General features: G+C 42.8%; 2 protein-coding genes across 5 annotated transcripts; both read right to left on the reverse strand.

Moving 5' to 3' along the window:
- Window positions 1-1,555: 1,555 nt before the first annotated feature.
- Window positions 1,556-24,732, reverse strand: Gm3383 (predicted gene 3383). 4 transcript variants are annotated; one of them, XM_030247556.1, is made up of 8 exons: window positions 24,410-24,732; window positions 18,897-19,047; window positions 12,432-12,529; window positions 9,026-9,157; window positions 8,131-8,293; window positions 7,050-7,181; window positions 6,192-6,374; window positions 1,683-2,693 (listed from the first exon to the last, which is right to left on the reverse strand). In XM_030247556.1, the coding sequence occupies exons 3-8, from the start codon at window positions 12,523-12,525 to the stop codon at window positions 2,684-2,686; spliced, it is 714 nt and encodes a 237-aa protein (XP_030103416.1). In that variant the 5' UTR covers window positions 12,526-12,529; window positions 18,897-19,047; window positions 24,410-24,732; the 3' UTR covers window positions 1,683-2,683. The 4 variants fall into 4 exon arrangements, with proteins under 4 accessions (NP_001278022.1, NP_001278023.1, XP_030103416.1 ...); NM_001291093.1 differs by lacking the exons at window positions 18,897-19,047; window positions 24,410-24,732 and having other exon boundaries at window positions 1,556-2,693; window positions 12,432-12,525; NM_001291094.1 differs by lacking the exons at window positions 9,026-9,157; window positions 12,432-12,529; window positions 24,410-24,732 and having other exon boundaries at window positions 1,556-2,693; window positions 18,897-18,934.
- Window positions 24,733-33,246: 8,514 nt separating this feature from the next.
- Gm3424 (predicted gene 3424) lies at window positions 33,247-41,317 on the reverse strand. Its single transcript, XM_011244854.1, has 5 exons — window positions 41,188-41,317; window positions 40,294-40,456; window positions 39,207-39,338; window positions 38,347-38,530; window positions 33,247-33,252 (listed from the first exon to the last, which is right to left on the reverse strand). The coding sequence occupies exons 1-5, from the start codon at window positions 41,315-41,317 to the stop codon at window positions 33,247-33,249; spliced, it is 615 nt and encodes a 204-aa protein (XP_011243156.1).
- Between the last annotated feature and the right edge of the window lie 30,772 nt (window positions 41,318-72,089).

Genomic DNA, 72,089 nt, shown 5'->3' on the forward strand with positions numbered 1-72,089 from the left:
GATCTCTTTGTCTATTTTTACATGCTGTAAAAGGAGCCTAGGGCAGCTCCTCATAACTCTCTGTGAGTGCTCAGCATAGCACATTCCTGGTTTGGTAATATTTTAAATTGCAGGGTTAATCTGACCACTTACACTAGGATTTGTAGAGGCATATAGCACTTAACTAATAACAACCTTTCTAGGGGTCAACTGATTGCAGACTGATAACAGCCACGTTCCTCTTTTGGTCCTCTACTTAAGCTTGTCTTAAACTTGAAAAATCCTAAAAGTTACTCTCAAGACTTATTGTCCCCAAATGACAGATGAGTCTGACTTGCTGTGTCCCTTTCAAGTCAGGTAACAATGATGATTTATAGGCTATGTAGTATATAAATTGCCTTGAATCTGCACTAGCTCCATTATGTTCATAGCAGCCTTAATTATGATAGCCAGTAGCTGGAAAGAACCAAGATGTCCATCAACAGAGGAATGGATACATAAAATACGGTACATTTGTACAATGAAGAACTAGTCAGCTATTAAAAAGAATGAATTCGTGATATTTTTAGACAAATGGATGGATCTGTAGGATATCATCCTGAGTAAGGTAATCCAATCACAAAAGAACACATATGACATGTACTTGCTGATAAGGGGATATTAGCCCAGAACCTTGGAATACCCAAGATACAAATAGCAAAGCATACAAAACTCAAGAAAAAGGAAGACCAAAGTGAGGATACTTTGATCCTTATTAGAATGAGGAACAAAATACCCATGAAAGGAGTGACAGCAACATAATGTGAAGCAGAGACTGAAGGAATGACCATCCAGAGACTGCTTCACCTGGGGATCCATCTCATAAACAACCAGAAAAACCAGACACTACTATGGATGCCAACAAGAGATTGCTGACAAGAGCCTGATATAGCTGCCAACTGAGAGGTTCTGCCAGTGCCTGACAAATACAGAAGTACATGCTCACAGCCATCAAATGGTCAGAGCACAGGGTCCCCAGTGAAGGAGCTAGAGAGAGGACCTATGGAGCTGAAGGGTTTAGAGCCCCATAAGAGGAACAACAATATGAACTAACCAGTACCTCCAGAGATCACTTGGACTAAACCACCAAACAAAGAAAACACATGATGGAACTCATTGCTCTAGGTAAATGTGTAGAGGAGGATGGCCTGGTTGGTCATCACTGGGAGGAGAGTCCTTGGTACTATGAATGTTCTATGCCCAAGTAGAGGAGCATGCCAAGGCCAGGATGAAGGGAGTGGGTGGGTTGGGGAGCAGGGGTTGGTGTAGTAAACAGGGGATCTTCAGAGGGGAAACTAGGAAAGGGTTTAGCATTTGAAATGTAAGTAAAGAAAATATCAAATAAAAAAGGCATTTGTTAGGATTTTATAGGATGATACCTAATTACAATCTTCATTGTTTTTGAATGATGTTTTTTGGCAGACACAGGTGAATCATAAAGTAATAAAATGAACATTGAAGGACCCCCACAGAAACCACTTGCAATTACCAGTGATTGTATATTTGAAGGAACGCAGAAGCATACACTGCTGTGTTTTCTGACAGCTTTTTATTACCTTAGACTATGCTTTGATTTAATGAGAGCTATTACTGAAATACTGATGTATTTGCCATTAATGCGTTCAACACCATCATCCACAGGATTTTCACAGTAGCTAAATATTTGACAGCAACGATGCAGCATGGGTAAGTTTTCCATCATTAAGTTCCTATCCAGACAGTTGGACAAACTCTCCATACTGAATGTATGAAGGACTTTGTAGTTAAGTCCGGCTCAGAAGAAACTATGGAGCCCAAGTCCCATGAAGAGTGGAGAGATCCATCTGGGTCTGATATCTGTGGGCTTTCATGATCACAACTGAAATAACAAGGCTCTTAGAGTGAAGAGTTGGAGATCACTGTGTTAGTCATAAGAAAAAATGCAATGTACTCAATTGTAACTGAAAGCTGACAGTCAATATGTACTGTGTATAACCTTATCAAAATATCAAATTAATTAAAAGAACAATAAATAACCAATAAATAACAAAACTTTGAATGAAAACAAGAAAAAACAAAACACTAAACTAATCAAAACTCAAACCAAAATCAAACCACAAAAATTGTGCAAAGCAAAATTCTTAGTCTGCTCATTTTGTAGCACAGACTTACAGCCTGTGGCTGTCCTTGGCAACTTAGTAGAAAAGTAGTTCCTGGAGGTAACAAACTTTGCAGGAGAAATTTAAGCAACACTCTCCTTTTGGAGTGTGGGTCTGAAGGATATGGCCTCCCAAGTCAAAGCAGAACACATGTTGTAGACTTGGATCCAAGGTTTTACAATTTTGTTGACTGATCTCCATGTAATTATTGATGATGACCCATCAGGAAAAGATAAATTTGCACTCAGATTCTTCCTGGATGCCCAGCAGATCTTGATGTGTCTCAGCGTTTCTCTGAGTCCCTTTAAATGTGCACTCTTCCTGGGCCAGAGGCTAGATGAAATTAAGGCCTGTTCATACCAAAGAAACAAAATAAAGGAGGAGCATACAGCCCATTACAGCCATGGTTATTAGGGATGAGAGGCAACAGTGGTGTATTTCCTGTGCACACTCAGTGCTCTTCCTCCAGCACTTCTCTTTGAGGGAGATCATGTCGTGGTCTGTGCCATGTTCTGCTTTCTGCTGGACTATATCACACTTAGGGAAGAAAGAAACAAAGGCCAGTTAAGCATTTGTCAATTGAGCTGTCTCTCCCAGAACAGCTCTATTCAGCTGGACAAACCAACATGTCCTATCAGCTAAGATCATAACGTGCATCCCAAGTGCCATAGAGCACCTGAGCTTGGAATTGTTTCTCACCTATTAAAAACTGCTAGAATTTCATGTGTTTAGCAAATTATATTTTATATCTTGGGTATCCTAGGTTTGGGGCTAATATTCACTTATCAGTGAGTACATATTGTGTGAGTTCCTTTGTGAATGTGTTACCTCACTCAGGATGATGCCCTCCAGGTCCATCCATTTGGTTAGGAATTTCATAAATTCATTCTTTTTAATAGCTGAGTAGTACTCCATTGTGTAGATGTACCACATTTTCTGTATCCATTCCTCTGTTGAGGGGCATCTGGGTTCTTTCCAGCTTCTGGCTATTATAAATAAGGCTGCTATGAACATAGTGGAGCATGTGTCCTAAACACATGAAACTCAAGAAGAATGAAGACTGAAGTGTGAACACTATGCCCCTCCTTAGATTTGGGAACAAAACACCCATGGAAGGAGTTACAGAGACAAAGTTTGGAGCTGAGATGAAAGAATGGACCATGTAGAGACTGCCATATCCAGGGATCCACCCCATAATCAGCATCCAAACGCTGACACCATTGCATACACTAGCAAGATTTTATTGAAAGGACCCAGATGTAGCTGTCTCTTGTGAGACTATGCCGGGGCCTAGCAAACACAGAAGTGGATGCTCACAGTCAGCTAATGGATGGATCATAGGGCTCCCAATGGAGGAGCTAGAGAAAGTACCCAAGGAGCTAAAGGGATCTGCAACCCTATAGGTGGAACAACATTATGAACTAACCAGTACCCCGGAGCTCTTGACTCTAGCTGCATATATATCAAAAGATGGCCTAGTTGGCCATCACTGGAAAGAGAGGCCCATTGGACTTGCAAACTTTATATGCCCCAGTACAGGGGAACACCAGGGCCAAAAAGGGGGAGTGGGTGGGCAGGGGAGTGGGGGTGGGTGGATATGGGGGAATTTTGGTATAGCATTGGAAATGTAAATGAGCTAAATACCTAATAAAAAATGGAAAAAAAAACTGCTAGAAACTGAACTGTCAACTACACATTATACTGGAGTTCTAAAAAACACCACATTTCCCCAGTTGTGCGGGTACATTATATTGAGTAATAACATTGTAGCAATGTTTGAATGTGAGTTCAAGAGAGATGTGTGCTACCTAGAAACCATGTGGATTCCTTATGGGGTGGGAGCATGCCTTGAACTGAAGTGAAGGCTATGATTATTTCTCCAGTCAGGAACCTCACAGGGTTCCTCTTGTCAATCTTCTATCTGCAAATAACCAGAGACACCATACAACACAATACCCCTGGGTAATTCATGGTTCCTAGAATCTGCAAGAGTGTGCTAAATAAAAATATTCCCAAGGCTGGGCAATGAACCTTAAAAGTGATGGTCATGAAGAAACAGAACAACACCCCTGTACATCTATGACTATTGCAGGGCACACTCTCAAACACACATAATATTTGTGTTTATGCAATACAAGCATATTGTTTTGCAGTGACCTTTTTAGTTTCGTGGTTAATACAAATATAAAAATCTCCCAGGATACTTTGCAGGAATAAAAAAACAAATCTTGAATGGGAAAGGTACTTAGTGGACATAGCATATAGGCAGCGCAGTCAGTGATATGCTTTCCACTCATAAACCGGTCTGGGAATCAGGGTTCTTGTCCTATTATCCAATCTGGCTCAGCAAGTTCCCAAGGCTGTGTAGAATAGGTTTGTTTCCCAGCCTAGGCTCACATGTTGGTGGTGGACCAGGCTCTTGTTCTTGTTCCCTGTTTCAGACTTGTCCTAAAGTAAACAATTTCTTCCAATAGGATCTCCCTTTTCCATCACCTAACTGACTTGGTGTCCAAAGGCATGAGCCCAAAGTAATAGGAACTGTCTACAACCAGGATCCAAAAGAAACGTTTTCTCCCCAGAATGTGACTGTGTCAGGGCTATTTTGAGTAGGATAAGGCTGACTAGTTGAAGGACAAAAGCTTGCATGGATTATCTCACACTGAGTTCATGGAAGGGCTGTACCACACAGGGCCTTTTCATCCTTCAGCAGATGGACATCAGGATAGCTTCTGCTTCAGGGATGCTCTGAGGACCACTACAACCCTGAGCACCCTAGACTCTGTGGATAACTCCTCCTTGTTCTGGAAGCACTGGGTCAAAGTGGACTTCTTTTCCACTTTCTGAACATGGCTTCTAACAGACATAACCAGTTTTATACTACCAGAACTGTCTGAAGGTCCTCATTTCTCTCAGCCCCCACTGAGGCTGATAGAGACACAGGTCGGAAAAAACATGCATACACAAAAAGAAACACACAGACACACAGTCACAGACACACACACAAGCACACACAGACTTATTCACATAAAATCATAACTGGGCAGAAAACAATGAGGTATCTGTTATGGTTCAGGACCAAGATAATTCAGACTTTGCAGAGGTAATATTTCAAGGGAGACCCAAGGACTCTGCGATAATTTTAGAAGAATAAAAAGCACTAGAGAAGCGGGGTCATAGTGGCACACTCCTTTAATCCCAGCACTTGGGAGGCAGAGGCAGGCAGATTTCTGAGTTTGAGGCCAGCAGGATATACAGAGTGAGTTCCAGGAGAGCCAGTGTGAACAGAGAAACCCTGTCTGGGGGGAGGGGGGGAGGGAAACATCTAACAATGGTCCAATTTGGGGGCATATATTAAGAAATTGTTTCATGAAGCCTCAGAAATCACACACCAAACCTGAGCCTGTGTGAAGCCTTTCTATCATCTCTGGTCATCCAGCCAACTCCAGACTCTAAGGCCCAGGAATGACCACTCCAACAGCACTCAAAGAAAATTGAACTGACAAGCTGCTACTCAGGCTCTCTCAGTGTGAACCAAGATATATGAAGCCTGAAGAGACCATTTTGAGATAGAGAGGAAAAGGGGGGAATAGAAAAGCCGCCAAAAGACAGTAATGAAATCCACTTATTTGTCAATTAAACTAGGCTGTCATCCCTGCAAACTATTTCCTACCTAGAATCTCACAAGTTCCCTGTAAAGCAAATGAGCTACAGGCCTTTACTTCTTCCCTCAAAGCTCTTGCTATTCTCAAGAAGGGCTCCAACACAGCACCCTTCAAACTTAAGGCATATAGTGTTGTGATGTCTAATCAACCTATCTCCCTTAGTGATTATAGCAGAGCAGGAACATTTGCATGCCAAATATGCAGTTTCTTGAACCAGGCTACCTCCACAGAGAGTCCTGTAGATGATCACATAAACAAACACTTGGAGGAAACATAGGTGAGTGCCTGGAGAAGTTGGTTGACTATTACATTTGATTGTCTATGTTTATGTTTAGACATGAGGGCAATCTGCCTCTGATACACATCATCCTACCTGCTGTTCCTTGGCACTTGGGACACAGATGTTCTTGCTGGCCTCCTCAGAGAACCTCTTTTCTTCCCCACAGGACACTTATGGCCAGCCTGCTCCACCAGCAGCCTTCTGTTCTCATTCAGTAATATCCTTACGTTTTCGTTGAGTTGAGTGCACTCACGGAGGAGGTGGTCCTCCTTAATGCTGATCCACAAAGAAAAATTGGTGATTCCCAGCCAGATTCCATTGGCTTGCCACTCCTACAAGTCCTATGATCCCTGCAAGGGCCCTGATTCCCAGACAGCCCCCAGAAGAGTCCACAGTTACATAGCAGCACCAAACAGAGGCAGGTCATATCAAGATACCAGCCATATTCCACAGGACTCAACAAACTTCTAAAAACCCTGACACCAACAGTACACCATATACATGACAGAAGAGGAAATGTTCCTCATGGTTGATTATAGGTCTCTGGTACCATAAAACCTTCAGCAGGGAGAGGGCTTAGCCCTTCTGAGAGAGGTGAGACGACCAAACAGGTGTGCAATCTTTACATTTTTGTTGGGAATCCTAGATCTTTTAATCTGTGGTCAGAAACCCAGAGGTTCAGGGTTCCTGGATATTCCCAGCGTGGTGGAAAAGTTTTCTATGTAGAGGATCTTGAATTTGGAAGAATAAAGATTGGAGGATCTTGGACACTCTTCACACTTAGGACACCTGTGTCCAAGAGGTACAAATCCAAGACCCTTGCCTCAGGGCAGGGTTCCTGGATAAAAACAGATAGCATAAAACCAGAACCCTTGCTTTTGTTCAAAGTCCTAAAAGGACAGAAGCATTCCCTGCCTAGTTCTGGGGGTCTCAGTTGTGTCACAGACTCACCTGTAGGAATAGTTATCTTCTATCAGTTCCTTGGAGTACTGCATGGAACCAATTATGGACTGGATCATTTTATTCATATCCAACATTGTCTTCTCATGTTGTGATTTAATGATGTTGAATTCAGTGTTCATCCTGTGGCATGGCCCAAGAAGCAAATAATATGCTGAATTAAGGAATCAATAATCATGTGCAAACAGGCTATATCATGTACTACCCAAGCCAAGTGCATGCCACATCCTGGCTCATTCAAACTGGGTCCCCTAGGTGCTAATTAAACTTACTATCCTGGGCAGAGGACAGCAGAGCCAGGAGACCAAATGGAGCTAGCTGACCTTCAAGGGCTTCCGGGCAAGCATGTAGGAATAGAGTACTTCTATGACAATTTTACACTACACTGTGCCACAGGCAAGGGTCCAGTAGATATCTGTAATGACTTTCCTCTTATTTTTAAGGCAGGGATTCTCATTTCTTGGTTTCTGTTGTTATGTGAATTCCCAGAGGACACAACTAGTATTTACAGGAGAAAGGCTTTATCACATCTCCTCCAGGAGATTCCTGTGTGACAACAAGGAAACACCAGGAGCAAACTTCCCTGGTGATCACTTTGGACCTCTATGGACTCAACACTAACAGGACCTGCAAACTGTGCATCACACAAATCCTCAGACCCCATCAAAGGTCCCAGAGCCCCAGTCCTGAACAAAACACACGCAACTATGTTCACACACACAGACACAATTAGAATGCCAAATAAATCCAGACAGGTGCCATCTCTCAGAATATAATGAACAATATCAGAGTAAAGCCTTGAAGCCTGCAGGCATTGCATTCACACACTGAGAGACAGTAAGTGTGAGCAGGACATTCTAGCTGTTCACAGCAACAATCAGAATGCAAAAACCCCAAGGTCAAGTACAAAAGAAGATGATAATAAACACACAGCACCTTGTTTATCCAACAATTAAGCACCTGTCAGGGCTACTTAATTGAATGATGGGAGATGACGCACTCCATTCATGGAAGGAAATTGGGTTAACAGATGGCACAATACAGTCAACAGGGTACTGGGCATAATTCCTACCTGTAGTTCAAATCCTCATACATGTAAAGGTTCAGGATTCCACACATTTCCTCCATGTCATTGCTGATCTTCCTCATATCCAATTTCAGTTCTTCTAGTTCATTTATTTTTGATCTCTTCTTGGTCATTTTGGAATTTTGGGTTGAAGTATTTCTAGCAGACCCTGCAGATAGGTAAACACAAAAGAATTTGCATACTTGATGGCCCAGGGGCAGGGGAGACCATTCTGAGTCCCAAGAAGAAGATGGAGGGAGAGAAAAGATAAAGACAGTGAATTCCTAAAAGAGCAGAAAAGCTATCTTCCAGCTGGTTTGCTAAGCTATGTTCCTCTTCCTAACCACCATTGTCAGACATATGCCACACTCCCTGTTACAGGCCCGGTTGCCTTGAAATGTATAAGCTGCCTCAGACATAAAGATATGGGGAACATTGTCAGGTCATATCAGATGGGACGCAGGGAAATCCTGAAGTTCATAGTGCTTAGCACTATCAAGCACTAATTAATCGTGTGTCTTCAAATCCAATGTGTCTGAGTCCTCACCACATGACATGACCAGGGGAGCATCCTTCTCTGTTCTTTTCATCAGAGACTCAAGTTACCTACAGTAATCTGGAAGATGAAGTGCTTCAACTCCCTTCCATGAAAGGACACACTGTTATTCTCATAGTGCCCACTCCTGACATTTTTTGCCACTCAAAATGAAATTAAATAGCTCCCAGAAAAGTAGCTGCAGGTTTGTCAATTCCTGGCTCTGTCAAACTAATCATCAGAAATTCTTGACTCTTTTTCTGACATTGACAAAGTCCAAGGCTTCAGCTTGTAAGACCTACTCCTGGAAGGCCCAGCTCAAGCCTACCTCTACCAGGAAGTTCCCCAACTCTGCCCAGGACTCACTGTGCCTTCTCCAGAATGATTTCCTTCTTCCTTTTTCATGAGAAAGGATTCCCTCTTCCTTCTCTGTTGGTCTGGTCTCTCCTTCATCGCCATTCTCTTTCTGAAATAGCCTGAGCAGCCAGGAAAACATTCCTGCTGGTGAACCCAGAGCAAACAGAAGGGATGAACCACAGGCAGTTGCTGTCACCACAACACAGGTGACAACACAGAAGATTCTAGTTCTATCCTAGATACAAGAGATTCTCCAAGGAAGGCATTACTGATGATGTCACTAGCAACTGCCATGACCTACCTGTTAACTAGTTCTGCCCAGCTTGGTCCTTTTCTGGGGTGCCTCTCCTGGAGCCTCTCATGGACCCGTGGGATCCCCTTTTGCAACCTCTCCTTCCAATTCTGGAGAATTCTACTGCTTCATTAGATGTCATGTGCTTTTGAGGGGGAACGTTGGTTAGGACTCTGACATGCTTAAGAGATTTTGTTAGCACCCAAATCTCTAGGGACTGTGGATGTAGTAGATGTTTCACAACAGTAAATATACCAGCTGTGTCAATTCATGTGACATACACTCAATTTCCCAGGGTTTTCCTGTCTCACAGAGGCAAATATCTTTCTCCTATAGGTTTAATTGTACAAAACATGGACCATATTTTCTAACGGTGTATTCCTTGACAGAGGGCATTTTTTCATATATATATATATATGTATATATACATGAGTTTCACAAAATCTCTGGTTTACAACCCTATCTTTTACAAAGAAAACTCCCTACTCTTTTGAACATACGGAATCATCTACAGGGCAAATATAAATGGTTAAATTGCTGTCCCTTCTTCAAAACATTATCCTGCACATGCTCCCATTCTCAAATACATCCAGACAATTTAAGTGGGCAACAGAGAGTAGTGGTCATCCTGGACTGTACATTACTGCATTGTAGCCTCATAGCAATTACTTCTCCAATATCTGTCTTCCAGAATTGCTAAGTTGAGAAATGAGGGTGTTGCAGGTTGTAACGTCATACTGTACTCACAGCAAATATAATACTCAGAAGGTAGGGCTGGGAGTGCAATGACCTGAATTGAGATGAAACCTCAATTTTAATGTGTCTATAAGGTCAGGATGCTGTCCCTTTGGCATTATCATCTCTGGCTTTTGTGTTCTTATGCTGGCTTTGCTGAACCTGTGCCCCCTAACCTCACAGATTTAAGAGTGAAAAATCATGTATATCTTCTTTCAGAAAACATCTGAATTTCACTACCTTCTTGAGCCACACAATATCAATATGCAGAGCTCAAAAATCAGGGGGAGATAGGTGATGGCTTCAAAGATGAGGGCTTTTTATTACAATTAGGGCGCATATTTTTTTCCAATGTGATTTTTCCTTTTCTCTTTCACTAAGGGTGGCTTGTGTGTTTGCTGGCCTAAAGGGTCCTGGTTCCAACAACATGGGGCTTACTCTATAGAGGCTCAATTTTATCAAGAAATGGATTGTTGTAGAATCATGTCGTGACAGCAAGTAGTTCAACTACACTGTCTTAGGTCCAGCTGACCTGGTATAGGACTGACGACCTGAGCTATCTGAGGAAAGGAAGCAGCATGCAGTGTCACACAGCTCTCTCTGATGCAAACTGCTGGAATTGGAATAGGGATGTTTGTTTGTTTGTATGTTTGGTTGTTAATTATAAAAACAAAAAAAAGTTAGCCACAGTTGGTACATGCCAGTAATCTCAGCACTCAAAAGGGTTTTAAACAATTGTTGTTGTTTGTATTCCTGTTGCTTTTATTGGTTTTGTTTTGAACTCTCCCAGCTATTTGCACTGGACCCAGAATATTAAGCCCATGCTCTGTACAGTCCTATCATTTATGTTAATCAGTGATTTTATTCTTAGCAACCACTCCTGAGATGATCTCATTACTCACTTTCAAATAAAGAAAACAGTCATACAGACATTAGTTAACTTGTACGGTCTCACGTAATCAACTCATCATGACTGTAGAGTGGCATCCCAATCTTTGAAATACCCAAGCTTCTATTTTTGAGATGCCAGGCATCTGTGGAAGACTCGCTATCTGGTATGGTAGGGGACCTGGAATGGCTGCCACCTGAAGGCCAACACTGCCCCTCCAGTGCCTCTGAAGCCTGAGGCAGAGGTCAGCCAACAACACAGGAACACTTGGCCACAGCCAGTTCAGGACTGTACTTTGGATGAGCCCTGAGACCTGGATTAACAGAGGTTTCCAGAGTTCTGGTAAAAGTGAGCACAAACACTTAGACTTGAGGAGAATAATGGATCTTTGGGACAAACATCTTTCATTTTTATTTATCTTTGCTATGTTCCTAGTTTATGTCAATACCAAAGGCACCCTACTTTACAACATCTATTCTCTCTGGGTGTTAAAGTTATTGCCTGTGTATACACACTAGAGTTACTAGAACAATACATTCTGTCCAATTTTTTTAAATAATTAAATATTTTTATTGATATCTTTTTATTTATTCACTTTACACTCTGCTTTCTGCCCCCTGACACCTATATTCTTTCCCCAATATTGCTGGCTGCTTCTTTTCTGAGGGAATATGTGGCAGCTATCTCAGGTCATCCCTTCTTCTACCAAAGCTGAGTGACCCTGTCCTGGAGAAAGGTGCTGAGGGTGCTGGGAATGAATGACTTCTGCTTGGCTTTCTTGTTGTTCCACTTGGCTGTCTTTGAGCAGTTCTTGCAGAACTGTCCTTGAACTTGGTACTTCATCCTGATGGTCCGTAAGAAGCACTGGTTTTATTAATTATTCTTGAGAGTATATTTCCATTAAACTGAATCCCATCAGTATACTAACAAGGACAAAGGAAATGAGATATGAGACATCTATTCCAGGAGTTTCCAATTGTTCTCAGACCAGCAGTAGAGAAGCCCACAAAGCTGGCAAAGGTAACTGAGGTCACACAGGGACCTGAGAGCATACTGATGCTTTCCTAAAGAATGTTCTAGAGGATTATTATATCTAAACTCCCATAGATTCGTGTGCACTGGACACCAAAGGGCTCAACATACTTTGCTTTTGTCACTCAGCTTCTCCAAGTATTAGAAGTCCCCCAATTTAGAGGGATTTGAAGGTATAAATAAGTCCCAGTGGCTAGAGGTACCTCAAAACAATGTGTAAGAACAGAGAACTGCTTGAGAATCAGAAAGACAAGAGCAAAGTCATAGCCCAATAAGAAAATCTGAGTAACAAGCCATCAAGTGAAAACTGAAAGTAGCAGGCCATGCACCAGTAAGGTTGGTCCTTGTCTCTCAGGTAGATCTATCTGAAAATTTCTGAGGAACTCCATTTTGATTTCCAGAGTTACCATAGCACTTTGCAGTCCCACCAGAAATGGAAGAATGTTCCTCTTTCTTCAAATTCTCACCAACATATGCTTTCACATGAGTTTTTTTGATCTTAGCATTCTTCACTGGAAAGTATAACGCTGGACACCACCTCATGGTCATTTTGATATTCATTTACCTGAAAAAAAAAGGACTTTGCACACTTCTTCAGTGCTTCTCAGCCATTCAAGATGCGTTGTTGTGAATGTTGTGTTTAGTTCTCTACCTCATTTTTAGATTGTGTTCTTAGCTCTTATGAAGGTTATCTACTTGAGTTCTTTATAACATAACAACAGAACCTGAGGAAATCCAAAACATCATCAGATCCTACTACAAAAGGCTATACTCAGGAAAACTGAAAACCTGTATGAAATAAACAACTTCCTAGACAGATACCAGATACCAAAGTTAAATCAGAATCAGATTAACGATGTAAACACTCTCATTTCCCTAAAGAAATAGAAGCAGTCATCAATAGTCTCCCAGCCCCAAAAAGTCCAGGACCTGACGGGTTTAGTGCAAAGTTCTAGCAGACCTTCGAAGAAGACCTGATTCCAACTCTCCTCAAACTATTCCACAAAATAGAAAAAGAAGGCACTCTACCCAATTCTTTCTATGAAGCCACAATTACTCTGATACCTAAACCACACAAAGATCCAAGAAAGAAAGAGAACTTCAGACCAATTTCTCTTATGACCATGGATGCAAAAATACTTAATAAAATCCTCACAAACCGAATCCAAGAACACATCAAGACAATCATCCATCATGACCAAGTAGGCTGGATCCCAGGAATGCAGGGATGGTTTAATATACGCAAATCCATCAGCGTAATTCACAATATAAACCAAATCAAAGAAAAAAACACATGATTATCTCATTAGATGCTGAGAAAGCATTTGCCAAAATCCAATACCCATTCATGATAAAAGTCTTGGAAAGATCAGGAATTCAAGGCCCATACCTAAACATGACAAAAGCAATCTACAGAAAACCACCATCAAACTAAATGGAGAGAAGCTGGAAGCAATCTCACTAAAATCAGGAACTAGACAAGGATGCCCACTTTCTCCCTACCTATTCAATATAGTACTTGAAGTCCTAGCCAGAGCAATTCGACAACAAAGGAAGATCGAGGGGATACAAATTGGAAAGGAAGAAGTCAAACTATCACTATTTGCAGATGATATGATAGTATGTATAAGTGACCCTAATAATTCCACCAGAGAACTCCTAATCCTGATAAACAGCTTCAGTGCAGTAGCTGGATATAAAATTAACTCAAACAAATGAATGCCCTTTCTCTACACACAGGATAAACGGGCTAAGAAAGAAATTAGGGAAACAACACCATTCACAAGAGTCACAAGCAATATAAAATACCTTGGCGTGACTCTAACTAAGGAAGTGAAAGATCTGTATGATAAGAACTTCAAGTCTGTGAAGAAAGAAATTGAAGAAGAACACAGAAGATGGAAAGATCCCCCATGCTCATGGGTTGGCAGGATTAATATAGTCAAAATGGCTATCCTGATGAAAGCAATCTACAGATTCAAACTTCCAACTCAATTCTTCACTGAGTTAGAAAATGCAATTTGCAAATTCATCTGGAATAATAAAAAAAACCTAAGATAGCAAAAACTATTCCCAACAATAAAAGAACCTCTGGGGGAATCACCATGCCTGAACTCAAGCTGTAGTACAGAGCAATTGTGCTAAAAACTGCATGGTACTGGTACAGCAACAGACAGGTAGATCAATGGAAAAGAATTGAAGACCCAGTAATGAATCCATACACCTATGGTCACTTGATCTTTGACAAGGGAGCTAAAACCATCCAGTGGGAAAAAGACAGCATTTTCACCAAATGGTGCTGCCACAACTGGCAGTTATGTAGAAGAATGCAAATTGATCCATTCTTATCTCCTTAAACAAGACTCAAGTCTAAGTGGATCAAAGTACTCCACATAAAACCAGAGACACTGAAACTTATAGAGGAGAAAGTGGGGAAAAGCCTCAAAGATATGGGCACAAGGAAAAAGTTCCTGAATAGAACAGCAATGGCTTGTGCTGTAAGATCGAGAATCGACAAATGGGACCTCACAAAATTGCAAAGCAAAAGACACTGCCTCTGGTGCATTCTGGGGGTCCAGTTTCCTGAGGTTGCCTGTTTACATTCTTTCTGCCAGACATCAGGACTTCAGTCATTTTCCCTCTACCAATACCAGATCAGGTTTCCCTCTCCCCACACCAACTGCCCCCTACCATGTTAGGGAGGGAGGGAAGGACCTGGGAGGGAAAGTGATCCTGTTTGTTTAAAAATGACTTTCATTATGATGTGTTAGACTTGGAACTAGCTCTGGATGCTGTATGCTGGCTCTTATGGGACTCTGTTACAGAACACTACTCTGAAGTGCTCTAGGCATCCCTGCAGCAGAGGCTCTGCCTGGGTTCATCCAGCTACCTCCTAAATCTTCTCTATCCAGAGAACACTATTCACTAGAAATAGGCAGAAACTGCAGAGACCCGGGTTCAAGGGTGGCAATCTCAGGTCTACAGGCAGTATTTCTCAATAAAAGTGTAGTTTCTTCCAGCCATGGTTATGCACTCCTTTAAATCCCATCACTTAAAAGTTATAAACTGGAGGATCTCTGTGTGTTCAAAAACAGCAAGCTCATAACATATCAGAGAGTTTGGAATGGAGGAAGACACTCACTGAGTATCAAACATATTGTTTCCTGGACAGAAGGTCCTGAAGACTAGATCCATGTAAAACTCTGATGTTTTCTCTTTCTGGCTGTGACCATCAGGTTGTCCATGAGCAGAAAGAAGCCCACAAAAGTCACTCCACAGGATCCTCCCAGGCTTTGTTCCTACTTCATCTGAGAGACAACCAAGCAAGACCAGATTTTTTTTTTATTGCTTGTTCTTCTTCTGCATGACCAGGTCCTTCTGCTCAGCAGTACTATAGCCTTTGCTCCAGACTATCCTGTTCCTGATAATTAGGGTATGTGTTCTTAGTGGAGGGGTATCAAAAAGCATGCACACACTGGAATAAAAATGCAAGTGTTTACAAAGGATACCAGTGGTTGATGATCAGCCAGGCAAGCAAAGCAGCGAGCTTCTGGGGGAAAGAGCAAACAGTATTTCAAGACAGAGGCTGAAAATGAAACCCAATGAGATCTTCTAGAAAATGAAGAAAATGCATGAAAAAGTGCATGAAAAAAATACCACATGCCTATACTATACAAAAAAGAAAATATACACACACACAAAAACACACATATCCGCAGCCTATCCACCACACACAGAGTATGTAAATGAGAGCAAAATACCAAAAAAAAAGCACCTCGTGCCGCAAGAACACATTCGTTTAGTTATAGCATACCAGCAATTTAAGCGGTATCTTACACTATGCTAAACAAAAGGTGGAAGATACAATTGCTATGGTGAGCATGCTTTGCTTGGCCAGACTATGCAGAAGTGATTGCATAAAATTTCCTCTTGCAATCTTAAATCTCTGACACCATGTCCATAGCTTGTCAAAATCCCTACCCACATCCATAGTCATCCAGTCAACAGGAGAATGCAATCTACAGAAAAGGAGAATACTCCAGCCTCATTGACAAAAAACATGGCTAACACTCTGCTAGTCAGAGTTCAGTCAGTGTGAGTCTGTCCTGGGCAGATTAAAAAGATTGTCTTGAAATGTAGACAGCAAAGATGAGAAATGCCACATGTCACCCCAAAAAAGATGACATCAAGAACTGCTCATTTGGCATTTGCAAAGGGATTCCCCCCACCCTTGCAAGCTGCTTCTCACATGTGAATTATATGACTGATGCCAAGCAAATAAGCCACAAGCCCTGACTTCACTCACTTAAAGCTCTGTGCACTGAACCCTGTAGGCGTGTGGTGTATTATTGAACTGTACTCATCTTTGGGCTGAAGTATTAAGCAGAGGTGGATTTGCTTGCTGATAATCCACTTTCTCACAAGAAGCTCATTCCCCAGAAATATTTGTGCTTGGACATAGACCTGAACAATTGGCTGTCATGAGGTATGTACTTAGATTGCTGTGTGGATGAGTAAGATGATGGATGAAAGCACAGGTAGGTGGATGAGCTCGTCTAGAAGTTACAAGGGCAGATGGAGCTAACCATTAGCCTGACAAAGCTGCCTGTCTCTACCTGTTGTTCCTGACTCTGGAAGTCACTGGCCTCTTCCTATTGGTCCTTATGGAGCCCCTTTAAGTCCCACAAGTACTGCAGCACCAGTGCCTCATCTTCCAGCACTTTCTTATTCCTGTGCCTCCTCAGCATGTCTACCTTCTTCTTCAGCTGATTCAGTTCCATCAGAAGGTGGCTCTGCAGGTTTCTGCAAACACCCAATGCATACAAAGCCCCTGCTATCCTTTTCCTATTAACTTATAAGAAACACCATCAACCCCACCAGACCCTGGTTCTCAGGAAGACCTAGATAAGAACTCAGGACATCTAGGTGAGCTGCACTCAGAAAGCAAAAATTAGAGAACAGCAAATTCCAGAAACACTCATGCTACTTCCAAAAGTCCCAACACTAAGAGGGATCCATGTTTCCTAAAAAGAAGAAGTGGACTACAGTTGTCCCTACCTGTCCATCCTAATGGAGAAACATCACGAAGGAATGGGCAAAGGCACTATGAATTGGAAAGGAGAAACAAGGGGAATACTTGCTATACATGGGTCTGCTGGTAACTAGCTCTCTATAGATCCTGACTCAGCCCCGGGGGTCAAGAAGACCTCACATGATACAAATAGTTCTTCTGTCAAGACCAGGGTTTCTCAATTTACCAAATGCTGTGGATGCTTTAATGCAGTGACCTCCCAAACTTAAGATTATTTTCATTGCTACTTGGGTACTATAATTTTTGTACTGTTATAAGCCATAATAGAAGTGTCTGAGATAAAGGATTGTCTGATACACAACCTCTGTGAAAGGGTCCTTTGACCTTTTTTTTTACCCCAAAAAGTGTTTCAACCCACAGGTTTACAACAGAAAAATCTAAAGGCTCCTGTGTGAAGTGGCAGAAAGCAAGAACCAGAGCTCGAGAGTCTCCTGTGCAGGATCAAAATCAGAGATGGCAATTCTACAGCTCATGTGCTCCCAAGCAAGACAGACAGTTACCTATAGCAGCCTTTGTCTTTGCCAGGAATTCAAATGTCTCTGAGGCCTCAGTGTACACATTCTGTAAGCTCTGCAGGTCCAACATTACCTGCTTAGTCTCCACTTTCAATTTTTCATAGTAAGGATTTGATCTTTGGTTGGGCCTGGCCCCAAGAGCAAAGAGTCCCAAGAACACAGGCTTCAAGGGTCACCTGAATCCAGGATGGATTCTGAACTATCCAAGCTCACAGTATGTTACCTTCTACCTCCTATGTACTAGGATCATCTAAGCTTATTAATCTTGCTATCTTGTCCAAAGGTCTCCAGAGGCTGGGTGTCCAGGCGGTTAGAGTTCTAGTTGTTTGAGCTCCCGCATAGGCCTGGAGGGACAGACAAGGTCTCTAAACTCTCAGTAGTTTATGACACAGGTGTGGGTATACAGAAACTATGAGGACATTTCTCCTTTTTTTTTTTCTTTCAGAACAAGGACTCTTGATCTTTGGCCTAGTCCTATGAATTTGGCCAAACTATATAATCCACATTTCAGGGAGAATTACCCAGAATGAGGAGGTCATGGTGAATTCACCACAGAACTCAAATATTTCATCAAGTTGAACACATAATGCAAGTGCATTGTTGCTTGAAGTATGGTTTCCAGTCCTAAGCATTGGCATTGTCAGCAGACTGTAAGGCAGGCAATTCCTCAGGTCCTACCACATACCCTTATGACCAGAATATAGAGAGAGTCACACACACACACACATGCATGCACACAGAATCAGGGTGTGTTTGCAGGGAGAATGAGAAAGTACAATTGAAATAGAATCCAGAGGAAATGCAGAGGACATTCTGTTTATAAGACCCAAAATCTGAGAAGAGTATTAATGAGCCCAAGACCTTCCATCATGTATCAGGATGGACCAAATGGGACCAAGCTTTCCTGGTGATATAGCAAGCTTCAGCAAGCAACACCTGCCAGACAATTACAAAGCTTTGCAAACAAACAAACAACGAACTCAAGCAAGCAAACAATCAATCAAAACCTCACAGCAACTACTATCTCACTCAAACGGTCACATGTCAGTGCCTCTATCAATACATGCTGAGACATCACATCCTCTTCAATCCCTCAGTTGTAGGCTTTCATTTTCATATAAAAAAAATAGAATACCCTATGTCCGCAGCTCACTCCTGCTCTGACTTCAAGTTCAGCCTGTGAGAATGTTTAGGGAGAAAAGGTTGGGCACAGTGACACCCTGGAGTTACAGTCTCCCAGTACCATAAAATTTAATAAGAATAAATTGTAGGCCATACCATAGACCCAAGAAATTGACCATGATGTTTGACAGAATGAAAAATACCTCTTGTGCAAAGCTTTCTCACTGATGAAGATCAGGTGATCTTGTAGCTCATTTTTCCCACTGGTCATCGGCTGACTGATTAGACTTTCCACTTTCCTCACCCATCTTCTGAACAGGAGTGTTGGGGATGATGGTGATACACCAGGAGCCCCTATGGGTAGATGAACACAAGTGAATATGCATACTGTCAAGGCACAGAGCATTGACAGAACACTGAGTCCTATACAGACATCTTACAAAACAGGAATCCATGTGACCCAGTCATTCCTCTTTCGCTTCACTTTGCACATGCATCATGTGACCAAGGACAGGATCCTCAGGCTTATTCATAGCTGCGTATGATTTAATTAGGCAGTACTGTCCATAAGCTTGTGGTATAGAAACCATCAGAAAATTATCATAGCCCACAAGCACCAAGATGGTGTGGAGATGCCCATATCTCCTGTCAGGTCACTCTAGAAACAAGACTATGGATGGAAAAACAGTGCAAGAGCACAACGCGTTCCCAGACTCACCAAGTCAGCTGCATGAGAGCCCAGTGTGCCCAGAGTTGGCAAGAAAGCACCAGTCTCTACTCTGGCTCACTATTTTGACAGTCCAGTGGCTAGACTAGAGAACAAACTGATACCCACACCTGCTACCTATGTGGGCAACTTTTAGGGAACACTGTTCAGAGACGTTCTTCTGTGACATCTGAGAAATGAAAGGTCTTCCCTGGGAAGCCAATTTCTTTCCTTCTTAGGAGAGCTGGACAGACAGTTCACCTAATGGAGTCCCTGGGGTAAAGGACAGTGATGCCCAGCCCTGAGGTGCTGACATCTCACTCACAGTCCTCTGCCTGCTGCTGCTTTCACTTTTGTCCCGTTCAAACCCATTTCCCCTGTAAGAGCAGAAGCCTGAAACTCCCAGGACAACAGCTTTGGCCTTAAAACTTCATTGATCTGGGACAAACTAATGTCCTGTAATCATTGACAAATTCAGGATCCATGACAAGCAGGGAAGGCCAGAAGCTTCCCAGAGAGACTAACTACTGAGTCCCAATTCCTGAAGACCCAGAAACAGACTGTGGTCTCCTTCAGGAATTTACCCATCTTCTAACCAATACTTATGGTGGCGCATTTTCAAGGACCATTTATTTCTTGATGCTTTGGTCTGAGGGTCAAGGGTCATCTTTCTTCCTCTCACTTGTGTCCATTCTTTCTCCTAAGTAGCATCCTTCCTCTAGCCAACATATCTATGGATGATTAGGAAAGGCAGTGCATAAAGTGGTCCAAGTGCAGTTGGTGTTGCCACAACACAGGTGACATCTCAAACCATGCCAGGCCTCTCCAGGATACAAAAGAATGTCTAGGGAAGGAACTGCTGATGTCATGGGGAGCTGACACTGCAACCATGCTAACTAGCTCTCCTCACAATTCATGCTGCACTTTCCAGGAGCCACTCCTAACACTGAAGGGAATCCTTTCAGTACCTCCTCCTTCCAAAGACCTCCATTAGATTGGTTGGAAACTCATTACTAATTCCCCCATGGGGAACTGATTGTTTATTTTCAAAAATTTCCCCAGGAATGTTTCATTTCTTTCTCAAAATTCCCCTATTCATCTAAATGTGAAATAAAATACTCCTGAAAATTCAGATTAGGATGAATATGGATGCAGAAGGAACACCTGCCTCAAGTACTGATGCTTGGAAGCACACCCAGGAAGAGCCTGCAGGGCCTTGAACTCACAGATATCTACTTGTCTCTGAGTACTCCCAAGTGCTGAAATTAAAGGCAGGCAGAACCAGGCCAGGCATTCCCATCACCTCCTTTCTCTCTCCTACTTCAACTTGTGTCCCAACATTTTCTTTGGTCCCTACCTCTAATAGAAAGCAGGGCAGAAGGTACTTGGATTCTAGCTAATGGCTCTTTTACTGTCATTCTCTTATGAAGCCTGGACCACATGTGTGCTGTTAGTCAATATGATCACATATAGCTTCAAACATTAAAATATACCCTTTGTTACAAGATCCAATCTTCTTGAAACTCAAACTGTGTTCACTGAAAAATACATCATAGATGGGAGAGAGGGGAAGAGAGAGAGAGAGAGAGAGAGAGAGAGAGAGAGAGAGAGAGAGAGAGAGAGAGAGAGAGAGAGAGAGAGCAAATTCTTGCATACATGTTGCCACATGCCATGATAACACAGTAATCCCATTTAGTCAAGTTTGTATGGGAAAATATTAAATTCCCTATATTTAAATTTTAAGAAAGTTTTTTGAAAAACCAACTCAGAACTGGAATCCCAGTGAAAACAGGTTTGCTTTCTTTGTTGTTCTTTCATTTTGTTTTAAGAGAGTATGGATTTATTTTGGCTCAGAGGATAAATATATCTTGGTGGGAAAGGCATGGAGCAGGGTCTCTAGTTGTGGTTGCCAGAGCATGTACCAGCTGCTTGTTCTGTGCCACCTACTAGGAAGCAATGGGGGGAGGGGACACACACAAAGCTTGAAAATGAGAGTCTCTGAGCACACAGAGTTGGGGCTTCAAAAAGCTGTGATTCTACTGCTTAGATCTGATATCTCTCTCTCTCTCTCTGTCTCTCTCTCTTACTCTCTCGCTCTCGCTCCCCCCTCTCTCTCTGTGTGTCGGTGTGTCTGTGTGTGTCTGTGTGTGTGTGTGTTAGACAGACAGACAGACAGTGTGGCTTCTTAAAATTATATATAGACTAGCAATTAATGTTCTAAGTATAGCATGCCGCATGACGGTCATATCGATTCATTCTGAAGGAAACCAGAACTCACTTCATTCAGATTCTTGAGATCCCTGAATCAAAGTTAAAGACTCTGATTTTGGGGAATTTGATGATGCCTTGTACTCTGCTGAAGCAAGAGCAGGGCATGCAGTTTCAGGCCTGCCTGGCCTTCCGAGTAAATCCCACAGCAGCCTGTCCTACAGTGTGATGCTCTGTCCCAAACATAAACAACACAGATTCGGATGGACCCAGTGTTCCTTCAAAACATATTTAGATTAAATCGTCAACCCCATTGCACCCCATGCCAGAAAATTTAACATTTAAAGCTGTTTCCTCTACTACATTCTTGCTTTCTCTTGAATACACTCCTCTTTTAGTCGTTCAGGTAACACAACTTTCTTATGTAGTTATATAAAGCATTTGAAAAATCCTTAAATATTGTAGTCATTACACAAAGTTCTGAATAAAATCCCTCGTGAGAACTTTTTATGACACATACTTGGATAGATGTCAACCTTCAGCTATAAAGTAAGGTTCTTGGGGACAACGCTTGTCTGAGAGTTAACAGCTTGCCCAACAATCTCAGAACACGACAGGTGTTGGATAAGAATATCTGCTGAACTAATAAAATGCCTTAGCCACTTATATACGCCAAGTTTTGAAGAGTTCAGCAATTAGCCACTGCTCCTGCTCCATTTCGCTTCTCTGTGAAGGTTTTAGCTTTAAACGTTCATGTTGCGAGACGAGTACTGAAGATTTTCTAGGAGAATAAGAAAGCACTCTGTTTCTTAGCACTTTGGAGAAGAAAGCCGGAGGTTCTCTAATTTTCTAACTGCGGTGAAGTCCTAGCATTCAGCACCCAAAAAGCACTACACATAACTTGGAGCTTCCCGCTGTACGTGGTGGAAGCTGATAAGATTTTATATAGTAAAGTTCAAAATAGGTCGCTGGATTTCATTCCCAATGATCTAAAATGTCAAGACTGAATTGTATGTTTAACCAAGAACACCTTACTCCCTAATAATGATCGCAATAGAACACGAGCAGATGGGCTACCTAACGTGCAAACTCACAAAAACAAACGCAGTGGCAGATGGATCAAAGTCGAAGGACACTCGTGAAAGGTCAGGAAGCAGGAGGCAGTAAATTGTACCCTGGCAAAAGGGCTGGAAGTCTAAGGGTAAGAAAAGAAGCAAGCCTGGCCCCTGACCTACAAGCTCTCAACAGGCAGAGGGCGCACCTGAGCAGACTCAGGAAGTCCCTGGGACAACTTCACTGGAACAGCACCTCAGCAGGGATGAAGCCAGAAATTTTGGACCAGGCTTTTGAGACGGTTCACAACGTCAATCAAAAACGAGTAAGAAATACATAGATAGGGTATGCAGGGCCAAAATTCATTGCCCACTCAAGATTACAAGGGTCTACGCAGGGCGGGGATTCCTGCGAGGAATCCCTGAATGGATGGTTGGATAACAGAAGGTTCAGTTTGAGGTGCAAGAAATAAGTTAATGGATTTTAGGGAATAAATCCAAAGACCCCGACTCGCATCTTCTCACACGCAACACTGAGCCCCAAAAGTGACTCAATCTGCGCGTGGCGTGTGCTGTGAGGTCCAGGCGAAAGCGAAGTTATCTGGGGCTGGATCCCTGGCCAGGTCCTTGACCCTCGGAACAGTTCAGGGCAGCCTAGGCTACCCGAGTCAGAGGCGTGGCTCTGGACTTCTGGCAGCCGCGGGCCTTCCCAGGCGGCGGTCCTCGGGAACCTGCGTGCCCACGTGACTGCCAGCGCGTGGTCAAGAGGTGAACCCCCTTCTCCTCCTGGCTGCACCCGCTGACCGCGCAACCCAGCCCCCTCCACTTCCCTGGCCTCCATGCCACTCTAGGAAATAAAGTGCAAAGCTGAGAAAAGAATGAAACGCGGAAATGGTCCTCTCCGGATCCAGAGGCCAACCAGACAAAGGCACTTAGGGCGGCGAGCAAGGAGGAGCCAGGGCGCTGGAGGAAGCGCTGTCCCGGCTGTGAAGCAGCTGGGGACCTCATCCCGGACCGCTTCCGGAACGGAACCTGGCCGGGAGGGGGAGGCGGGGAGCAAGGACAAGCGGGAGGGGTGGGCGCGGGCACGGGCGCGGTACCCACCATTTCCTCCCAGGCTGGACTCTGGGATCCAAGCACGGGGCGCACGTGCTGCGGCGCCATCCTGCCGGCCCGCGCCCACTGACCGACAGAGCGCAGGGACACGGTGCTCTCTGGCTTCCGACGCGTTCGCCCCCCCCCCCCCCCGCCCCCCGCGCCGGTCCCTTCCTCCACCACCACCTCCACAGCCGCATGAGTGCAGCTCCATGGCGCGGTGGCGAGCGCTCGGCTCCTCGAGCCTTTGCTGCCTCCCATGGCCCCAGAATCCGCCACCCCACCCCTCTCCTGTCTCTGCCTCCGACCCCCTCCCCTTTTCTCCCGCCGTCTGCCCCTTCCCCAGCGACCCCTCCCGGCCGGAGGCCCGGGATGCATGTGACCCCCCCCCCCCCCCCCTGCCAGGCCATATATGGCGCAGAAAGGAAAGCAGCCACCCGGCGGTCACAGGCACCTGGCGGTGGTGCAGCTAAAAGAGGAAGCTTTGCCAAGGACCCAGGCTCAACAGGAGCATCAGGGATGTCAGGGACAAGTAGCTCACGAGGGGTGAGCAGGACCTGGCCCCTTTCCTTCAGGCATTCCTTGCCTCAGGTGCCTGTAGCTCCAGGTGGTTGCCTCCTGAGCTGAGCCTGGAGCCAATTGCCCAGGACAGTACCTGGCTTCAACAGAGCAAGGCTGTGCTTTGCGCCCCTGAGCCGCTCCCAAGCACCTATTCTGGCAGCTGGGATGTCTGGCTGGGCTGGCTGGGGAGCCCTGCTTTTGTTCATTTTCTATGGCTGAAAGATTTTGTGAAAAGAAAACCAGCTAAGGAGCAGGTCTGTGGTTCCCTGTGAGCGCTCAACTCCAATTAGGGACAGGGGCAGTTCAGAGACAGCTCAAATGTCAACTGTCTCTCCTGCTGCTCTCTGGGAAAAAGAAAATGAAAATTGCAACTAGCAAGTTTTTCAATCATCTTTTCTGAAATCATCTTTACTGGCTGTGGAGACAGTTTCCATCTAGTTGCAAAGAGAGGAGTGACTGCATTTGCATGGATCATTTCCTCTCTCATGGACTTCAGACTCCTGCATCTCCTGGCCCTTAGTCTGGTAGACAGATGCATTCACACGTTTTGAAACCGAAAATTCAAAACACGTACTTGATCCAGCATGCTCCCACGTCATACTAACTTCCAAGGCTAATATTCCACTGGAGCTACACCTATAAAGGTCACTAAGGATTGTGGAGAGAGCTAAGCCACTGGATGGTTTCCAGCCCTCACTTTCTGTGACTTGACTGACTAGATTTGCATTCCTGAATCTCTCCTTTAAAGGGGCCTTGGAATGTTGGGTCTTCTTTGTTTGTGACTATGCTTTGTTCAGTGGCCTCTTACCTGCTGCCTAAGTAGCCTGTCCTTCATTTACTTTGAATGAGGGTTAAGTGGGGTGAGTGAGCAGTCTACAAGTTCCTCCCTTGCTTTTAGTTAGCAGCCAGATGATAACTCACAGATCTCCATCATTCTGACCATGCTGCCTTTACCTCAGCACTGGGATCACAGATGAACACTGGGGCTCACTCAAACCCAGCCCTTCATGCCTCTAGGCCAACTGAGCTATCCCAGACCAGAAGCGAACTGCTGTTTTTCAAGCATGTTGTTACATTTTTTGACTTTTCTTTTTCACTTGGGTGTCTGTGTCTGTGTGTGGGTTTGTGCACAGCAGTGTGAATTCTCATGGAGGCCAGAAGCATCCAGTACCCCTAGAGCTGGAGTTAGGAGGCACCCAGTGTGGGTGCTCCAAAGCAAACTCCCTGCTTTCAGACTCCCAAACCCATCTGGCAGAATGAGCAACCCAACTCCAAAAAGTTGTGTTTCCTCTCTCTCTCTCTCTCTCTCTCTCTCTCTCTCTCTCTCTCTCTCTGTCCCTCTCTCTGTCTCAAACACACACATACGTTATTTTTTTATAGAAAGAAAGACAGAAAGAAAGAAAGAAAGAAAGAAAGAAAGAAAGAAAGAAAGAAAGAAAGGAAGGAAAGAAAGAAAAGACATTAAAACTGGAAAAGAAGAATGCAGCTTGCCCAGGGACCTGTGTATCTCCCAGAGCCAGGGTTATAATCCAGATTGCTTCATTAATGTGACTACATATACAGCTGTTTCTATGTTCTAAATGTTGGTATCTCCCCAGTTCCCGTTGAAGTCCTAACTTGCATGAGCACCTAAGGAAGGGGTCTGGTTATGATAGCAGATTCTGTATAAATGGAACTGGTGTCTTGTAGGTGGAGGGGCTGGAGAGATGGCTCAGTGACTAAGAACACTCAGTGTTCTTCCTGAGGACCCACGTTCAGTGCCCAGTACCCACCTTGGGCAGCTCACAGCTACCTGTAACACCAGTTCCAAAAGATCCAATACCCTCTTCTGGCCTCAGGTACCTACATGAACATGGTGCACAGATAGACAGGCAGGCACACACTCACATAAAACAATTCAAAACATAAAGCAAGAAACAGAATACCATCTCCATTGTCTTATAACATTAAATTCTGTCCTGTATAATAAAAGTGTTCTCTTTGCTCCAGAATGCACAGTATAACTAGTTCTGTTTTTCAACTCTTCCAAGTCATTGTGTTATAAGGATGTCCTAAAAATACGGTTTGATCTCACTACTACCAGACCATCCTAAGAGCACTACTTTTAGCATGACTGTTTTCATTCATTGTGTGTATTAATCAGACTAAAGGGCTCTAGGAAAGCCTTGCTGCCACCGCCCCTCCCCCTCACCTTATTTCCTTCTCAGGGAACAGTACACTTTAGGAGATTGTGGGGTGTGTCCTCTGTTCCACATTACCATCCACCTCCTAAGGCTTTGCCCTCATACAGAGGAGGGAAGTGATACAGAGTTTGGGGTGGGAGACAAAAAAAGCAAGGAGCAGCATTGCTTCACAGACCTCTAAAGACAGTGGTGTGTGTGTGTGTGTGTGTGTGTGTGTGTGTGTGTGTGTGTGTGTCTGTGTGTGTGTCTGTGTGTGTGTCTGTGTGTGTGTGTGTGTGTCTGTGTGTGTGTGTCTGTGTGTGTCTGTGTGTGTGTCTGCATGTGTGTGTGTCTCTGTGTGTGTGTGTGTCTCTGTGTTTGTGTCTGTGTGTCTCTGTGTGTGTGTGTATGTGTGTGTCTGAGAATGTGCTTTTTACAGAGGAGGGAAGTGATATAGCGTCTCCTGTGGGAGACAAAAAAGGCAGGGAGGGGCATTGCTTCACAGAACTCTAGACACTGGTGTTTGTGTGTGTGTGTGTCTCTGTGTGTGTGTGTGTCTGTGTGTGTGTGTGTGTCTGTGTGTGTGTGTGTCTGTGTGTGTCTGTGTGTGTGTCTGAGAATGTGCTTTTCAATTTCTTTCACCAAAGGCCTCTGAGTCTTGTATTTTTATTTCCTCCTATGCCTACATCAAAATTTCAATGTCTACAGAATTCTACATGGAAAGTGATTAACACCAACCCTTCATAACAACCTTTTGGCACCTCGGACAAGCAATGAGATGTCTACTCTCAGTCCACTATGTTTCTGTCCATCAAGTTTTAATATTTTCATTTTGTGTTTGGACTAATGGTTTGAATCTAAGTGGATTTTAGTTTTAGGATTGTTTGTTTCTTCTTATGAAATTGATATTCATTTTACCCTGAAATATAAATCCTTCTCTAAATCTGAAAATGTTTTTTGGGTTTGGGGGGTGGATTTTTAATTAATCATTTTGTTTACATTTCAAATGATATCCCCCTTTAACTGTCCACAACCACCCCCACCCAACCCTCTTTCTCCTGCCTCCTCTTTGCCTATATGAGGGTGATCCCCCACTCCCCCACCTACTCCCACCCTTCCTTTAGCATCCCCCTACACTGGGTCATCAAACCTGCACAGGACCAAGGGCCTCTCCTCCCACTAATGCCGAGCAAGGTCATCCTCTGCTACATATGTATCTGGAGCCATGGATCCCTCCATGTATACTCTTTGTTTGATGGTTTAGTCTCTTGGAGCATGGGGTGGTCCAGTTAGTTGATCTTGCTCTTCCTATGGGGATGCAACCCCCTTCAGCTCCTTCAGTCCTTCCCCCAGCTCTTTCACTGGTATCCTCATGCTCAGTTAGATGGTTGCCTATGAGTATCTGCATCTGTATTGGTCAGGGGACACTCATACCAGATTCCTGTCAGCAAGTGCTTCTTGGCATCAACAATAGTGTCTGGGTTTGGTGTCTCCAGATAACTAATATCAACAATCGGCAAATGGGACCTCAAAAAATTGCAAACATTTTGTATGGCAAAGAACCCTGTCAATGAAACAAAATGGCAACCAACAGATTGGGAAAAGATCTTTACCAATCCTATATACTATCAAAGGCTAATATCCAGTCTATACAAAGAACTCAAGAAGAACTCCAGAGAACCAAATAACCCTATTAAAATGGGGAACAGAGCTAAACAGAGATTGTCAACTGAGGAATACTGAATGACCATGAAGCACCTAAAGAAATGTTCAACATCCCTAGTCACCAGGGAAATGCAAACCAAACAACCCTGAGATTCTACCTCACACCAGTCAGAATGGCTAAGATCAAAAATTCAGGTGACAGCAGATGCTGGCGAAGATACGGAGAAAGAGGAACACTCCTCCATTGCTGGTGGGACTGAAAGCTGGTCAAACCACTTCTGAAATCAATCTGGCGATTCCTCAGAAATTTGTAAATAGATCTACCTGAAGACCCAGCTATACCACTAATTGACATGTACCCAAAACATATGCCAACATATAACCAGGACCCATGCTCCACTATGTTTATAGCAGCCTTATTTATAATAGCCAGGAGCTGGAAACAACCCAGATGTCCCTCAAGAGAAGACTGAAAATGTTTTAAACTCAACTGTTACTTATCTTCATTCCTGTTCCATGCAATTTTCTCTATTTTGAGTTTCTATAACTAGATTTGACACAGAGATTTTATACTATCCTCCAAATCTCGATCTTTCTTTCACCATTCTCCTCTTTGGTGGTGGTGTTGTTGTTGTTGTTGCTGGTGATGGTGATGGTGATGATGATTTGTTTTGTTTTGTTTTGTTTGTGTCTGTGTGTGTTTTGCTAGTCTTGGATACTTTTCTCTGAAATATTATCCAATTCCCTAATTTTGTTTGCAACAATGTTCAGTTGCCAGTGCTGATTTCTTGTCCTTTTGAGGTAAGGTTTTGCTATGTAGTTCTGGTGATTGGCCTACCAGTCTCTACAGAGATGGGACTGGCTTCAAACTTGTAGTAATCTTCCTGTCTCTGTTTAGCCTGCTTCTTAATTTCTTAATATGACCACTGTCTTCTCATTTATTAATCTCCTTAAAACTTTCATCTCATTCTTTTAAAAAGCTGTTAGGTCGTTTTTAATATACTTTGTTTTTTATTTATCTTTTAAACCTGTATGTGGGCATGGGTGGGCGGGCATGTATGTACAACAGGATCTTTCTACATAGCCCTGGCATCAGCAATAGTGTCTGGATTTGGTGTTATTTCTAGCTCATAACTCAAGGTGTAAATTCTACAAATGACCTTATTTTCCTGTTGTCCTCATCTCACCTAATTATTAAGAGAGAAAAAAAAAACTAAATGTCATTTTAAAATGAAAAACAGATTTTTTTTAAAGCACAATATAGGGCTGGCGAGATGGCTCAGTGGGTAAAGGCATGGGCCACACAAGCCTAATGATGTCAGTTAAATAGATCACTAAATGCACATAAATGTGGAAGGAGAGAACTAAGGCTACAAAGTTGTCCCCTGACCCGCACATGTACAGAATAGCATGTTCTTCTGCACACACACACACATTACTAATAGTAAAAAAAAATGTTATTATTAAAAATAAAAAACTGTTAAATATTTTAACTACCTAAATCCCAATGTGTAAAAAGTGTACATATGATAAAATAAGAATTTTTGAATTGGTAGGTTATGTCTCAACATGGCTACTGGTTATTAATGTGCAACAGGATTCCATAATTGCATGTATTTTTTTCCTTCCTTTTGGCTAAAGTATGGTAAGATCATGTATTTTTTTCTCCGCACAGTTGTTGTTGCTTGTAAGAGAAGAAAATGATTAATAATTACAAATGATTCATCTAACAAAGAGATCAGTATAGAAAACTATGAAAAAGTATTCCATGACTGCTGGGTGAGGTTGTTAACGATGCAGAGAAAAGAACAAACCAACATGAGGTCTGCTTTCCACAGAGAGAGGATGAAACAATTGAGTCTAAAATAAATATAAATTGTGACAGATTTACTTGTAGTTCAAGAAATGGCACGTTCAGGGCAGGAGAGTCAGCTATAGGTTAAGAGCACTGGTTGTCTTCCAGGGGACCCAAGTTGGGTTCCTAGCACTCACACAATGGCTAACATTCATCTGCAACTTCAATTTCAGAGGATCTGACACCCTCTTCTGGCCTCTACACATACAGCAAAGTCATGGTGCAAAGACATATACTGTGGGCAAAATGCTCATACACCTAAAATAAACTTGAAAATAAATATGTTTTCTTTTAAAGAAATAGAAAATATGAGGTTCCCTCCAAATGTGCAGGGGAAAAGCCAGGGGCAGCATGGGAAGCTAGTTCTTATGATCCCCCGAGAATACTTCTAGCAGAGCCCCTCTATACAGTGGTAGGACCCAGCCACTTCAGATTCCAGCTTAGAGCTCCAAAGCCAAGACACGCAGTTGCCAAGAATCAACCCAGGTGCTCTCGGAATCAATAATTCTGTGATTATTCTCTCGGAATCAATTCTGGAGATTAATCACATAAGGAGCCTGAAGGCAGCTGTAGGTGACTCAGTAGCCAGCATGACATCTAGCAGGGAGGCAGGAATCCATGAGACTAGAGAGGGCCTTTGAAACTTAAGGGCTGGGGAAGGCACTTCAGGAAAGGTCCCCAAGCAGTCCTGGGCTGCATAGTAATGGCAGTGGAAAAGGAAGACACAGCTCAACATTGGCAACTGTCCCTTAGGGGGACTTCTACTCACTGAAAAATGAGACTCTTAACTTACACCACAAAAGAGAAATTCAGTACAAGTCTGTATGAACCATAAATGGAGTTTACTGAGAACGACTGTGTGGGGGTTGGGGGGTGGTAGTTGTACATATCACGGGGCCGTCTTGGTTACTTTGCTACTGCTATGGAGAGAAAGCATGACCAAGGCAACGTATAGAAGAAGGCGTCTACAGGGGCTCCTGGGTGCAGAGTGCTAGTCCATGACTCTTATGGTGGGGAGCATGGCAGGAGACAGGCATCATACTGGAGTGGTAGCTGAGAGTTTACATCTGATCCACAGGCAGGAGACAGGGAATGCTATGGGCTTTTGAAACTCCTCCATTAGGCTACACCTCTTAATCCTTCCCAAATATATGGGGGCTATTTGCATTCAGACCTCCACAGTGCCCATGGACTGCTCAAGAGAGAAGTTATCAAAGTCACATCTAAGTGTCTTAACAATAAACTCTCTCTCTCTCTCTCCCTCTCTCTCTCTCTCTGAGAACACACACACACTGTATTGTTGATCTCACATCTACCCATTTCCCTGTAGCCAGACTACTCCCAAACTTGTTATGAAGCGGAAGACATTGACTTACCTGTCTCCATCTCCCTGAGTTCATGCTAGGGAAGTACTCTACCAACTGAACAAATGCTTATAAAACAAACTTTGGTTTTGTTTTGTTTTGTTTTGTTTTGTTTTGTTTTGTTTGGAAATAGCATGATGTAGCTCATGGTGGCCCTGGACTTGTACTTTTCACACCTTTCCTGAGTCTTGGGATATCAGTAATGTTCCATCACGTCTGACTTAAAGAACTTCTCTTTAGTACATGAGGTTACTGTTGTGTCCGGCCAGCAGATCACAACATGGGTTCTAGCCTGGAAAGGCATTTTGGAAACCTGGAAGAGAAGAGGGGCTAGGTGGCGAGATAAAGAAATGTAGCTAAGACATTCATTCTGATCAAAGCTCAATTTTACTGTTCCACACGCAACTATAAAGCAGGGAAAGGGGGCCCCTATTCCCGCCAATTAATCTTGGGTTGCAATAGCAGAGTGACAATGTGCAGGGCTCCGAACAGCAAAGCAGCAGGTTCCAGCAGTGGGCATGGCAGAATGATTGAGCAAGAAGCTCCACCCCTGAGCAAGCAGGTTTCAGGCTGGGGGAGGGGAGACTACAGGTTACAAAGTGGTATGTCAGGTATGTTGTCTGTGTTTAAAGACAGATAAAAGATGCATAGACCAGAAAAGGTCAAAGGGATTCATAATGTACTTAGGTTACAGTGTCAGCGCCTGTTTGGTGTGCCTGTATACCTGTGTGTGGATGCATGTGTACAAATTTGTGTTCAAATTTGTGCTGAGGCAGGAGGACACCTCATATCCATCCAGAGACTTCACCTGGGGATCCATCCCATAAACAACCACAAAAACCAGACACTACAACAGATGCCAACAAGAGATTGCTGACAGGAGCCTGATATATCTGTCTACTGAGAGGCTCTGCCACTGCCTGACCAATACAGCAGTAGATGTTCACAGCCATCTATTGGTAAAAGCACAGGGTGCCCAGTGAAGGAGCTAGAGAAAGGAACTATGGAGCTGAAGGGTTTGCAGCCCCATAGAAGGAACAACAATATGAACTAACCAGTACCTCCAGAGATCCCTGGGACTAAACCACCAGCCAAAGAAAACACATGGTGAAACTCATGGATCTAGCTAAATATGTAGTAGAGGAAGGCCTGGTTGGTCATCACTGGGAGGAGATCCTTGGTCCTGTGAAGGTTCTGTGCCCCAGTAAAGGGGAATGCCAGGGCCAGGAAGAGGGAGTGGGTAGGTTGGGAAGCAGGGGTTGGGGGTAGGAAAAAGGGGATCTTAAGAGGGGAAACAAGGAAAGGGTTTAACATTTGAAATGTATGTAAAGAAAATATCAAATAAAAAAGCATTTGTTAGGATTTTATAGGATGATAACTAATTGCAGTCTTCATCGTTTTTGAATGATGTCTTTTGGCAGACACAGGTGAATCATAAAGTAATAAAATGAATGTTGAAGGACCCGTAGAGAAACCTGTCCCCAAACAGATTGTGGAATTTATTATCTCTACTTGCAGTTACCAGTGATTTTATATTTGAAGGAAAGCTGAAGCATACACTGCTGTGTTTTCTGACAGCTTTTTATTCCCTTAGACTATGCTTTTAATTAATGAGAGTTATTACAGAAATACTGATGTATTTGCCATTAATGTGTTCAACATCATCATCCACAGAATTTTCACAGTAGCTAAATATTTGACAACAAGGATGCAGCATGGGTAAGTTTTCCAACATTAAGTTCCTATCCAGAGAGTTGGACACACTCTCCACAATGAATTTATGATGGACTTTGTAGTGCAGTCTGGCTCAGAAGAAACTATGGAGCCCAGGTCCCGTGAAGAATGCAGAGATCCATCTGGGTCTGATATCTGTGGGATTTCATGATCACACCTGAAATAACAAGGTTTTTAAGAGTGAATAGTTGGAGATCAAGGTGTTAGTCATAAGAATAAATGCAATGTACTCAATTGTAACTAAAAGCTGACAGTCAATATGTACTGTATATAGCCTTATCAAAATATCAAATTAGTTACAAGAACAAATAAACAACCAATTAATAACAAAACTTTGAATGAAAACAAGAAAAACCAAATAACTAAACTAATCAAAACTCAAACCAAAATCAAACCAAAAAATTGTGCAAAGCAAAATTCTTAGTCTGCTCATTTTGTAGCGCAGACTTATAGCCTGTGGCTGTCCTTGGCAACTAAGTAGAAAAGCAGTTCCTGCAGGTAAAAATCTTTGCAGGAGAAATTTAAGCAACACTCTCCTTTTGGATTGTGGGTCTGAAGGATATGGCCTCCCAAGTCAAAGCAGAACACAGGTTGTAGACTTGGACCCAAGGTTTTACAATTTTGTTGACTGATCTCCATGTAATTAGTCATGATGACCCATCAGGAAAAGATAAATTTGCACTCAGATTCTTCCTGGATGCCCAGCAGCTCTTAATGTGTCTCAGCATTTCTCTGAGTCCCTTTAAATGTGCACTCTTCCTGGGCCAGAGGCTAGATGAAATTAAGGCCTGTTCATACCAAAGAAACAAAATAAAGGAGGAGCATACAGCCCATTACAGCCATGGTTATTAGGGATGAGAGGCAACAGTGGTGTATTTCCTGTGCACACTCAGTGCTCTTCCTCCAGCACTTCTCTTTGAGGGAGATCATGTCGTGGTCTGTGCCATGTTCTGCTTTCTGCTGGACTATTTCAGACTTAGGGAAGGAAGAAACAAAGGCCTGGTAAGCATTTGTCAATTGAGCTGTCCCTCCCAGAACAGCTCTATTCAGCTGGACAAACCAACATGACCTATCAGCTGAGATCATACCGTGCATCCCAAGTGTCATAGAACACCTGAGCTTGGAATTGTTTCTCACCTTTTAAAAACTGCTAGAATCAGAACTGTCAATGACACATTATACTGGAGTTTAAAAAAAACACCACATTTCCCCAGTTGTGCGGGTATATTATATTGAGTAATAACAATTGAACAATGTCTGAATGTGAGTCCAAGAGAGATGTGTGCAACCTAGAAAACCATGTGGATTCCTTATGGGGTGCGAGCATGCCCTGAACTGAAGTGAAGGCTATGATTATTTCTCCAGTGCAGGAACCTCACAAGGTTCCTCTTGTCAATCCCTCTATCTCCAAATAACCAGAGACAACATACAACACAAAACCCCATGGGTACTTCATAGGTCCTAGAATCTGCAAGAGTTTGCTAAATAAAAATATTCCCAAGGCCGAGCAATGAACCTTAAAAGTGATGGTCATGAAAAAAACAGAACACCCCTGTACATCTATGACTATTGTAGGGCACACTCTCAAACACACCTATTTGTGTTTATGCAATACAAGCATATTGTATTGCAGTGCCCCGTTTAGTTTCCCGGTTAATACAAATATAAAAATCTCCCAGGAAACTTTAGAGGCATAAAAAAACAAATCTTGAATGGGAAAGGTACTTAGTGGGCAAAGCATATAGGCAGCGCAGTCAGTGATATGCTTTCCACTCATAAACCGGTCTGGGAATCAGGGTTCTTGTCCTATTATCCAATCTGGCTCAGCAAGTTCCCAAGGCTGTGTAGAATAGGTTTGTTTCCCAGCCTAGACTCACATGTTGGTGGTGGACCAGCCTCTTGTTCTTCCTCACTGTTTCAGACTTGTCTCAAAGTAAACAAATTCTTTCAATAGGATCTCCATTTTCCATCACCTAACTGACTTGGTGTCCAAAGGTATGAGCCCAGAGTAATAGGAACTGTCTATAACAGGATCCAAAGGAACCATTTTCTCCCCAGAATGTGATTGTCTCAGGGCTATTTTGAGTAAGAAAAGGCTGACTAGTTGAAGGACAAAAGCTTGCATGGATTATCTCACACTGAGTTCATGGAAGGGCTGCACCACACAGTACCATTTCATTCTTCAGCAAACAGACATCAGGATAACTTCTCCTTCAGGGCTGCTCTGAGGACCACTACAACCCTGAATACCCTAGACTCTGTGGATACCTCCTACTTGTTCTGGAAGGACTGGGTCAATGAGGACTTCTTTTCTACTTTCAGAACATGGCTTCTAACAGACATAACCAATTTTATACTACCAGAACTGTCTGAAGGTCCTCATTTCTCCCAACCCCAACTGAGGCTGATTTTAACTCTGAGAAAATGATGTTGAAGAACAGTCCAGCTGAATGCTACACAGATAAGATAGTGTGAGTACTTTAGATTATCAAGACCCTCAATGGGCTCCTGAAGCAGGCCTGGTTTGCTCCACAGCTATGGGAATTCTGCTGGATCCAAGTTCAGCTCCAAGCAACTCAATCTCTCAATGAGTAAAATCCAAGACAAAGTACAAGGCAAAGCTTTACTGAGCAGAGATAGCAGGAAATGTAATGGTGGCAGGCAATGAGGAAAACAACCTGGAATGCTTAGAAGACACAGTGAGCCACCTGACCTTCCAGTGGTCCTTCACAGTTCACCAAGAGCAGAAAAGAGTCATAAACACAACGATTTTATACAGCAATGTCCTCCTTACCTCCATATACCATATCCCTTACATTTGCTCTAAAGATTTCAATGAGAATCAATAGTTTTGTCTCTAGTCAGTTAAAAATCTGACCCTACAAGAATTCCTGTGTCCTTTTATTCTTGGGTGTTAGGTGAGCATGCAGAATAATTGGACTGCTGTATTTGATATTTCATAGGTGCAAACTAAAACCTCAGAGTGTATTTCTCATTAAATTTGACCTCTAGAGACACACACAGCTGCATTTATGCACAATCACACACACACACGCACACACACACACACACACACACACACACACACACTTGTATATACAAGCACCCATATCACAAACACAAAATTACCTAGTATTACACTAATACACAACTTTAGTATAAACAAGCTCAGCCAAACGTGGTCCAAACACACACAGACAAACACACACACCACACACAAGGAACAAAAACATACACACCACACAATACACACAGAGACACACAAACACAAATCAATGAAAATATTACTGTCGCCCAGCAAAGTTCCTGTTGCATGAGCAGCTACTGGGACCTCTGATGTATATGTGTATAAGGTTCTTAGACTCAGGCAGTCTTTGCGGCCCTCATCTGTAATTAACTCCTCTTCAAAAAAATTTTTATGCAGATGCTTTCTGGTCCTACCAGGAAGTTACAAGCTCTGCACAGATAACCTGGACAACACAATACCAAATTCCCAAGAAAGAGATTCCTAAGAAAAGCCCCCAGCAAGCCCCATGTTGACTCTCTCGGTCCCCTCACTATACCTACACTGGTTCCTTGGTAGCATCAGAGGAAGACAGTGACTTTTGGTCACTACCCAGGAACTTTTCAACCTATTACAGTTCATGTGATATTAAATCTTCCTCAATATCAGTCAGAAAAAAAGCTGGTGAAATAACGTGCTGTGACATTTATGAAATGCAGCACTGTGCCAACTATGAGGAGGAATCTATCCTGAAACAAAGCCATGCCCACGATATAGTTAGCAAAAGCCATGTTAGCAGAGGGATGCACGGTAGGATTCTATGCATGTTCATGGTGGAGCCAATAAGACAAACCCAAATCTCCTAGGGAGATAACTCTATGCAGGGAAAGTGAAGAAATCTAACACTTATTTTTAAAATAGCTGTATTGTTTATTAATTTGATGAAATAAATGAGAGAGGGGGTGCTACCTGATAGTGAACAGGAGATGCAAAGACTACTGGACAGAAAAGAACAGGAAATGTCACTTTTATTGAGAGACCAATGCTCAAAGAAGTAATATAGAGAATAACTGGACAACTCAGATGTCACTGAATGGCCTCCCAACATACCGAGAGAGACACAGGTCAAGAAAACAATGCATACACAAAAAGAAACACACAGACACACTGTCAGAGACAAAGACACACACAGAAGCACACACAGATTGATTCACATAAAATCATAACTGAGCAGAAAACAATGAGGTATCTGTTATGGTTCAGGACCAAGATAATTCAGACTATGCAGAGGAGATGTTTCAAGGGAGACCCAACGACTCTGCGATCATTTTAGAGGAATAAAAAGCACTAGAGAAGCCCGGTCATAGTGGCTCACTACTTTAATCCCAGCACTTGGGAGGCAGAGGCAGGCAGATTTCTGAATTCAAAAACAGCCGGGTCTACAGAGTGAGTTCCATGACAGCAGGTGCTTCACAGAGAATCCCTGTCACAGGGGACAGAAAAAAAAAAAACATCTAACAAAAATCACTAGAGAACACTCTTCTTGGTCAGAATTGGGGGCATATATTAAGAAATTTTTTCATGAAGCCTCAGAAATCACACACCAAACCTAAACCTGTGAGAAGCCTTTCTGTCATCTCTGGTCATCCAGACAACTCCAGACTCTCAGGCCCAGGAATGACCACTCCAACATCACTCAAAGAAAATGGGACTGACAATATGCTACTCAGGACCTCTCAGTGTGAACCAAGATATATGAAGCCTGTAGAGACTATTTTGAGATAGAGGGGAAAGGGGGGAATGGAAGTGGCCAAAAGACAGCAATGAAATCCACTTATTTGTCAATTAAACTAGGCTGTCATCCCTGCAAACTATTTCCTACCTAGAATCTCACAAGATCCCTGTAAAGCAAATGAGCTACAGGCCTTTACTTCTTCCTTCAAAGCTCTTTCTATTATCAAGAAGGGCTCCAACACAGCATCCTTCAAACTTAAGGCATGTAGTGTTGTGATGTGTAATCAACCTATCTCCCTTAGTGATTCTAGCAGAGCAGGAACATTTGCATGACAAACATGCAGTTTCTTGAACCAGGCTACCTCCACAGAGAGTCCTGTAGATGATCACATAAACAAACACTTGGAGGAGACATAGGTGAGTGCCTGGAGAAGTTGGTGGACTGTGACATTGGATTGTCTATGTTTATGTTTAGACATGAGGGCAATCTGCCTCTGATACACATCATCCTACCTGCTGCTCCTTGGCACTTGAGGCACAGATGTTCTTGCTGGCCTCCTCACAGAACCTCTTTTCTTCCCCATGGGACACTTGCCTTCCAGCCTGCTCCACCAGCAGCTTTCTGTTCTCATTCAGTAATATCCTCACTTTTTCCTTTAGTTGAGAGCACTCACGGAGGCGGTGTTTCTGCTTGATGCTGATCCACAAAGAAAAATTGGTGATTCCCAGCCAGATTCCATTGGCTTTCCACTCCTACAAGTCCCATGGTCCCACTAGGGCCCTGAACCCCTGACAGTCCCAGAAGAGTCTACAGTATATGTAGCAGCACCAAACAGAGGCAGGTCAAATCAAGATACCAGCCATATTCCACAGGACTCAACAAACTTCTGAAAGCCCTGACACCAAGAGTGCACCCTATACATCACAGAAGAGGAAATGTTCTTCATGGTTGATTATAGGTCTGTGGGACCATAAAACCTTCAGCAGGGAGAGGGCTTATCTCCTCTGAGAGAGGTGAGCTGACCCAACAAGTGTACACTCTTTCCATTTTTGTCGGGAATCCTAGATCTTTTAATCTGTGGTCAGAACCCTAGAGGTTCAGGGTTCCTGGATATTCCCAGCGTGGTGGAAAAGTTTTCTATATAGAGGGCCTTGAATTTGGAAGAATAAAGATTGGAGGGTCTTGGACACTCTTCACACTTAGGACAACTGAGTCCAAGAGGTACAAATCCAAGACCCTTGCCTCAGGGCAGTGTTCCTAAATAAAAAAACAGATAACATAGAACCAGAGCCCTTGTGTTTTTTCAAAGTCGTAAAAGGACAGAAGCATTCCCTGCCTAGTTCTGGGGGTCTCAGTTGTGTCACTGACTCACCTGTAGGAATAGTTATCTTTTAACAGTTCCTCGGAGAACTTCATGGAAATAATTATGGACTGGGTCATTTTATCCATATCCAACATTGTCTTCTCATGTTGTGATTTAATGATGTTGAATTCAGTGTTCATTCTGTGTTAGGTCATGGCCCAAGAAGCAAATAAACTGCTGAACTGAGGATTCAATAATCATGTGCAAAAAGGCTGTATCATGGACTACCCAAGCCAATTGCATGCCACATCCTAGTTCCTTAAAACTGGGTCCCCTAGGTGCTAATTAAACTTACTATCCTGGGCAGAGGACAGCAGAGCCAGGGGACCAAATGGAGCTAGCTGACCTTCAAGGGCTTCCCGGGCAAGCATGTAGGAATAGAGTACTTCTATGACAATTTTACACTACACTGTGCCACAGGCATGGGTCCAGTAGATATCTGTAATGACTTTCCTCTTATTTTTAAGGCAGGGATTCTCATTCCTTGGTTCCTGTTGTTATGTGAATTCCCAGAGGACACAACTAGTATTTACAGGAGAAAGGCTTTATCACATCTCCTCCCCCAGGAGATTCCTGTGTAACAACAAGGAAACACCAGGAGCAAACTTCCCTGGTGATCACTTTGGACCTCTATGGACAAACACTAAAAGGACCTGCAAACTGTGCATCACACAAATCCTCAGACCCCATCAAAGGTCCCAGAGCCTCAGTCCTGAACAAAACATACACAGCTAAGTTCACACACATAGACACAATTAGAATGCCAAATAAATCTAGGGAGGTGCCATCTCTCAGAATATAATGAACAATATCAGAGTAAACATGTGATAGCCTGCAGGCATTGCATTCACACACTGAGAGACAGTAAGTGTGAGCAGGTCCTTCCAGCTGTTGACAGCAACAATCAGATTGCAAGCACCCCAAGGTCAAGTACAAAAGATGATAATAAACACACAGCACCATGTTTATCCAACAATTAAACACCTGTCAGGGCTACTTAATTGAATGATGGGAGATGACACACTCCATTCATGGAAGGAAATTGGGTTAACAGATGGCACAATACAGGCAACAGGGTACTGGGCATAATTCCTACCTGTAGTTCAAATCCTCATACATGTAAACGTTCAGGATTCCACAAATTTCCTCCATGTCATTGCTGATCTTCCTCATATGTAATTTCAGTTCTCTAACTTTATTTATATTTGATATCTGATTAGTGATGTTGGAATTTTGGGTTGAAGTATTTCTAGCAGACCCTGCAGATAGATAAACACAAATGAGTTTGCATACTTGATGGCCCAGGGCAGGGGAGACCATTCAGAGTCCCAAGGAGAAGACTGAGGGAGAGAAAAGGTAAAGACAGGGTGAATCCCTAAAAGAGCAGAAAAGCTATCTTCCAGCTGGTTTGCTAAGCTATGTCCTCTTCCTAACCACCATTGTCAGACATATGCCACACTCCCTATTACAGGACCCCTTGCCCTGAAATCTATAATTTGCCTCAGACGTAAAGATATGGGGAACATTGTCAGGTCATATCAGATGTGTTGCAGGGAAATCCTGGATTTCATAGTGCTTAGCACTATCAAGCACTAATTAATAGTGTGTCTTCAAATCCAATGTGTCTGAGTCCTCACCACATGACATGACCAGGGGAGCATCCTTCTCTGTTCTTTTCATCAGATACTCAAGTTACCTACAGTAATCTGGAAGGTGAAGTGCTTCAACTCCCTTCCATGAAAGGAATAACACACTGATATTCCCATAGAATGCCCTCCTGGCATTCTTTGCCACTCAAATTGAAATTAAATAGCTCCCAGAAAAGTAGCTACAGGTTTGTCAATTCCTGGCTCTGTCAAACTAATCATCAGAAATTCTTGACTCTTTGACATTGGCAAAGTCCAAGGCTTCAGCTTGTAAGACCTACTCCTGGACGGCCCAGCTCAAGCCTACCTCTACCAGGAAGATCCCAACTCTGCCCAGGACTCACTGTGCCTTCTCAAGAATGACTTCCTTCTTCCTTTTTCATGAGAAAGGATTCCCTCTTCCTTCTCCGTTGGTCTGGTCTCTCCTTCATCGCCATTCTCTTTCTGAAATAGCCTGAGCAGCCAGGAAAACATTCCTGCTGGTGATCCCAGAGCAAACAGAAGGTATGAACCACAGGCAGTTGCTGTCACCACAACACAGGTGACAACACAGAAGATTCTAGTTCTATCCTAGATACAAGAGATTCTCCAAGGAAGGCATTACTGATGATATCACTAGCAACTGCCATGACCTACCTGCTAACTAGTTCTCCCCAACTTGGTCCTTTTCTGGGGTGCCTCTCTTGGAGCCTCTCATGGACCCGTGGGATCCCCTTTGGCAACCTCTCCTTCCAAAGCTGGAGAATTCTAACTGCTTTATTAGATGTCATGTGCTTTTGAGGGGGAACGTTGGTTAGGACTCTGACATGCTTAAGAGATTTTGTTAGCCCCAAATCTCTAGGGACTGTGGATGTAGTAGATTTTTCTCAAAAATAAATATGCCACCTGAGTCAATTCATATGACATATACTCCAATTTCCCAGGGATTTCCTGTATCACAGAGGCAAATATCTTTCTCCTATACATTTAATGGTATAAAACCTGGATGATATTTTCTAACGGTGCATTCCTTGATAGTGGTTATTCTTGTCATTCTTTCCATACATAAATACATACATATATATGTATATATATATCTATGTGTTTCACAAAATCTCTGGTTTACAATGCTATCTTTTATAAGGAAATCTCCCTATTCTTTCAAACATAGGGGATCAACTACAGGGCAAATATAAATGGTAAACTTGCTGTCCCATCTTCAAAACATTATCTTGCACATGGTCCTGTTCTCAAATACAACCAGACAATTTAAGTGGGCATCAGAGAGCAAAGGTCATCCCGGACTTTACATTACTACATTTTAGCCTCATTGCAATAACTTCTCCAATATCTGTCTTCCGGAATTGAGAAGTTGAGCAATAAGGATGTTGCTGGTTGTACCGTGATACTGTACTCACAGCAAGTATAAGACTCAGGAGGTAGGACAGGGAGTGCAATGGCCTGAGTTGAGATGAAACCTCAATTTTAATGTGTCTATAAGTTCAGGATGCTGTCCCTTGGCATTATCATCTCTGGCTTCTGTGTTCTTATGCTGGGTCTGCTGAATCTGTGCTATAATGCCCGCTAACCTCACAGATAAAGAGTGAAAAACTATGTATGTCTTCATTGGGAAACCATCTGAATTTCACTCCCTTCTTGAGCCAAACAATATCAATATGCAGAGCTCAAAAATCAAGGGGAGATAGGTGATAGATTCAAAGTTGAGGTCTTTTTCTTCCAATTTTCCTTTTCTCTTTCACTGAGGGTGGCTTATGTGTTTGCTGGCCTAACGGGGCCTGGATCCAACAACAAGGGGCTCACTGTATACAGGATCAATTTTACCAAGAAAAGGATTGTTGCAGAATCATGGCATGGCACCAGCTTTACCTCCAGCTGACCTGGTATAGGACAGAAACCTGAGCTATCTGGGGAAAGGAAGCAGCATGCAGTGTCACACAGCTCTCTCTGATGCAACTGCTAGAACTAGAATAGGGATGTTTGTTTGTTTGTTTGTTATACATACACAAAAAAGTAGGGTAGAGTTGGTACATGCCTGTAATCCCAGCACTCAGAAGGTTTTTAAACAATTGTTTTTGTTAGTATTCCTGTTGTTTCTATTGGTTTTGTTTTGAACTTTCCCAGCTATTTGCACTTGACCCAGAAAATTAAGCCCATACTCTGTACAGTCCTATCACTCATTTTAATCAGTGATTTTACTCTTAGCACCCACTCCTCAGATGATCTCATTACTCACTTTCAAATAAGAAAAAATAGTCATACAGACATTAGTTAACTTGTATGATCTCATGTAACCAATTCATCATGACTGTAGAGTGGCATCCCAAACTTTGGAAATACCCAAGCTTCTATTTTTGAGTTGACAGGCCTCTGTGGAAGACTCATTATCTGGTATGGTAGAGGACCTGAAATGGCTGCCACCTAAAGGCCAAGACTGCCCCTCCAGTGCCTCTGAAGCCTGAGGCAGAGGTCAGCCAACAACACAGGAACACTTGGTTGGCCACATCAGGTTCAGGACTGTACTTTGGATGAGCCCTGAGACCTGGATGAACAGAGGTCTCTTGAATTCTTGTGAAGGTGAGCACGAACACTTAGACTTGGGTAGAATAATGGATCTTTTGGATGCAAGTCTTTCTTTTTTATTTATCTTTGCTATGTTCATATTTTATGTCAATAAAAAAGGTACCCTACTTTACAACTTCTAGTCTCTCTGTGTGTTAAAGTGATTGCCAGTGTATACACAACTAGAGTTACTAGAACAATACATTTTGTCACATTTTGTTAAATAATTAAATATTTTTGTATTAATATCTTTTTACTAATTCACTTTACACTCTGTTTTTTTTTGCCCCCTGACACCCATATTCTTTCCCCAATACTGCTGGCTGCTTCTTTTCTGAAGGAATATGGGGCAGCTATCTCAGGTCATCCCTTCTCCTACCAAAGCTAAGTGACCCTGTCCTGGAGAAAGGTGCTGCAGGTGCTGGTAATGAATGACTTCTGCTTGGCTTTCTTCTTGCTCCACTTGGCTGGCTTTGAGCAGTTCTTGCAGAACTGTCCTTGAACTTGGTACTTCATCCTGATGGTCCATATGAAGCACTTGTTTTATTAATGTTCTTGAGAGTATTTTTCCTTCAAACCTACTCCCACTAGTATACTAACAATGACAAAGGAAATGAGATATGAGACATCTATTCCAGGAGTTTCCAATTGTTCTCAGACCAGCAGTAGAGAAGCCCACAAAGCTGGCAAAGGTAAGTGAGGTCACACAGGTACCTTAGAGCATACTGCTGTTTTCCTGCTGCTTTCCTAAGGAATGTTCTAGAGGATTATCATATCTAGACTCCCATAGATTCGTGTGCACTGGACACCAAAGGGCTCAACATACTTTGCTTTTGTCACTCAGCTTCCTCAAGTATAAAAAGTCCCCCAATTTAGAGGGATTTGAAGATATAAATAAGTCCCAGTGGATAGAGGTTCCTCAAAAAATGTGTAAGAACAAAGAACTGCTTTAGAATCAGAGAGACCAAATGCTTACCAAGAGCAAAATCATAGCTCAATAAATAAGAAAATCTGAGTAATAAACCATCAAGTGAAAAAGGAAAGTTGCACGCCATTCACCAGTAAGGTTGGTACATGGCCTTCAGGTAGATCTATGTGGGAATATCTGAGGAACCTCCATATTGATTTCCATAGTTGTCATAGCAGTTTGCAGTCCTACCAGAAATGGAAGAATGTTCCTGTTTCTTTAAATTCTGACCATGTGTTTTCACAGAAGTTTTTGATCTTGGCATTCTTCACTAGAAAGTATACTGCTGGACACCAACCTCAGGGTCATTTTGGTTTTATTCCCTGAAGATTAAGGATGTTGCAGACTTCTTCAGTGCTCTCAGCCATTCAAGATTCATTGTGAATTTTTTGTGTAGTTCTATACCCCATTTTTAGATGGTGTACTTAGCTCGTATGGTGGATAGCTACTTGAATTCTTTATATATTTTGTATATTAGCCGTGCATTGGATGGGGAGTTGGTAAACATTATTTCCGAATATATAGCTTGCCAATTTGTCCTATTGGCTATGCCCTTTGTCTTACAGAAGCTTTTCAGTTTCTTGTGGCCCATTTATAAATTTTGATGTTAGAAACTGAGCTATTGGAGTTCCGTTTATGGTATTTATCCCCATTCCCATGAGTTTGAGGCTCTTTCCTGCTTTCTCTTCCATTAGATTCAGTGGGGATTTGGCTGCACTGATGAATCTGCCGTTAGTTTTAGCTTCAATAGCTGCTTGGCTGGACTTTTTGGTCCTTGAGTTCATAAGCCTTCTGCTTTGGTGTGGAAATTCTGGAGTTGCTTTAGACCATTCTGATCATCACCCCTAAAAGAGAGAGAAGCCTTGCATATTATCAGGTTTATTCTGGCCAAAATGCAGAAGAGTATATTTCTCTTGTCCTATTTTGAAAGGACAGCTGACTAACTCTCTGATGCTTATTTTCTGGATGGAAAGTCTTCCTATGCAATAGGTCTGCAGTGTCAAAGACATATAGGTTAAAATACTCATAGATGTTTTTTGTTTCACCAGTCAACCAAGGCATACTATGCTTTCTCTTCTCTCTTCTGTCTTCTCTCTCCTCTCTTCATTCTCCTCTCTCCTCCCTCCTCCCTTCTCCCTTCTTCCCTTCTCCCTTCCCTTATTCTCATTCTCTCTCTCTCTCCCTCTCTCTCTCTCTCCCTCTCTCTCTCTCTCTCTCTCTCTCTCTCTTTCTTCCTCTATCTCCCTTTCTCCCTCTCTCCTGATGGAGCCTAAACTTTGATGGCCTGATTTCTCCTATTCAGAGAGAAAATCAAAAGATTCCTTGGAGATTCCTGTGGAGAAAAGGGATTTTCTGGGACTTCCTGCCATTCTCTCTGTGAGGGAGTGAAATTAAGTTAATTAGATACATTTGGATACATATTAATTTATTTAGCCTTATTCTGGCTAAGCCTTGAGCCTAAAGGAGATACTTGCTAGCATAGTAAGTTTCTTGGTTTTCTTTCTTGCTAGCATTGGAATATAGTCCAGTGTTAGTGAATATAGGCATAATTTAAATTTTAGCCCAAAAAGTATTTGGGGAATTGGGTGCGGTGCTGCACACCTGTATTCACAACAACTAGGTGAGGAAAGAGGGCCCAGATTGGGGAGCCAGCATAAGCTACATATTGAGACTCTGGATCCAGAGACAGGAGAAGAAAAAATGGGGGCTGGAATGTAGATCTGGGACAGAGCATATGCCAGTGCAAGGCTTGCCCTAGCATCACTAAAGTAAATAAGTAAGTAGAATCAAAGTGTTTTGCTGTTGAGAATGAGCGATTAGAAGATATTTAGCAAAGCAGTCCTTAATCTTGGGTGGGAGTGGGTAGCAGATAGGTAGTTAGAATTCGAGCTCAGTTTAAAAATGTGGGCGTATTTACAAAATACCTTAAGTGGAGAGAGGCTTGACTATACGTCATTGCCTAAAATTGGTTTTTATTTTCAAATGGTTCTGTACCTGTTGGCATTAACTGATGGTAGTATACCAGTTAATAGTCCAGAATTAATGGACACTTAGAAAGAGAAGTGTTTCAAAGCAAAAAGGCCACAATACAAGCTAGAGGTTGTACAGTTCCCCTTTCTGCCTGGATGGTGAGTCTTTGGCCTTGTGGGCTAGGACCACAGAAGTTCCTGTAATGGACAGCACTGTTGCTCACGGAATGTTTTGTTATCGGCGTAACAACTAAGAAAATTGACCCAGGGCAAACTTTTTGAATGTTAAGTTCTGACTACGGAACACATAGTGATTGCAGAATTGGGTCCATATTGCTGCCAGGGCAGCCTTCCAGTCTGTGCTGGTTCCATCTGTAGTCCTTTGGTTCTGGACTGATCAGGAACATGAGCCCTGCACCATGGCTTCTCAAGTACCCACTCATGGTTTTCAAGATATGACACATAACTCTTAAGTTCTATCACAATTGAAGGTAAAACCGTAGGACATGGGATTAGACACTTTAAGTGACTCATGATTCTGCTTGTGAGCAATTGATTAGTTCAAAATACCTGTAAGTAGTAATAGAGTGTTCATAAAGTTTTAATCATCTTTGGCTTATGTCTCTTGTAATTTGGGGGTGATGGTATGGCACCTTATTAAGAAGAAAACTGACTGGGGGTTCAGCTTTACTCCTTTCTGTATAACCCTGACTGTAGCATCTATACACTGTATGGCCAAGACTCTTTCTTGCTTTTGTTTGTTTGTTTGTTTGTTTGTTTGTTTGTTTGAAACAAGATCTTGCTGTGTAGCCCTTTCGGGCCTGTTACAATGTAGCCCAGACTGGCTTCCAGCTCTTGGGAGCACTCATATCTTAAACTCCAACATGCAAGCTTTCAACAAGATTAGTGATATGTTCTACATGGAAGTTTTATTGTATAGCCCAGGCTGGCTTCACATTTCAGAGGCTTGCTGGCACCTGCCTCTGGAATTCTGCAACCAAAGGTGTGCACTACAATGGCTCACCAATGAAGATCTCAAAGTAACAGTAATAAAAGGGAATTCGTGAGCAGCAGGGGAGAAATTATTTGAAAATCTAAAACACTAAAGAAAGTCAAGGAACTTTTTATAAACCAAATAAGACAATATGCCATGTATTTGAAATGGTATTAGCCATTTCGAGAAATAGAGTTTGATGCTGGAGACCTGCCATAAATTCCAAGTCAGATTGGGCCTGAGGTATGCTAGGGGACTCCCTCAAAACAAAGAAACAAACTGAACAAAGAAAAGGCAAGTGCATGTCCCTTAGGTCAGAGAACCACTGTGAAAGCTTTTAACTAGGAGAAGCAGTTAGTAGGTCAGAAACTATTTTAAATTGGGGATTCCTTGAAAGTTTCTCAGAAGCAATCTGCTTCCACCAGGCTTTTCCCCTGAGCTGCCTTTAGTGGGAAATGAGGCAGCTTTCCTTTCTTTGCCTACACAGTATTTTCAGCCATCCTGGGTTTCCTCTACAGCTGCAGATGCTGTTGAGTTGCAGTCATTTACTTAGCAGGAATCAGCTTAGACTGGCTTTGCTTTTCAAAGTTACAGGCCTTAGGAGCTGGCTACTGAATTCTGTGTTGATCAGAGCGGGCTGCAAGGCTAGGTTTTTATAAGTAATGGATACCTGAACTTTGAGGAATTAATTGCCTGGCTCCTGGATGTGAAGCTGTGCAATGTTTGTCTAAGCAATCATCATCCTTTCAAAGAGTAAGAAATGGAACCCGTCTTCTTTCCCAAATAGGCATGGGCCTTAGACCACCTTTCACTTCAGTCACCCTTGACTGGATTCTGGGAAATGTTGCTCTATAAAACCTGAAAGTTTAATGTGTAAGTTGAAATACAGGATAGCTGCCAAAGTGACCTTTCACTATATAGAGTGTGGGGAAGAGAACATTAGAATCATAATCACATTTTGGTCCCAGCTTGTGCCCTCTGTCTTCTTTACATTAAAAGGAAAAGTCTGAACTGTGTTAGGCCTTTTACTAGGGGTCTTTGTCTTGACTTGTCTGTGACCAAATAGTCAGACTAAGACAAAGGTCAATAAAAGGGCATTGTTTTGGTTTTGGCTGTGTATGGGCCTTCTGTACTCTAGGCACTGATCTGGATCTCCGACCAAGGCCATTTAATGCTATTGTTTCTTAGAAAGTTCTCGGCAGTGTGTACTTGTAGGTACAGAAGTTCATATTATAGGGCCAGAAGGACTTTTGAAGTCCATTTTACCCCATGTTTTCCCTCGCTAAAGGGAATAACTGAAGCACAAGAGAGGCTGTCTCTGTGTTTGAGAAACATGGCAGCACTCTCTTGCTGAATGACCTAAAGGGATTTCACGTTTTCAGTGTAGTTAAAATCTCTTAGAGCTGGCAGCGGATCATTGCTGGGCTTAAGGTTGCACCTGAAACCTGAAAGAATCAAAACCCCAAATCTTAGTTTCCAGGAATTTTCAAGGTCAAGGCTAAGTGACAAACTAAAGGAGGAACCTGAAGGGCTAAAAGAATTGATCTACTGAAGAGAGCACCCCCCCCCCAAGTCAGTAGAGAATTCAACATTGGAAAATCACTAACAGCACTGTGAAGTTTTCTAAGGTGGACAGCAGGAAGCCTGTCCTTTTCCTATCCTCTCCCTCAGCCCCTCTTCCCCTACCTGTGTAGGATTTTGAGGTCGAATGTGCATTGTGCACTGCTGCTGCAAGGTAGCTCTTCCCTGTGGCTGTGCTGAAGCAGCTGGCCAGGGAAGCCTGGGAGCTGAGGCTCCAGCCTGTGGATTCTCTTTCCTCAGACTTTAGTCTGCAGCAGGGAGTGGTGTTCTCTCCTGTGGATGTGTGTATATATATTCTTTACTTTATACTTTGTTCACGTAGTTCGGTGCATTCTTCCAGGCATTCTGGATGGGCGCTTTAGCCTAGACATTTATTTCGGCATATTGTCATCTTGGGCTGCATGCCTGTCCTCTCTTGTTTCTGTGTCCTCACCATGCCCTTCCCAGCTTCCTGTTAGCCAAAGGGAATCACTCTTTCTGAAACAAAAGCTCTCAGAGCAGAGCTGAACCTCCCAGAAAATGCTCTTCTCTACCTAATGCGCCAGATGGGGGTGGGCCCGAAGCTAAACAGCACTGTAGAGGTGGCCTAAAGGACCGGAAGCCCCGGACAGAGGTGCGGAGGTAAGGTCCTAGCAATGGTGCTGAGTGAGGGTCCGTAAGACCCAGTTCTTCTCCTGTGCAGAGGGAACTTTTACTTAGCTGGAATGGTACCTTGTGGTCCGAGCATGTGGAGGGATTCGGGGTTCAGAGTGCACCCCAGAACATAGGAGATAGCTCCATGTCCCCCTTTCCCTCAGGAGCCTTCTCCTCACTCCTGCTGCCTAGAACAAGGGGAGGAGGATCTCCACTGCCTGGCCTGCTGCATCATGCCCCTGCCTATCTCTACTCTCCATTTCCTCTGAGCCCTCCAGACCCTAGGAGGAGTGAGAGGGAGGTCCTTCGAGGCTTATCTCGACATCTGTCATCTCATTCTGGTGCTGGTCATATCCTGGGTCAGCAACACCAGAACATCCCAAGGCTGGGTGCCCAGGCGTGAAGTGCACAGAGGACCCAAGAGGTCTAGGCAGGGGAGGCTTGTGATCCAGGGTCCCGGGTCCAGGGTGCTGCGCAGAGGGGATCGCGGAAGATGGTGCTAGCTAGGGGCAGGGCTCAAACTTTCAGGCAGAGCCCAGCAGCTGACCACAGCCCCTGGGGCACTGCTGTGTCCCTGCAGGAATCAGAGAGGATGCCTGGGCCTGCAGCCAGCACCACCCTCAGGGCTTCGCAGGAGGAGCTGTCCCTGGGGCCAGTGTGGTTTGCCCCACTGCTGCAGGACCTGGAGAGGATTCATCCTACAGTGAATTGGAGCATGAGGGGCCCCAGAAGTTGATCCATAAAGTGTCCACCTCTGAACAGATGGGGACCAAGGTAAGGCTCGGGCGTGGACCTGTGAGAGGGCTGTGGGCAGAGGGAATGCTCTGGGAGATCCCTGGAAGTGGTATCCAGAAGAGTGGTGCAGGAGGGCCTGGGGGGTGGGGCGGCCTGGATGGGGCGTGGCCTGGCGCAGAGGACTGGAAGGTGCTCTAGGGATTCCTGAGGTGGGTTGAAGAGATATCTACGGTGTGTTCTGGAACACTTGTCTAGCCATCATAGCAAGCATCTTGAAGCACGGTTAGAGCTTGGTGGCGAGATGCCACCTAGGAAACTTAAAGGGAGTTTAGTTGTTCACCCATGAGCTGCATGCTATGGAAGCCCTGCTGGAAGCTGTATTCTGCCAGCCACTGTGCTTTCCCACCCACAGCAAGCTGAGCAGCTTGAGTCTCTCAGTCAGTTTCCCTGGTGTGCTGTGCCCACAGGCTGCCCAGGCTTCTGTGTTGCAGGTTCCCTCAAAGTGTAGGGCTCAGACATCCATGGTGGTTCATCACAAATTAATTTCTTTAGGGTATTTCAGGGTGTGGTAGTGCTTTTGTGGCATTTTTGTGCTGATTAGTCTCAAAGTTGAGCTTTCCTTTAATAATGAAGGCAGAGGCTACTGGATGTTAAGGGACTTAGATATTTTAACATTCTTCTTAGTTTAGAAGTCTTCAACACCTAGACTGTCGTTAGTGGAGGAGTTAAAGCAAGATTTTGAGGAGGGAAATGATTAAATTAGTGGATGCTCCCTCTAGTAACAGATTTGCAAAAGCAATTCATCTACAATCATTTCATGACAATTAGCTGCCTAAGGCTTATGGGAGTCTTACATGGAAACAATTTGGATTAGTGTTTGTTTGAACATGTGCTGGCATCTAAAATTCAGTAGATGTATACATGACAATGACTTCAGTTACCAGAGTCAAAGGTTGCTTCAGCCATGTTTACTCAGACATCTTGGAACTACTGTTTAATGGAGACGGATTTGAAGTTCATAGCATTTGTAATTTTTCTGAATTTCGATTTTTTGAAAACTAAAGCTAACCATACTTTTAACTTGTGAAAAATTTTTCAAAACAAAACAAAACAAAAACAAAAATAAACAAACCAAAAGACACAAAACCCTGGCCGGACAGTGGTGGCACAAGCCTTTAATCCCAACACTCCTGAGGCAGAGGCAGGCAGATTTCTGAGTTCAAGACTGGTCTACAAAGGTTGTTCCAAGAGAGCCAGGACTATGCAGAGAAACCCCGTTTCATAAAAAACAAAACAAAACAAAACGAACAAACAAACCTGAAAAAGTGAATTAAAGAGAAAAATGGCAGGTTTCAAAAATGGCACATCATATACTTATATGCAATGGTCAAAATTCCATGCCTATTAATATCAATATTGGCAAGTAAGATTCATGCCATTTGAAAAAAAATTAGGGATGGCATAAATTGAACTGAGGAAGTAAGATTGAACAAAAAATTTGATAGAGGGCACTATTAAGTTGTTGGCTTAATGAACATGAAAGATTGTAATGTTTAATTTTTGGATAAAGCATGTTTATGACGGCTACAATAAATCTAAGAAAATGTTTTTGTTTGTTTGTTTTTGTTTTGTTGTTGTTGTGGTTTTTTGAGACAGAGTTTCTCTGTATAGCCCTGGCTGTCCAGGAACTAACTTTGTAGACCAGGCTCTCCTCAAACTCAGAAATCTGCCTGCCTCTGACTCCTGAGTGCTGGGATTAAAGGTGTTTGGGTTTGTTGTTGTTGTTGTTTTTTTTTTTTTTTTTTTTTTGGACTTTCTGACAAACATTTGCCACGTTTATGGCTAATTATCAAGTTTTGGAATACTGCTTCTGATATTCATATCAGAATATCAGGAAATCTTCATTTTATACTGGCTCATATGTCAGTATTTATAAAAAATGGTTTTGTGTTCAAACATCTGAAGTCACAGTAATAAGTTGCTAAGACTAATGGGCCTCTGCCTCATGGCCCACCTCCTGCAGTCCAGGCTGTAACTTGTGCTGTGGTGCCCATCACTGTGGCACTCCAGGCTGTAACTTATGCTGTTGTGCCCATCATGGTGGCTCTTAGCTCACATACTGCTCCTGAGAGGAGAAGGTGAGGTCTGTGGAGGAGGTAATTTAAGTAGAGCTACTAAAGGTAACAGTGGGTTCCTAGTCTTTGGGAATTATCCAGGTAAGAAGAGAAGCACCCTTAGGAGAATGAAGATATTTCCTCATCTTCTCCCTAGGAGTATAAGGTGAGAGAGGCTTGAATAGAGGCACAGGCCCCAGATTTGGCTAAGGCTTAGTTGGTTTTGAGGCCACACTAACAGTGTTTTCTCAGTCATCCTGAAGATACATCAAGACCCTCTAAGTATGATGGGTTAGGATTACTAATAGTGCGTTTAGTTCTGCATTCACACACTTATACATACTACATGCTTACATATAGATATGTAAATGTGCTCCTGATCGAGTAGTGTGAGTAGGTGTATGGCCCACAGGTGAGTGTGTTGTTCATAGAACTTGAAAATATTTGAGGGCAGGAGCAAGGACTCAGTCTGAAAGGTGCTTGCTGTGCAAGTGGAGGAACTGAGTCCCATCCCCAGTACTCATGTGTTTTTGTTGCCTTTTTGTTGCTGTGATTAAAATACCTTGACCAGGAGAGCTTATAGAAGATTGTTTTGGAGCTTTTACTTCCAAAAGCATAAGAGGTCATCCTGGTGGGGAGGCATGGCTGCATGAGGCAGGCATAGCAGTAGAAGCAGGAAGCTGCAGCATGATGCACTGAAGGCATGGAACAGAGAGAGCCAACTTAGAGCAGTGTAAAGCTTTAAATTCCCAGACCCTGCCCCCCCCCCCAAGTGAGGTACTTCCTCCAGAAAGAAACTCCTAATTCCTTCCCAAATAATGCCACTGACTGAGGACCAAGTGTTTACATTCCATAGACTGGGGGCATGCTTGTGTGTAGTGGGGGTAGGGAGGGGTCAGGGATGGGGGCAGTCATTCTTATTCAGACCCCTCTACCACATTTGATAAAAGACAGGTGCTAGGGAGGCATTCACAGGAGGATCCCCATGAGTTGTTGGCCAAGCCAAACAGAGATTCATGTTTAAGGATCAACCTTGTCCAAAAATTAAAGAGCAAAGTGACTAAAGAAGACAGCTGCAGGTCATAGTGATGCCAGCCTTTAATCCCAGCACTTGGGAGGCAGAGGCAGGAGGATTTCTGAGTTTGAGGACAGCATGGTCTACAAAGTAAGTTCCAGGAAAGCCAGGGCTACACAGTGAAATCCTGTCTCAGAAAAAGAAGAAGAAGAAGAAGAAGAAGAAGAAGAAGAAGAAGAAGAAGAAGAAGAAGAAGAAGAAGAAGAGGAGGAGGAGGAGGAGGAGGAGGAGGAGGAGGAGGAGGAGGAGGAGGAGGAGGAGGAGGAGGAGGAGGAGGAAGAAGAAGACAGCTGTTCTTGACCTCATCGAATATGTGCTTGTGACGTGCACGCGCGTGCGCACACACACACAAATATCTTTCCATGAATGACTGCATAGTTATTAAATACTTGCAATGTGAATATTATCATTAGAACAAGCCCACTCACTTTAGTTCCCATTGAAGATCCCCGGGGTCATTCCCCTGTTTGGCAGGCAGTGAACAGTGCAGAACAGTTTGGGCTGGGGAGGCAGCTCACTGGTAGACTGCTTTGCTAGCATGCATGAAGCTCTGGATTTAGTTCCCAGTATTGCATAGAAACAAGGTGCAGTGTCACTCACCTGGAATTCTAATGCTCAGGGCATAGAGGCAGGGGATAAGTGCTTCAAGACTATCCTCATTTACAAAGAGAGTCCCAGGCCAGCCTGGGGTACATCAAACTCTGTCTCAAAACCAAACTAACAAAAGGCCAGAGTTTAAGTAATTAACCTTGTTTGAAATACTTTTTGTAAATATTTCATGATACACTAAAGGATTTGCATACTAAAATGGACATTGCTTTACTTGAGACATTTGAAAAGTGTCTAGGCATTTTCTTAATTGAAAACATTGTACAAGCTGGCAATGGGTATTTTAATTATACTGCTCAGAAGGCTGAGGCAAGAGGATGGTAAATTTGACTATAGTCTGCCCTATCTTGTAAGGCCCTATCTCAAAACAACAATAAGACATGTATGTAGTAAGAAATACTGTCTTAGTTAGGGTTTCATTTCTATGAAGAGACACTTTGACCAAGGCAACAGAGGGAGAGCATTTAATTGGGGCTGGCTTACAGGTTCAGAGGTTCAGTCCATTATCATCAAGGCTGGAGCATGGCACTATCCAGGCAGGCATGGTAAAGGAATATTTGAGAATTCCACATCTTGTTCCAAAGTCAAGCAGGAGAAGACTAGCATCCAGGCAGCTAGGAGGAGAGTCTACAAGCCCACCCCCACACTGTCACACTTCTTCCAATAAGGCCATGCCTTCTTTAACAAGGCCACACCTCCTAATAGTGCCACTCCCTGGGCCAAGCATATTCAAACCCACACATACTAACAATACAAGATGCTACAGGAAAGGATTCTAGCCATGAGAGAAATCCCATCTTCCACTGATCTCTGGTTTCCTCTCAGAGGCAATCGTAAGTTATGTTTTCTTGCGGTGCTTCCAGAAAATCTCTATGCACTTACAAGTGTTATATATTATTTATGTACAACATACATGTATGAACATATATATATATATATATATATATATATATATATATATATATATATATATATATATATATATATATATATATATATATACATATATTCCAGAGTGGTTGTACAAGCTTGCAATCCCACCAACAATGGAGAAATGTTCCTCTTTCTCCACATCCTTGCCAGCATCTGCTGTCACCAGAATTTTTGATCTTAGCCATTCTGACTGGTGTGAAGTAGAATCTCAGGGTTGTTTTGATTTGCATTTCCCTGATGATTAAGGATGCTGAACATTTTTCAAGTGCTTCTCTGCCATTCGGTATTCCTCAGGTGACAATTCTTTGTTTAGCTCTGAGCCCCACTTTTTAATGGGGTTATTGGATTTTCTGAAGTCCACCTTCTTGTGTTCTTTATACATATTGATTATTAGTCCCCTATCTGATTTGGGATAGGTAAAGATCCTTTCCCAACCTATTGGTGGCCTTTTTGTCTTATTGACGGTGTCTTTTGCTTTACAGAAGCTTTGCAGTTTCATGAGGTCCCATTTGTCCATTCTCAATCTTACAGCACAAGCCATTGCTGTTCTATTCAGGAACTTTCCCCCTGTGCCCATATCTTCTATGCTTTTCCCCACTTTCTCCTCTATAAGTTTCATGGTCTCTGGTTTTATGTGGAATTCATTGATCCACTTAGATTTGACCTTAGTACAAAGAGATAGGAATGGATCAATTCCCATTCTTCTACATGTTAACCGCCAGTAGTGCCAGCACCATTTTTTGAAAATGCTGTCTTTTCTCCACTGGATGGTTTTAGCTCCCTTGTCAAGGATCAAATGACCATAGGTATGTGGGTTCATTTCTGTGTATTCAATTCTATTCCATTGGTCTACTTATCTATCGTTATACCAAGACCATGCAATTTTTGATCACAATGCTCTGTAGTACAGCTTTAGGTCAGGATAACAACAACAATTTTTAAAAAACCTTCTGAGGGCTGGAATTACAAGCTTGTACCAAATCTGGTCAACTTTTATATGTATTTCCACCAGAGGTTCTTTTATCCTGGAGAACAGTTTTTGCTATCCTAGGTTTTTTGTAATTCCAGATGAATTTGCAGATTGCCCTTTCTAATTCATTGAAGAATTGAGTTGGAATTTTGATGAAGATTGCATTGAATCTGTAGATTGCATTTGACAAGATAGCCATTTTTACTATATTGATCCTGCCAATCCATGAGCATAGAAGATCTTTCCATCTTCTGAGATCTTCTTTAATTTCTTTCTTCAGAGACTTGAAGTTCTTATCATACAGATCTTTTACTTCCTTAGTTAGAGTCACACCAAGGTATTTTCTATTGGATTTTACTCTTGTGAACAGTGTTGTTTCCGTAATTTCTTTCTTAGCCCATTTCAAAAGACCAAGTCAGAATCAGTGTCAATCTCTTACTCCCTGCAGATCAGGATGTTAGTTAGCTCTTAGCTGTTGCTCTAGCACTAGGCCTGCCTGTCTGCGGCCATACTTCCAACCATGATGACCTTGGACTCTATGAAACTCTAAGCAAGCCCTCAGTTAAAAGCTTCATTGTATCTTACCTTATTTATAGTATTTCATCACAATAATAGAACAGTGACTACCACAGGCAGGAAAGAGTTTCTCTCAGCTTACAGTTATAGACCATCATGAACTGAAGTCAGTGCAGGACGCCATGGTGGAGCCCTGCTTACAGGCTTGCTCCTCATGGCTTGTTCAGCCTGCTTCCTTACACCACAGGACCACCTGCCAAGGCAACCCACTTCTTGCAGTGGGCTTAGCCCTACCACATCATTCCTTAATCAAGAAAATGCCCGACAGACTTGCCTACAGGCCAATATGAGACAATTATCTCAAACACCTCATGAGGAAGCTACCTCTTTTTTATATTTATTTTCAGGAACTTCCATGTTGTTTTGCCTGTGGCTCCACCAATTTACATTCTTGCCTGGAGTGCACACAGCTATCCTTTGTGAGGCAGTGGACTGTGTCACCAGAGGACCATGACAACCGGTGACATTGCATACAGTTTAATATTGTGATGGGGTATCTAAGTAGGCTCTAAGTGATTAGCCAATGAGCTTTCCTCCAATTCTGTGAAAGATATTCAATCTCTGGTTCACCCAGAGTAAGACTTGTGCATTTTCATCTACCCTGAATAAAATAGTTTAGACAAGCAAGGATTGTCTTCTTCATCAAGGACCTGAAGGGTGTGGGGGACAGTGGGCTGTGGGGAGATGGGGATGGCAGGGGGTAAGGCTTAGACACACAGAGCTGTGGTTAAGTCTCCTGTAGAGGACCCCTCTTCTAGCCCCTCCATAGTCCTGGCACTCACCTGGAGCTAAGCTGAATTCCCCACACTGGGTTCATATAGGGCTACTGGCTCCTGTTCCCAACTACTTGAAGTTCCCAGTGGTATCTGCATACACAAGAGGATTGGGACCACCATTTTCAACTCATCATGGTTCCCAGGAGCATCTGGGTGCATAGGACTCCCCCTCCCCCCAACCCTGCTGTTTTCAGCCAGACAAACACAGGCTGGGCCCCCTATCTGAGACTGTTTCAGCCTTCCCTGAGCAATGTGGCTCAGCACCCCAGGGGCTAGGAAGAAACACAGCCTAATATCCCTGAGTTTTGCCTTCCCCAAGTGGCATCTTGGTGGCATTCCTGACCCCCAGAGGGAAGGCAGAGACACAGAATGATGCCTTTACTGTATGCTGTCAGCAAGGCCTGATCTCTCTGCTCTGTTTTTGATATCTGTGCTCACAGGTATGGGGTATGAGGCAATATGTCACTGTGGTTGATTTGCACTTCCTTGGTGCGTAGGGATAACAAACCCTTATCATAGAAATTAACATTTAGAGTCCTACTTGCTATCATGTGCCAACATACATCCTAATAGATTTATTAGTTGGTATGTTAAATGACTTTTTTTTTTAATTGGAATTTCTTTCTTAGAGCTGCTATTGTGGCAATATCATAACCAAAGTAACTTGGGAAGGAAAGTTTATTTGACTTATACTTCCACAATACAGCTCATCATGGAAGGAATCTGGACAGGACTCAAACAGTATAGAAATCTGGAGACAGGAGCTGATGCAGAGGCCACTGAGGAATGCTGCTTACTGGCTTGCTCCTTATGGCTTGCTCAACCTAATTTCTTATAGAACCTAGGACCACCAGGCAAGTGACGGCCCCATCCACAATGGGCTGGGCCCACATCCATCAATCTAATTAAGAAAATGTCCTATAGGTGTACCAACAGCCTGATTTTGTGTTGGCATTTTCTCCATTGAGGTTCCCTCCTCTCAGATAAGTTCAGCTGGTGCCAAGTTGACATTAAGTTAGCCAGCAGAGAATTGTTATGGCCAAAAGTTACTTTTCCAATGAAAGCAGTGATTCAGGGAGTTCATGTCCCTGGAGTTCCCTGACATCAGCAAGTTGCCATCATCAGAACCCCCTTAGCAAATGCTCTCAACAGAACATTCTTTGAATCAGTGGCCAAAGTGGTGTTCCCCTAACAGCCAGAAGACCAGGTTCACCAATCTGATCTGCTTGTAGAAGTCACTCTCTAAACACTTGCAAACATCTGCAGCTTCATAGCAATCCATGCAGCAACCTTTCCTTTGAAACCTTCAAAACTACTACAAGAACAAACCTGAGAGCTGAGATTGACCTGAATTAATCTTGTGGTGAAAAAATAAACAGAGTGGAGTACTTCCTCCATCTCTGGTCCACGAAGAGATCAGCAAGCCGCTTTAAAAGTGAACACACAATGCAAAATCAAACCTCAGGAAAGAAATCAGTTGAAACAATTTGTCCTTAGTCAGGAACTCTTTGTTGAATGACTGGAGGACTATTCCGGATGTCGGCTGGTCCATTTCTCCAGCTGTGTATATGTGATATTTAATGGCAGTAGATGATAGATGAGAGGCTTCATTCAATGTTTCAAAAGATTTTAAATCTCACAGATGAGAACATAGGCAAACCCAAGGATGAGGTGATATATCTTTTAAATTGATTCTTACAACTACTGCATCATAATGTCACTCTGTTGGGTTGGTTATTTATCTTGGTGCATTGGTTGTAGCTGTGTATCGTGCCGTGGTATCTTTTTCAAATATAAAAGATGAAAAACTTCTTCATTACAATCTACAGCTACAAAAACCTCCAGCAAAGTGGCTGGAGGCTCAGTGGTGGAGCATTTGCCTGCCGAACATGTACAAGGCCCCAGACTCTAGCATCAGCAACACAAACAACATCAATAACAACAAGCCAACAACAAATGAACCATACAAACTACACACTGTTGGGCTGTAGAGGGAGAGAGTAAACTTAAATAATTTAATGTCACAGAAACGGTAGTTAAGCACCTCAGGTAACTATCACTGTCGTGAGATCCAAAGCACACAAAGATAATAATCAAAATATGGTTCTGAATACAATTTAATGTTTGTTATAATATTAACCGACAAGTAATACACAAATTTGCTAGATACCAGGGAACTTAATACATGTTCATCTCTTTCCTTCTCTCTACCAAAAGAATTATGACAGAGAGAAAGAGAGAGAGAGAGAGAGAGAGAGAGAGAGAGAGAGAGAGAGAGAGAGAGAAGACGTCAGCTTTTTTTCCCCTGAGTTCTTCTGGGTCAGGCCAACTTGAAACTCACTGTATGCTGAGGATGAATTTCTGCTTCCCACATGTCTACCTGTAGAGTTCTGAGATTACAGACACGAGTCACCATACCTACACAGTGCTAGGAATTTAAACAAGGGCTTTGTATATACTAGCTAGGTAAACACTCCACCAACGTTGCTACATCCCAACCTGTAAAATGCCACATTTTACAGAAAAGAAAAGAAACGAAAAGGAAAGGAAAGGAAAGGAAAGGAAAGGAAAGGAAAGGAAAGGAAAGGAAAGGAAAGGAAAGGAAAGGAAAGGTAAGGTAAGGAAAGAGAAAAGGAAAGAAAAAAAGAAAAGGCAGGTACATTTCTAGATAGTAGGCAACAACTTTATTACTAACCTGAAATAAGAGTTGGTATCTGGTTTTATTACCACAATTGTTGCTCTGCAAGGAGAGAAAAATAATTAAAGCTTAAAATAATAGGAAAAGTGAAGCCAGCTACAATTGTATGTAGAAGGAAGCATCTGGTTTGGACTCAGGAAAAAGCCCACTCAGGTATAGCACCCTTCCACCCGCACGCCATGGGTCACCTTGGGTAAAGGAGACTTGGTTGGCTGGAGGAAGAAAATGCCCAGGAGCTGTCTTCCTGCAGACTTCCAAGAGAACAGAAAGAAATGCCTGGATTCCATCCAGCTTTGCTGAGTTCTTGGAGAGGACCTTCATGCCTACAAAAGAAAAGGTGAAACCTGAAGATACAGCTCCAAGTGACAAGGCTTGCTCTGAGGCTATGATAGCTGATGAAGAATTATGTTCCTCTTAAAGGCAATAAGAAAGGAACTGAAGAAAAATGAAGACTTAGGTACTCACAAAAGACTACTGCTTGCTTTCTTCCTGCTTCGTTCTGAATATTGTCCAAAGATCAAGAGTGAATCACCGGGCTTGTCCACTGGGAATGTAGCAAGGAAATTGGGTGAGATGTGGTCTGAGCAGACAGTCCAAGATAGACCACCATGTGAAGAGAAGGCAGCTGAACTAAAGGAAGAATGAGCTACAGGATATTGCATGCCTTGAGAGGGCAGAGGTGATGCAAGATAGAAGGGCCCTAGTGGGCCAGGAGGCTCAATGAAGAATGAATAGATGAAGAAGAGGAGGAAGAGGAGAAGGAGAGGAGAAGATGGAGGAGGAAGAGGAAAAGGAGGATGTAGAAGAAGAAGGAGGAGGAGGAGGGGAAAGAGAGGGGAGGAGGAAGAGGAGGAGCAGGAGGAGGAGGAGAAAATGAGGCAGAGGAAAACCAAATGGTTAGTCTGTGATTCCCATGGAACTTGTGGAGGCCCAGTTACTTATTTCATTACAAATGTGAAACTTAAGTACGGCTTAACACTGGCTTCTGTATAAATATCATGCAGTTTTTTGTTTTGTATAGGATCCCTACCTACTTCAAGGCTCAGGAAACAGTATTGAAGAAGCTATGGAAAGAGTGAGTGTAAAAACCTGATGAATGGTGAGGAATACTGTGAGAAGCTGGCCTCTGAACACACCATGGCTGTTACACACACACATTCACAGCAGCTGTGTTTACCCATGCAAGCCCTTCACAAGATCCAGAGAGTTAAACTTTCCATTGTGGAGGGGGAGGGATTCTCAATACCCCAAACCCATCCCTTGCTGAGTTGCTAATGGCAACTGATAAATGCTAAAGGACAGAGAGCCACTTTTCTTTGAGAAAGGTGGCCATTGGCAGGTTTCCCACGCCCCTTTATATGCCCAGCAGGCATGCACGAATACAGGCAGCACCAGTTGGACTTACTGGGTGATTTTATTAAACAACATGAAGTTGGGAGGGATACAGGAGACTTGTTGAGGGAAGGGTGTTGATCGAAGCGTATGGAAGACAGGCTAGGGGCAGGAGGTGATGGTGGTAAGGCTAGAGGGAGTAACCAAGGAATGACTACAACTAAGATACATTGTATACACGTATGAATGGATTTTATTGAATGTTATCAGGATGTAGCTCAGTAGTGGGTGCTTGCAGTGCTAACTTAATATTCACAAGGTCCTGAGTTCAATCCCTAGTACTGTGGTAGAGAAAGAAGTTTTTAATACAGTCTGTAGCTCCCCCTCCCCCCAATGTTTGTTTATGTGTTCATTTGTTTGTTTGAAGCAGTTTCTCTGTCATCAAGCTAGGCTTACGCTCACACAGATCCCCCTGCTCCTGCCTCCTTGGTGATGCAGTAATGGTTACTCCACCACCATCTGCAAGCTGGAGGTTTTTTGGAGGCTACTATATACTTAGATTTTTAAAGTTTTGATGTTGAGTGTTCATAAATACTTAATAGTTTCTTTAATGACTTGGATGTGGTAACACGGCCAACTTCATAGGCATTCATACTACTAGTATCTCCTTTTTAAGGATGTTTGTAATAAAATTGTGAACATTAAAATATAAAAAATATAACTAGAGACCATCATGAATAATGTACATACTAGTTTATAAACACAAGGTAAAATGTGAGGTGTGACATCACCGCTTTTCTTTGCATCCTCCACTCTTTCTCCTTGCTCTGTTCCTCCTTTATATAACCTCATAGAAGTAAGGAAGGGAAGAAAGGAAGGAGGGAGGGATGGAGAGGGGGAAAGAGGGAGTGAGAGAGCGGTGGAGGGGTGGATGGAGGAAGAGATGGAGGTAAATGGAGGAGGGAAGGGAAAGAGGAAACCCACATACACTGTAATAACAAAAGAATTATTCAGGGGCTCATGGTATCAACACTGTTCTCACAATAATGTATTCATTGTGAAACCATCTAAACATGTTTTCAATCATTGTTATACAATAGTCTCATCATTTCCCTCCAATCTTTAAAGCCACTAAGAACTGATAGACCTCCCTTGCATTCTAACATACTGTTCAACACAAAACATTCCAAATCTGTGGAAGTGAAAACGAAAAACAAAATAAAACACAACATAGCCCGAGTTCTGCAAGAGAACCCAGTTTAAGGAAAAGGTAATTCAAAATCCCTGATACTTATTCAGTCTTCAGAAATCATTTGAAAGGGTGGGAAGGATCAGGGGTTCAAGGCCTTTGAGAGACATTGCCTCAAAAAGCCAAATGAATAAAAACTACTTGCACCTTTGTGCCTATGTTACCCAGAACTAATAGTGTCTCACTTGGATCCCCTGAGTGGCAGCTGTCACTCAGTTGAAATCTGAATTTCTCTATGGGCCTTACAGGAGAGAGTGTCATCATGGTACCCTCTGGGGTTGTTATGGTGGATGTGAAGAGAACATCTACTTCATACCTCAGCAGTGCTGTGAGAATGTCCGGGAGATCACATGGTGTGCCCTTACTGAACGTGTTGCCTGATCAACATAACCTTCTTAGATAACAGTCGCCTGTCCATACTTTACCAAAACAAAGCCTGACACAGAGTGCGTAGAACAAACAAACAAACAAACAAACAAACAAACAAAAAAAGTACACAGAATTAACCCCGGGAGAGAAATGGAGAAAGTGGGCAGAATGACACAGGCACACATTTACAAAGCACCTGCCTTGCTCTGGGAACAGACAGAGTCAGATATGATTGGCCAGAGCAGTGGTTCTCCTCCTTCATAATTGTGAAACTTTAATAGAGTTCCTCATGACCTGAACCATAAAATTATTTCCATTGCTACTTCTTAACTGTAATTTTGCTACCGTTATGAGTCTTAATGTAAATATCTGATATGCGGGGTATCCTGTACAGGGGTTGTGACCCACAGGTTGAGAAAGAACCACTGACATCGTGGTTGACAAAGCTGAGGCTTTCAGTGCATTCTAAACACGTGATATGCAAAACATTAAAATTGGGAAGCAGCAGAAACTCCACGCTTACAGAAGCATTATAAGATCCTCCTCTTTAAAAAAGATTTTAAAAGTGGTGATGTGTGGTACAGAAAATGTTCTCAAATGAATGTGATGGCCGTGGGGTAAAACTACCATTCTAGAAGCTGAAATAAAGATGGTCACTATTTCTAAGCTCCCCTGGGCTACCACCACCTCTCTGTCTCTCTGTCTCTCTGTCTCTATCTCTGTCTCTCTGTCTGTCTGTCTGTCTCTCTCTCTCTCGCTCTCTCTCCCTCTCTCTCTCTCTCTCTCACACACACACAAACACACACACACACACACACACACACACACACACACGTATGCACTTATTTCTCACTCTGGGGCTTTTTGTTTTACAGATGTGGGTGTTTTTTGGGTTATTTGTGTTATTTTTATAAGGAGACAGGGTCTGTTATGTTCTTCCCACCTAACCCCTGACCTCAAACCATCCTCCTGCCTCAGTTTCCTGAGTAGCTGAATCTACAGCACACACCACCACGTTTGGGCATTTCAGACAGACGAGAGTACTTTTCTACCTAGTGCTTTCCTGAAAAACATTTATTTTTATTTTTGTTTTGTTTGCTTTTCTGAGGTAGGGTTGAGCTTCATAGTCCTGACTGTGGATCAGGCAGACCTTGACATTATTGGTGAACGTTTTTTTCCTAATGTGTAGTTTGCCAATTTGTCCTATTGGCTATGCCCTTTGTCTTATAGAAGCTTTTTAGTTTCTTGTGGCCCATTTATAAATTTTGATGTTAGAGTCTGAGCTATTGGACTTCTGTTTATTACATTTATCCCTATTCCCATGAGTTTGAGGCTCTTTCCTGCTTTCTCTTCAGTTAGATTCAGTGAATCTGGTTTTATGTTGAGTTCTTTAATCCACCTGGCCTTGAGTATTGTGCCAGGTGACAAATATGGATCAACTTTCAGTTTTCTACATACTTACTCCAAGTTAGACCAGCGACATTTATTGAAGATGTTTCTTTTTGCATTGCATATTCATGACTTTGTCCATGATCAAGTGGCCATAAGTCTAGTTTAATTTCTCGGTCTTCAAATCATTTCTTTTTCTATTTTAAAACACTTTAATCTTACATTTCAAATGTTAGCTATTTTTCCGGTTATCTGCCTAAAACCCACTTACCTCATGCCCCTTCGAACTGCTTCTATGAGGGTGCTCCACCACACAGTGCTCTCTTGCTAGCCTAGCGTTCCTATACAACGGGGCATGGAGCTTTTAAAGGACCAAGGGCCTTTCCTCCCATTGATGTCCAACAAGGCTGTCATCTGGCACACATGTGCCTAGAGCCATGGGCCACTCCATGTGTGATTGGTGGTTTAGTCCCTGGGATATCTAGGGGATATGGTTGGTTGATATTGTTGTTCTTCCTATGGTTGCAAACCCCTATAGCTCATTCAGTCCTTTCTCCAACTCTTCCACTGGGGACTCTTTGCTCATTCCAAAGAGGGGCTGCAAAAATGTGCCTTGGTATTTGTCACTCTCAGGTGGAGCCTCTGAGTAGACAACTGTAGCAGGCTCCTGTCAGAAAGCACTTATTGGCATCTTCCATACTGTCTGGCCTTGGTGTCTGTATGTGGGATGGATCTCCAGGTGGGGAAGGCTCAGGATGGCTTTAGCTTCATTCTCTGCTCCACACCTTATCTCCACATTCCCCCCTGTGTTTGCTGGCCTAAAGGGTCCTGGATCCACCAACAAGGGGCTTACTCTATACAGGCTCAATTTTACCAAGAAAAGGATTGTTGCAGAATCATACCATGGCACCAAGAAGTTCAACTACAGTATCTTAGGTCCAGCAGACTTGGTAGAGAACTGAAGACCTGAGCTATCTGGGGAAAGGAAGCAGTATGCAGTGTCACACAGCTCTCTCTGAGGCAACTGCTAGAACTGGAATAGGGATGTTTGTTTGTTTGTTTGTTTGTTTATTATATGGCAGAGTTGGTACATGCCTGCAATCCTAGCACTCAGAAGGTTTTTAAAAAGTTGTTGTAGTTGGTATTCCTGATGTTTCTATTGGTTTTGTTTTGAAATCTCCCAGCTCTTTGCACTGGAGGCAGAAAATTAAGCCCATGCTCTGTACAGTCCTATCATTCATGTTAATCAGTGATTTTATTCTTAGCAACCACTCCTCAGATGATGTCATTACTCACTTTCAAATAAGGAAAACAGTCATACAGACATTAGTTAACTTGTATGATCTCATGTAACCAACTCATCATGACTGTAGAGTGGCATCCCAATCTTTGGAATACCCAAGCTTCTATTTTTGAGATGACAGACCTCTGTGGAAGACTCCATTAGCTGACAGAGGACCTGGAATGGCTGCCACCTGAAGGCCAAGGCTGCCCCTCCAGTGTCTCTGAAGCTTGAGGCAGAACAGGAACACTTGGCCACAGCTGGTTCAGGTCTGTATTTTGGATGAGACCTGAGACCTGGATGAACAGAGGTCTCCAGAGTTCTGGTAAAGGTGAGAACAAACACTTAGACTTGAGGAGATTATTGGATCTTTGGGATTTGTTAGTATTCCTGCTGTTTCTACTAATTTTAGTTTGAACTCTCCCAGCTATTTGCACTGGACCCAGAAAATTAAGCCCATACTCTGTACAGTCCTATCATTCATGTATTTATTGTAATCAACACAGTCATCAATAGTAAACTAAGTATATTGGTTCATGGTTATAGTCTACTCTACTAAAATAAATGATTTGGACTGATTAACAATTTCTAGTGATTGTGTGAGTACAGGAACACATAAGAAGATATTTAACGGAAAAGTAGTAAGTAGTTGCCCCTTTTTCTTAATCCATACATTGTAATATGTAAAGACAAAGTTATTTTGAAAACAAGACCTCTGAAAAAAAAAAAACTTTCCGCGAGCACATATTCAGCAAAAGTTTAAAGTACAAACCTGAACAGAATTATGACAATGACATCTGGTCCCTACTCTTAGATTAGTCTGCTGACAAGACTTTGAAGGAGATTCACCATGAGCCTAGTGAATCACAGTTTGTGCATCTTCAGGAAGTCATTTCAAAAGATTTCAAAGTAAAAGTGAAGTGCTTAAGAAAGCATGGAAAAATTGTTTCCCCAAGGAAGAAATCCTACCTCACTTCTCTAAGGAAACAGCAAGATTGAAGGTAATTCTAATTTTAAAATCAGTATATGTCATTTGAGTGCAAAGATGCATCTGTGAGCCCACATCTGCAGAGCTTAAGAATGTCTAGACAACAGGATCTCAGCGTTGAACATGTCCTGCATCTTCTTCACACCCTCAGTCCCAGCTGCATCCTTGTCCTTGATCATTAAAGCTCTAAGGATACAGGTGTAAAATTCCAGGATCCTGTGACCCTGAGATTCTGGGTGTGTCGCAGTTCCTGGGAGTCAAGTTGCCTGTGAGATTCTAAGATTCTTGTGTGACTAACTCCTGGGATTCTGGGATCCTGGTATTCTAAGATACTGGTCATGATAGAGTGAGTGGCTAGTAGTGGAGCCTCCTCTGTGGGCTGTGGGACTGTCCTCTGGGTTTGTACACAACGTAGACAAGTGCTAGAGTAAACATATGCAAGAAATGATGCCAGCAGTCCTGGGACAGATGGTGACAAACTAAAACTTTTTAGTTTCAGCATCCAGAGCAGAGGGGTAGAGGTTATGGCTCTTCTTGGTTGTTTGTCATGCCACTGAGCAGCCATCTCCTTATGTATTGTCCCTGATGCAGATGTTGCATGACAATCTGTAGATGCACAAGAATCTAAACTCGCTGATACTCGGTGACAGTTGTCAGTTTTATCATCTTGTGGTATTAGGATATTTGATCTCTTTGTCTATTTTTACTTGCTGTAAAAGGAGCCTAAGACAGCTCTTCATAACTCTCTGTGAGTGCTCAGCATAGCACAGTCCTGGTTTGGTAATGTTTTCAATTGCAGGGTTAATCTGACCACTTACACTAGGATTTGTAGAGTCATATAGCACTTAACTAATAACAACCTTTCTAGGGGTCAACTGATTGAAGACTGATAACAGCCACGTTCCTCTTTTGGTCCTCTACTTAAGATTGTCTTAAACTTGAAAAATCCTAAACGTTACTCTCAAGACTTATTGTCCCCAAATGACAGATGAGTCTGACTTGCTGTGTCCCTTTCAAGTCAGGTAACAACGATGATTTATAGGCTTTGTAGTATATAAATTGCCTTGAATCTGCACTAGCTCCATTATGTTCATAGCAGCCTTAATTATGATAGCCAGTAGCTGGAAAGAACCAAGATGTCCATCAACAGAGGAATGGATACAGAAAATACAGTACATTTGTACAATGAAGAACTAGTCAGCTATTAAAAAGAATGAATTCATGATATTTTTAGACAAATGGATGGATCTGTAGGATAGCATCCTGAGTAAGGTAATCCAATCACAAAAGAACACATATGACATGTACTTGCTGATAAGGGGATATTAGCCCAGAACCTTGGAATACCCAAGATACAAATAGCAAAGCATACAAAACTCAAGAAAAAGGAAGACCAAAGTGAGGATACTTTGATCCTTATTAGAATGAGGAACAAAATACCTATGGAAGGAGTGACAGCAACATAATGTGAAGCAGAGACTGAAGGAATGACCATCCAGAGACTGCTTCACCTGGGGATCCATCTCATAAACAACCAGAAAAACCAGACACTACTACGTATGTCAACAAGAGATTGCTGACAAGAGCCTGATATAGCTGCCAACTGAGAGGTTCTGCCAGTGCCTGACAAATACAGAAGTACATGCTCACAGCCATCAAATGGTCAGATCACAGGGTCCCCAGTGAAGGAGCTAGAGAGAGGACCTATGGAGCTGAAGGGTTTAGAGCCCCATAAGAGGAACAACAATATGAACTAACCAGTACCTCCAGAGATCACTTGGACTAAACCACCAAACAAAGAAAACACATGATGGAACTCATTGCTCTAGGTAAATGTGTAGAGGAGGATGGCCTGGTTGGTCATCACTGGGAGGAGAGTCCTTGGTCCTATGAATGTTCTATGCCCCAGTAGAGGGGCATGCCAAGGCCAGGAGGAAGGGAGTGGGTGGGTTGGGGAGCAGGGGTTGGTGTAGTAAGCAGGGGATCTTCAGAGGGGAAACTAGGAAAGGGTTTAGCATTTGAAATGTAAGTAAAGAAAATATCAAATAAAAAAGGCATTTGTTAGGATTTTATAGGATGATACCTAATTACAATCTTCATTGTTTTTGAATGATGTTTTTTGGCAGACACAGGTGAATCATAAAGTAATAAAATGAACATTGAAGGACCCCCACAGAAACCTATCCCCAAAAAGATTTTGGAATTTATTATCTCTACTTGTAATTACCAGTGATTGTATATTTGAAGGAACGCAGAAGCATACACTGCTGTGTTTTCTGACAGCTTTTTATTCCCTTAGATTATGCTTTGATTTAATGAGAGCCATTACAGAAATACTGATGTATTTGCCATTAATGTGTTCAACACCATCATCCACAGTATTTTCACAGTAGCTAAATATTTGACAGCAACGATGCAGCATGGGTAAGTTTTCCATCATTAAGTTCCTATCCAGAGAGTTGGACAAACTCTCCATATTGAATGTATGAAGGACTTTGTAGTTAAGTCTGGCTCAGAAGAAACTATGGAGCCCAAGTCCCATTAAGAGTGCAGAGATCCATCTGGGTCTGATATCTGTGGGATTTCATGATCACAACTGAAATAACAAGGCTCTTAGAGTGAAGAGTTGGAGATCACTGTGTTAGTCATAAGAAAAAATGCAAGGTACTCAATTGTAACTGAAAGCTGACAGTCAATATGTACTGTGTTAACCTTATCAAAATATCAAATTAATTAAAAGAACAATAAATAACCAATAAATAACAAAACTTTGAATGAAAACAAGAAAAACCAAATAACTAAACTAATCAAAACTCAAACCAAAATCAAACCACAAAAATTTTGCAAAGCAAAATTCTTAGTCTGCTCATTTTGTAGCACAGCCTTACAGCCTGAGCCTGTCCTTGGCAACTTAGTAGAGAAGCAGTTCCTGGAGGTAACAGTCTTTGCAGGTGAAATTTAAGCAACACTCTCCTTTTGGAGTGTGGGTCTGAAGGGTATGGCCTACCAAGTTAAAGGAGAACACATGTTGTAGTCTTGGATCCAAGTTTTTACAATTTTGTTGACTGATCTCCATGTAATTAGTCATGATGACCCATCAGGAAAAGATAAATTTGCACTCACATTCTTCCTGGATGCCCAGCAGCTCTTGATGTGTCTCAGCATTTCTCTGAGTCCCTTTAAATGTGCACTCTTCCTGGGCCAGAGGCTAGATGAAATTAAGGCCTGTTCATACCAAAGAAACAAAATAAAGGAGGAACATACACCCCATTACAGCCATGGTTATTAGGGATGAGAGGCAACAGTGGTGTATTTCCTGTGCACACTCAGTGCTCTTCCTCCAGCACTTCTCTTTGAGGGAGATCATGTCGTGGTCTGTGCCATGTTCTGCTTTCTGCGGGACTATTTCACACTTAGGGAAGAAAGAAACAAAGGGCGGTTAAGCATTTGTAAATTGAGCTGTCTCTCCCAGAACAGCTCTATTCAGCTGGACAAACCAACATGTCCTATCAGCTAAGATCATAACGTGCATCCCAAGTGCCATAGAGCACCTGAGCTTGGAATTGTTTCTCGCCTTTTAAAGACTGCTAGAAGCTGAACTGTCAACTAAACATTATACTGGAGTTCTAAAAAACACCACATTTCCCCAGTTGTGCGGGTACATTATATTGAGTAATAACATTGTAGCAATGTTTGAATGTGAGTTCAAGAGAGATGTAAGCAACCTAGAAACCATGTGGATTCCTTATGGGGTGGGAGCGTGCCCTGAACTGAAGTGAAGGCTATGATTATTTCTCCAGTGCAGGAACCTCACAGGGTTCCTCTTGTCAATCCCTCTATCTGCAAATAACCAGAGACACCATACAACACAATACCCATGGGTATTTCATGGGTCCTAGAATCTGCAAGAGTGTGCTAAATAAAAATATTACCAAGGCTGGGCAATGAACCTTAAAAGTGATGGTCATGAAGGAACAGAACAACACCCCTGTACATCTATGACTATTGCAGGGCATACTCTCAAACACACATAATATTTGTGTTTATGCAATATAAGCATATTGTTTTGCAGTGACCTTTTTAGTTTCGTGGTTAATACAAATATAAAAATCTCCCAGGATACTTTGCAGGAATAAAAAAACAAATCTTGAATGGGAAAGGTACTCAGTGGGCATAGCATATAGGCAGCACAGTCAGTGATATGCTTTCCACTCATAAACCGGTCTGGGAATCAGGGTTCTTGTCCTATTATCCAATCTGGCTCAGCAAGTTCCCAAGGCTGTGTAGAATAGGTTTGTTTCCCAGCCTAGGCTCAAATGTTGGTGGTGGACCAGCCTCTTGTTCTTGTTCCCTGTTTCAGACTTGTCCTAAAGTACATAATTTCTTCCAATAGGATCTCCCTTTTCCATCACCTAACTGACTTGGTGTCCAAAGGCATGAGCCCAGAGTAATAGGAACTGTCTACAACCAGGATCCAAAAGAAACGTTTTCTCCCCAGAATGTGACTGTGTCAGGGCTATTTTGAGTAGGATAAGGCTGACTAGTTGAAGGACAAATGCTTGCATGGATTATCTCACACTGAGTTCATGGAAGGGCTGCACCACACAGGGCCTTTTCATCCTTCAGCAGATGGATATCAGGATAGCTTCTCCTTCAGGGCTACTCTGAGGACCACTACAACCCTGAGCACCCTAGACTCTGTGGATAACTCCTCCTTGTTCTGGAAGCACTGGGTCAAAGTGGACTTCTTTTCCACTTTCTGAACATGGCTTCTAACAGACATAACCAGTTTTATACTACCAGAACTGTCTGAAGGTCCTCATTTCTCTCAGCCCCCACTGAGGCTGATAGAGACACAGGTCGAAAAAACCATGCATACACAAAAAGAAACACACAGACACACAGTCACAGACACACACACAAGCACACACAGACTTATTCACATAAAATCAAAACTGAGTAGAAAACAATGAGGTATCTGTTATGGTTCAGGACCAAGATAATTCAGACTATGCAGAGGTAATGTTTCAAGGGAGACCCAAGGACTCTGCGATTATTTTAGAGGAAGAAAAAGCACGAGAGAAGCGGGGTCATAGTGGCACACTCCTTTAATCCAAGCACTTGGGAGGCAGAGGCAGGCAGATTTCTGAGTTTGAGGCCAGCCGGGTATACAGAGTGAGTTCCAGGACAGCCAGTGTGAACAGAGAAACCCTGTATGGGGGGGAGAGGGAAACATCTAACAATGGTCCAATTTGGGGGCATATATTAAGAAATTTTTTCATGAAGCCTCAGAAATCACACACCAAACCTGAGCCTGTGAGAAGCCTTTCTATCATCTCTGGTCATCCAGCCAACTCCAGACTCTAAGGCCCAGGAATGACCATTCCAACAGCACTCAAAGAAAATTGAACTGACAAGCTGCTACTCAGGCTCTCAGTGTGAACCAA

This window comes from Mus musculus, chromosome 14, assembly GCF_000001635.26.
Source record: "Mus musculus strain C57BL/6J chromosome 14, GRCm38.p6 C57BL/6J".
NCBI classification, from domain to species: domain Eukaryota; kingdom Metazoa; phylum Chordata; class Mammalia; order Rodentia; family Muridae; genus Mus; species Mus musculus.

Excerpts from the sequence above, each read along its gene's own strand:
- Gm3383 (NM_001291093.1), bottom strand. The coding sequence starts at position 12,525 with ATGAATATCAAAATGACCATGAGGTGGTGTCCAGCGTTATACTTTCCA. Across the intron at positions 9,158-12,431 it reads TCATGTGAAAGCATATGTTG|GAATGTTTTCCTGGCTGCTC; the intron begins GTGAGAATTTGA and ends GTTCACCAGCAG. Across the intron at positions 7,182-8,130 it reads TATGAGGATTTGAACTACAG|GATGAACACTGAATTCAACA; the intron begins GTAGGAATTATG and ends GCCATGCCACAG.
- Gm3424 (XM_011244854.1), bottom strand. The coding sequence starts at position 41,317 with ATGTTTTCCTGGCTGCTCAGGCTATTTCAGAAAGAGAATGGCGATGAA. Across the intron at positions 40,457-41,187 it reads GTCATTCTTGAGAAGGCACA|GGTCTGCTAGAAATACTTCA; the intron begins GTGAGTCCTGGG and ends ATCTATCTGCAG. Across the intron at positions 39,339-40,293 it reads TATGAGGATTTGAACTACAG|AATGAACACTGAATTCAACA; the intron begins GTAGGAATTATG and ends GACCTAACACAG.